The sequence below is a fragment of the Lynx canadensis genome, chromosome B3 (genome assembly GCF_007474595.2).
Source record: "Lynx canadensis isolate LIC74 chromosome B3, mLynCan4.pri.v2, whole genome shotgun sequence".
Taxonomy (NCBI): domain Eukaryota; kingdom Metazoa; phylum Chordata; class Mammalia; order Carnivora; family Felidae; genus Lynx; species Lynx canadensis.
In genome coordinates, this window is record NC_044308.2 from 31,113,604 (window position 1) to 31,173,604 (window position 60,001).

Consider the following 60,001-nt stretch of genomic DNA (forward strand, 5'->3'; position numbering starts at 1 on the left):
ATTAATTTAAAAAAAAACAAAATAAGTCATGGGATGTAATGTACTACATGGTGACTGTAGTTTATACTGTATTGCATATTTGAAAGTTACTAAGAGAATAGACCTTTAAAGTCCTCATCACAAGAAAAGAAATTTTGGGGGCACCTGGGTGGCTCAGTCTGTTGGGCCTCTGACTTAGGCTCAGATCGTGATCTTGCACTCTGTGAGTTTGAGCCCCACATCAAGCTCCATGCTGACAGCTCAGAGCCTGGAGCCTGCTTCGGATTCTGTGTCTCCTTCTCTCTCTGCCCCTCCACCTCTCATGCTCTCTCTCTCTCTCTCTCTCTCTCTGTTTCTCTTTCTCTCTCAAAAATAAACATTAAAAATTTTTTAATAAATAATTTTTTAAAAAAAGAAAAATTTACTTGTAACTATGTATGGTGATGGATATTAACTAGACTTAACTGTGGTGATTATTTTGCAGTGTATACAACCTGAAATGAATATAGTATTATAGGTCAATTATACCTCTCAATTAAAAAAAAAGAAAACCTTCACAACTGTCCCCTTTCCCTTCCTATGTCTAATCCCAAATACTTGCCTAGATAAAGGAATTCAGCTCCAGTGGAGAGCAGAACCAGAATTCTCAACAGATGATGAAGATTCATCTGTCCCAGGACCATGAAAAGTTAGGAAATGGGTGAGATTCCCATTACCTGGAGTCAGGGATAAAGTGACTACACAGTGAGGTCAAGAGAGCCTGAAAGCCAGGGCAGAACTCCTTGCTCCTAACAGCCAAGAATTTACCCACCACCGACCCCAATGAAGAATAAAGTAAGTCTGAGAATCAGAGACAAGGAGGTACCTTATCTGTCCTGTTCATCATTAGATCTGCAAGGCCTGGGATAGCACTGCCCCACATTAGATGAATAAAGCTTTGCTGACTGCAAGAGCTAAGGATCCCCAGGTCCAGCAGGGGAGCCAGCACAGTCACTCTGGGGCTTTGTGTCCTGTGCACTGTGGAAGTTCTCGCCCTGAGGACTCGTCCTCTGACAACCTAGGTTTTATTCTTTGTTGTTTCTTTTGGGGAATGGGGAGTCATTTATTTTTTTCTTAGGTTCCTAGTGAACATGATATCTTAAGTGGAAAGGAGAATTGCTCACACCCAGGCAAGGACAGTTGGGCAATCACAGCTTCTTCATTAATAAAATGAGTTTGGACTGTATAATTTCTAAGATCCCTCCCAGCCCCAAAGTTCTATGATTCTAAACTAACTAAAATTTAAGAGAAAGATATGATATTCAACAAATATGAATTACTAGGACTTTGTGCTAAAGACAAGAGTTAAAAAGAAACAAGGTAGTCTGCCCTTTGGGAGTGTAAAGCCAAGTGAGAGAATGAACACGAAGTTTCTAGAACACTAAACTCTTTAAAGGTTACATTTTTTAAAAAAAGATTTTATTTTTAAGTAATTTCTGTACCCAATGTGGGGCTCAAAGTTACATCCCCGAGATCAAGAGTCGTATGCTCCATTCTCTGAGCCAGCCAGGTGCCCCCATAAGGTTACATTTCTTGAGTCTTATGAGATGCCATTCCAAGCACTTTACACTTTAACCTCACAATTCTTTTAGATACGTACTCGTATTATCCCCATTTCTCTGCTAAAGAAACTGAGACGCAAAGATTCTTTGTTAAATACCCTGCCAGTAAGTGGTAGAACACATAATCAAGATTCAAGGTCCATGTTCAATCACTTAGCAGTTAACTGAGCACTAATGATGGAAGATCCAGGAGGGGTATGGAGGAGGGCACTCCCACTCTTGCTACAAGTCCCTGGAGATTTTGTGACGTCATGTGGGTTATGACATTTTCTTTGGCCCTTAGTGAAGTCCCCATCAGTTTAACAGGCAGCACAGCTGATGTGGGAAACAAAGGCAAAAGAAAATTTAAATTTTCTTACAATTTACAGCCCATGAGACAGGCAGAGTGACCTTCCTCTAGGAACTCAGCTGCCTCAATGTTAATGATGAGGGACCATAAGGCAAGCTGAGGGCCAAGCACAAGCTAGCACAACCCCCCACCACCCAGGTGGGATATGTGTGATATTCCTCAGGCACTCCTGGCTGCCCAAGAACAAGAGAAAGAACAGGAAACAAATGGTTAAACTGATAGAGTCTCCATCTGTTTACAAATATCTTAGTAATATTACAAGAAAAGGGCAATCTTATCAATAGCCTAATCTCTAGGAACTCCCTACTGTCTTAATTATAATGCTTTGCTAGAGGGCAAAACAATTTTGACAATAGCTATGCCTCCAGTAATCTGTTTCTTCTTTAGCATATGGAAATCCTTTTAAGAAACTTCCTCTTGAAGTGCCTATGACTTTACTTTGAAGCATGGCTCAGTCGGTTAAGCATCTGACTTCAGCTCAGATCATGATCTCACAGTTTGTGAGTTCAAGCCCCGTGTCAGGCTCTGTGCCAAAAACTCAGAGCCTGGATCCTGCTTCTGATTCTGTGTCTGCACCTCCCCCACTCGCACTCTCTCTCTCTCTCAAAAAAAAAAATAAATAAACGTTAAAATTTTTTTTAAAAATAGAAACTTCCTCTTGACTTTACCTCCCCAACTCCACAGTCACTCTGAACAACCCAAGTGCAGCTCTTTCTGCCTACCCTGTGCTCTAATAAAATCGCCTTTTTGCACCAAAGATGTCTTTGAGAATTCTTTCTTGGCCATTGCCTCTGAACCCCCACCACCACTCCAAAAACCCATCAATAATACTTTGCTAAGGGCAAAAGGCAATCTTAGCTTAACATTATCCGACCTCCAGGATCCTGTAAGTCTCCTTTAACATATAAAAATTTCTTTGGAAACTTACTTTATATCCCAAGATACATGTTAGCAATCATCCTCCAAGCATATGGCCCTCTGACATACATCTGAAGGGTCTCCTAAGGTTTTTTTAGACAGTAATAAATGAACTTTTCCTAACAAAGCTAGTCCCCTCAAGGTCCTGGAAACCTTGCCTCCAAATTCCTTAGAGACTTATGCTATTCCTAACCCCTTTCCAACTTGGAAGTATATAATCAATTGCTCCTCATAATCCCAGTGTAGCTCTTGCTGCCCATGGGTCCTGTCCCCATGCTATAATAAAATCACCTTTTTGCACTGAAAACATCTCAAGGATTCTTTCTTAGTCATTTGCTCATGAACCCAATTTCATAATTTCATCATCATGAGAATTAAATACAAAGTTGAGCCATACGAAGTTGTTTCTAGACATCAAAAACAGGTGGAACCTACCAAAATAGTTAACATTCCTCCGTGCTTCAGATTTTTCAAAAACTCCAGTCCTAAATTCCTTTATTCCTGTCCTAAAGCACAGTTCCTCTCAACTGTTAGGGTGGCCCTGGGGATTCAAAATTGCATATTGTTGATCTACCCTGTGGAGGCCAATCAATTAGCCTCATGGCAGCCTCATGAGATCTGGCAATTCCTACATGGATCTGGAGCTTCTTTCCAGCAAGGCATAAGCACATCCCTTGGGGGCCAGAGAAGCCAAGAGCCATGACAGCTCCATGCCCTGCTACACAGAGAGTCAGTGCACTTTCACCCTTCTTTCCACAGCCTATTTTGCATTATTTGTTGCTGTATGACGGGTAGTGACGTTTGGTTCCATTTTAAAATGTGGAAACTGGGGCGCCTGGGCGGCTCAGTTAGTTAAGTGTCTGACTCTTGATTTCGGCTCAGGTCATGATCTCACAGTTCATGGGTTCACGCCCCACATTGGACTCTGCATTGATGGGTGAGGAGCCTGCTTGGGATTCTGTCTCCCTCTCTCTCAAAATAAAAACATTAAAAAAAATTTTTAAATGATAAAGTAAAATGTGGAAACTGACAAGGGTGCCACAGGCAAGCTGAGGGCAAAGCACAAGTTAACAACCTCCTCTCCCCGCAGGTGAGATATGAGTGATATTCCTCAGGCACTCCTGGCTGCCCAAGAACTAAGGAAGGGGGAAAACAAAAGGTTAACTGATAGAGATCACAGCCAGGACACAAGTCTCCATCTGTTTACAAATGTCTTAGTAAACTACAAGAAAAACACAATCTTATCAATAGCCAAACCTCCAGAAACCCATAGTCTCAGTTTCCTGGAGCCCTAACATCACCCTTTCCTCCACAGTGATGTGGGGAACAAAGGCAAGAAGGAAATGGTTAACCGGTAGCCCATTGGCAAATACTTGAGGCAGGCAGAGTAACATTTCTCCCTGAACTCCCTACTGCCTTAATATTAACGCTTTGCTAGTGGGAAAAACAACCTTAGCTTGAAGACAGCCAGGCCTCCAGTATCTGAGTTCTCTTTAGCATACGAAAATCCTTTTGAAAACCTCCCTTTTTTTGAAAAAAAAAAAAAAAAAAAAATTTTTTTTTTTCAGTCTATTTGTTTTTTGAGGCTCTGTGCTGTCAGCTCAGAGTTCCACATGGGACTTGAACTCAGAAACAGCCTTGCACTCACAAAGTGAGATCATGACCTGAGCCAAGATTAAGAGTTGGAGGCTCAACCAACTAAGTCACCCAGGCGCCCCTGGAAACCTTCCCTTTGCCTTTATCTCCCCCAACTCCATAGTATAACATCAGTCACTCCTCAGAACTGCAGTGCAGCTCTTTCTGCCCACGAGTCCTGTCCTCGTGCTTTAATAAAGTCACCTTTTTGCTCCAAAGCGGTCTCAAGAATTCTTTTTTGGCCTTCAGCTCCACACTCCCTCCCCGCCCCACTCCAAAGCCGCATCAGAAAGCGATGTCTAGAGAGGGTTTAGTACCAAGTAGTATTAGAAATAACATGGGTTTGAAGTTAGATGGATCAGTCCAGGCACTGCCCTTAGTGTGTGACCTCCTCAAGGTCCTTGAACCTCTCTCTCGACCTTCTGGAGAAGGGCGTTAATATCTCCCTTTCTCATACAGCTCTTTTCAGTTCAACCCAGACTCTCCATGACCGGGTGAGACGCAGAGAGAACCCCACGAGGAGGCACTGCGGTAAGTGCTGGTGCGCTAGGGGGTGAAGAGCCCCGCCCAGCGAGCGTACAGCCGGGGCTTTCCATAAATATAATACTTTGCTTCCACTGAAGACAGAATTGGCCTCGACATGCCCAGGTTCAGGTGGCCGACGAGTACCGCAATGTGTCCCAAAACCCGGAACTGACCCTAACTAGTTCCCCAGGGTGCGGTGCAATTGTGCCAGCCCACAGCAGGCGGGGCCGGAAGTCTCGGGCGGCTGCGGCCTGCGCCTGCGCGCCGCCATATTGTTCGGAAGAGACCGCCTCCCTGCCCGCCCAGGACTCGAAAGCCAGGAGGCGGGGCTGTGCGTCGCGGCGGGCCGTGGCCGGGCCATGGCGAGCGCGGAGCCCAGCACGCCCGGGATGCGGTCTTCTACCCCGGGACCCCCGCCCGGCGGGACCCCGGACTGCGCACCGGGCGCCACGAGGCTGCCCTTCGGGCGAAGCGGCAGCGGAGTCCCCCGACTCGGGGAGCGGCCCCGGGCGGTTGTGGAGAAGAGGGGACCGTACATGGTGACGCGCGCGCCTTCCATTCAGGCCAAGCTGCGTGAGTGCGGCCCGATTGGGGCGGGGGCGTTCTGCCTGGGCGGGCTACCTGGTCCCCTGGGCGGGTTCCGGGGCCCTGCTGGGGATACCCTGGAGGGGCAGCTGCAGCCAGCTCCCGTCTCGAGAATGTGTTCGGAGAGAGCGGGCTCCTGGCGTTTGGGAGACACGGCGGAGTGGGGAAAACCCCGCTGACCCGGGCCCTTTGACTTCCAGAGAAGCACCGGGACCTGGCCAAGGCCGTTCTGCGGAGAAAAGGCATGCTGGGGGCCTCGCCGAACCGCCCCGATTCTTCAGGGAAAAGGTCTCAGCAGGCGCCATCTCCTCTGTGCCAGCAGTTTCCAGAGAAGGCCTTACTCCTCACGCTGGGAGACAGTTCTCACGCTTTAAGACCGAGCTAGTGATTCACCTGGCGCCAACCCATTTAGTTTACTATTTTAAAATGGGAAGAGGAATGACCTTTTCTTTTCCTTTAAGGATGTGATGATGTCAGGGAAATGGCTTTGGAATAACAGTTTTTGTCCGTGCTTAGGCTTGTTCACTGTGAGTGTCAAGCTAGGCAGGAACACAGTGGCTGGGGTCTCCAGGAGTGAGGATAGCAGTGTGGGAACAGTCAGTCCTGTATTTCTTTTGAACAGAACGGTAAACTCTGAGGGCTGGATGGGACCTTATCCAGTGCATCTTACAGTTAAGAGCTAAAACTCAAGAGAGGGGAAGAGAGATTTGCCCAAGGACTTGCAGTTGGTTGGTGAGGAGGGGGAGCTTTCCCAGTTCTGGAAAGAGTAGCTGTGGTTTTCCTCAGGAGCAGTAGGGGGAGTGGTGTGGGGAACTGCATATTCTGAGGAGCTGTAGCAGGCAGTGGTGGCTGTGTGACCAGGTAGAAGGCAAGACCGTACTGCAGCCAGTTCTTTTTTCCATAAGGGCAAAGACTCTTGACTTTCCCTGGGAAATATTGGCGCTTCATCTATGCCTGGTCTCTTCCCCATCTCCCCTCAGGTCAGTGAAGTTTAACAAGGGCTACACTGCCCTTAGTCAGAGTCCAGATGAAAACCTGGTGTCCCTCGACTCTGACAGGTGAGTGCTGTCTTTGGAACTATCCCTTGGGGGAGTGATATGGGTAAAACAGCAGATCTCTTCCAAGAACCTTCATGCATGTTCCAGGGCTGTCTTCAGAGCATTGTCCCTTCCCAGGATAGTTTGGTTAGAGCACTCAGGCGATCATGCTGTTCTTGGATTTGGAGTACCAACCTTGTGTGGGGGAATCATCCTCCCCTGTTATGTCTTCAGTGTTAGTGACAGTGACCCCGTCCCTGCTTGAGCCCATGGAAAGAGCTACTGGTACTCATGACAGATTCTGGGTTTCAGTTCTCTGATGTGTGGTCTTCGTTTCACAAGTCCTCCAGACCCCCTTGCATGCTCTCCACAGGCATCCCCCTGAACTGACTGTTTTCCTCTTCTAGTGATGGGGAGCTGGAATCCAGATACTCCTCCGGGTATTCCTCTGCAGAGGCAAGTCCAGAGCGCCTTTCTGCACGGGGCCAGGCTGCAGGCAGCATCACCACCACTGCCAAATGCTTGTCTTGTGCCTGCTGTATGCACGGCACTGTGCCAGACTTACGGTCTGTTCTCCAATCTTCTACTCTGTCTTAGTCCCTCAGCAGAGGTATAGGTGTCTGAGGAGGGCTGTTGAAAATTCAGGAGACCATAGGGCTGAAAAGGACCTCACAAATCTTCTAGTGCTGGTCACCACTTAGAAAAATCCTTTTGGGAGGTAGGGGAGAATAAAAAAAGAGAGAAAGAGAAAAGGAATCCTCTTGCCAAACCCTGCCTAAGTGTTCACCAGCCTCTGCTTGCTTGTGCCTGGGTACTCACTATCTCCAGGAAGCTTTCCCGCCTGCCCTTCCTCTAAAACAGACACATACACACACGTTCCTTTTTCAGGTAGCTCTTAGATAAGGCAATATTATTGACTTGAAATGTCTCCTGCACGCTGGACTCAGTGGTCCTAGGCCTGTCTTCCAGTGTCACCCAGTAATTCTGGTTTCCCTTCCTTTGATTGCCTTTTATCTGAGATCAGCATTCCTGTCCCTCCCTTGGCCATCCTCCACCAAGGTTACTTTCTTCCAGGCCAAACAACTTCAGTTGTTCCATCTATGGGAACTCAGACTAAGATACTACTGGGCTGGCCTTTTGGACATGTTTCCAGAGTGACAGCCCCAGACACACAAGGACTGTGTCCGTTTTGGCATGTGCAGCTTTCTGCCTTAGAGGTGAAGTGCTGGAGACATGACTATATGCCACCGGTATTTTTCCCTTGTTCTCCTGGAAACCCTTGGCCACTCCCTGAGTTTCTGCCAAAGAGAATAGAGGCAGTCTGTAATTTTTATCCTTGACTACCTGGGTGCCTAACATTGTTAAACCTAAGAAAAGAAAAATTAGCCAAGAGCCAGGGAAAGTTCTATGCCATTCCCAGCCTCCTGTTCCTTCTGCTCAGCAGAACTGGTAAAGCTAGGCTGACAGGTTCTGCTTTGCAGGGAAGGAGCTCTGCTAGCATGGAAGGCTAACATGTCTAACCAGAAGTGCAGACAAAGCTGCTCCCCACTTCGTTTCAACGTAACTCATGTTCTATTCTACCCCATTGTTCTGGTATCATTGTCCCATATTCTTCAGCCTTCACAAGGACCAGTCTCGGTTCCCAGTGGGAGCGGTCAGGCCATTGACTTTCAAACATAATCTGGAATCTGATATTTACGTCAGATGCTTTGGGATTCTTTAGTGGGAACAGCTCCCCTGGGGGTTATTGACATTGCAGCCTGTACAGTATTGGCTCAGGGCACTTGGGGCCCCTCACTGCTGGGTGAGGCACAGGTAGAAAAAGGTAGCACTACCTCACATAGTCCAGTGATGTGTGGAGTTGGCCTAAGTAAGGGTGGAGCATGAACAGGAAGTTCTGGTAAGGAAATGTAGGTCTGCCTTTGGGCAGCAGTTATTTTTGCTTTACTGCCTGGCTTAAAGTTTTCTCCTCTCCTGCTCTTAGCAGGTGAACCAGGAAGTGAGCCGGCAGCTGCTCCAGGATGGGTATCACCTGGATGAGATTCCAGATGATGAGGACTTGGATCTCATCCCTCCCAAGCCTATGGCCTCTTCAACATGTTCCTGCTGCTGGTGCTGTCTTGGGGACTCTTCCTCCTGTACCCTCCAATAGACATAAGCCCCCAAGATGGGCCCTGCTCACCATGCCTGCAGAGCCCTTTTGGCCCTTCTTAGGTCACAGAGTGCAGTGGGGACTGCTGTCAGCCTCAGAATCACTGGAGGCACTGACCCTCTGGGAAGGTCAATGACCTATAGTTACCCCTTACCTGGTGCTTCTCAGGCCAGAGGCCCCCCATCTGGGCCATAGGGTGATAGGTGGAATTCTGCGGTTTTCCTCTGCTATTGGAGCAGAGTTTGGAGAAACCACCTTTATAAGGGCAGGAACAGATGAATTCTGGTTCTTGTGGTCAGTGACAAAGTTGGCTAAGGAAAAATTGGAAACATCTTGACAGGTATTTGTCATGCTCTTTGGAGGGAGAAAGGTTTTGTGCCCAGCCTATGCTGGATGGTGTATGGAAGCAGAAAATAGCACTTAATGGCTTTCAGTTTGGGAGTCTGAAAAAGAATAACTATATGGGACCAGTTTAAGAAATTGCATATGCTCTCCTCTTCCTGGCTCCATGATGGGTTACGTGCTTGACACTTAAGAAAGCATAAAGCAGGGCCCTTTGGCTCTCTTCCCTTGTGCCTGTTTGGCTATGGCAGGGAGTACAGCAGGTTGCTTGATGGCACAGCAGGATCAAGACTTTCAGAATTCCTGGATCCAGAGCATCTCCAACTGGCTCAGACTGTCTGGGTAGGTTTAGTGACTGTGGTCAGCCCACCCTAGTTAGAGAAAAATTGCTCCATTATGTACATATTTATTTATTTGTCTTTCCTTGGTGGCCATTCTTTGCCTTGTTGTTAGCTAGTTCAATACACTTTTTTGAGTGTAAAGGTCAGGTGAAGGGCCTGGAGCTTGCCCCAGAAGCCTGCAGGTTTGGGTTACCAGCAGAGGGAGCTGCAGGGAGCAGTCAGGTGCCTTCCTATTGAGCTTTTTAAACTTGAGAATAGCGATGGGTGAGTAGTATAGTCGTACAGTTGTGTGGGCTGTGATGTAGTCAGAGGCTCACAGGATGGAGAGGAGGGACCCATGGCAGCTTCCGAGAGCCTGCCTGAGGAGATAATATGCCATTGCAGAGGGTTTCCCTTCATCCAGCATGGGCCTCACGGCAGATACAGAGGATTGGGCTTCACGGTAAACCTCTGGTGCCGCACAACCCTCAGTAACACAGCTGGGACAGGCCTAATCTCCCCAGTGAACACGCTGGCCCCCTGCCCCCAGTATCTCATGCATCTCATCATCTCTTGCCATCCCAGTCCTCTCTAGAATTTAGTTTTCAATGCTTTTTCTTTTCTTTTTCCTTTTTTTTTTTTTTTTTTTTTGGCCTCACCTAGAGCCCCGGTGAGGATTGAACGAGAGTGGACACACTTCCCAGCCCAAGGGACATGATGGTCAGGATTGGGGTGTGGGCCCACATGGGAAAGTACCTGGTCTGTTACTTCATTTGATGTCTTGTGGCCTCTAGAGGTATGAGGAATGACATGGACTCTTGCTCTACCACATGAGGTGATTGGACGGCTCAGAAGGTCCTTATTTGTTAGGTGTAATCTAGTAGCATCACAGCAGGAGGGAGATGGGACAGATGCCAGAGGCACCTCGAGTTAGAGTCCGGAGGATAGGGGACACAGATGTTCCCGAACGGGACAGGGCGATGTCACACAGGTGCCTCGCATTCTGAGAGCTTTGTGCAAATGCCCACAGGCATTTGAAGATGTGAGAACATCCTCATCCTGAACCCTTTGCCCATCCACCAAAGACTATTCAGGCCTTTCTGGTTTCTGCAGAGACACATGAAGAGAGGCCCTGATGTAGGGCAGTGTAAAGAAACTGGTGGTGGCAGGAAACCCAGTGGGGGCCAGAAAGTGCTGTGGAAGCCCAGTGGGGCCACATTTCTGTGGGGGAATTGGTTAGGAGAGGGTAGCTGAGCATTTGGCAACAGCTGTGGTGAAGGCAGCAGGGCCCTAAGATGGACCTCCAGCTGGTAGTTACCGTAAATCAACACTGATGTATTTGCCTGCATCTGTTCCTGGAGAGGATGTTCCGGAGCTGGTTACTCCGTGTAGAAGGCATTACCTTTGAAGTTTTGGGAATAGGGTAGCAAGGCAGGGTAGAAACAGTCTACTGTTTGGGGCCAGAGGTCCCAGGCTAAAATGTCACCAATAAAGGCACCAAGGTGCCTAGAGCCAAACTGCCTTAATTCAGAGTGCTGGATATTCTGCAGGTGACAGTGTCCTGGGGAGAGAGGGGTGTATTTGCACTTAGCTCACAGAGGGGAGTATGTGTATGGTGTTTACAGAGTACTCTACAGAACTTTTGGCTTAGGCTTCTACAGCTCTGGGGGTTTCTAAGAATAAACACAATCATGCTAGTAGTTAAGCTGTCTCTGTGTTACAATAGGATTTTAAAGAAAGCCCTAGACCACAGCCTTCTGAAATGAAGAAACAGCCTAATAGCCCCAACTGTGACCATTCCTCCTAGGACCTCTTGTTCCTACTATTCCCAATGGGCATCATTTTCAGGCCTGTGTCATTGGAGACCATGGATGGAACAGGCCTTTGCACAGCACTTATCTTTAGACTGTGTTCCCTTTGACAGACCTTTTCTTCCCAGGTCATTTTTGGGTTTTAGCTGAAGAAAACTTGGAGGCCAAAAAAAAAGACACCCCAGAACAGATTGGCCAGAACTTTTTTGAAGGTAGTTTCCTAGATTTCCATTATATAGGAGGTCTAGTGTGGGCAGTAGCCCAAGAAGATCCTTTTGTGCCAGTCTAAACCCTTACCCCACAGGAAGGAGCCAACAGCCTGGCTCTCTGCTAAGTCTGAGGTGACAGGATCTCGGACTGCAGTCAGGTACTTCAGTGGCAGAACCGACAGCTGTGCCACCTCTTGCAGACTAGAGGGTAGGCACGGGAAGAGCAGGCGCTCTATGTATTTCCTGCCAGTTTAGAAAAAGTAGCTAGGTTTCTCTTCACAACACAAATTGGATTGCCCTGACCCCAAATCCCTGTGTATACAGTGACTGAATGTGCTCTAGAGAAGTGGCTGACAAACTCGGAAGGGTTGGTCCGTATGTTTGGTGTTGCAGGCCCTACAGTCTGGTGCACTTACTAAATTTTGCCACTGTAGCCTGAAAGCAGCTGGATGGTATGTAAATGACAAGTGTGGCCAGCTCCAGTCTGCTGGCCTTAACATGCTGATCCTGGCCCTAAGGCCAACTGAAACATTGGAGAGGAGAATCTTACACTGACAGTACCTGTCTTTAGATCCACCTTCCCCATATGTAGGACTCAAGGCCTGCCTGCAAGCTCTGCATCTAAGGCTGAAGCCGGCTGCCCTTCCTATAAAAGGGCCCTGAAGTCCAGCCTGCCCTCCACAGGGAGCTCTTAGAAGCAGAAATTAAAGCAAAAACTGGACATCCAGAAAGGGCTCTATCCTGGAACACTAAAGGTTGACTGCTCTACATCAGCCTCAACACAGTGATCTTTAATTGCTTTGACAGAGTCAGAGGGTGGCAATGAGTAATGAGTCCATAGGCCTACTCTTTTCCCTCCTTTGCGTTTGAGGAAATGGGCAGTCCCAGGGCCAGAACCCTGTTCTTAGAAATGGCCTATCCTTTTGCTGTGAGTGATGCTGAAATAGTACTAGATTTTAGCAGCCTGCTTAATGCCATAGGCTGGAACAGCTGCTGCCTCCTGCCTTGAGAAGAGCCTGGCTGAGGTATGGTGAGAATACAAGGGGAGTGTCTGCTCTTAGTTCTCATCGGGGTCCTTCTCCCAAGAGAAAGATGATGGTTTGTCCTAGGCTTGCTCAGCAGGCACTACCTTCAAGCTTGCTACTCTACCCCATCACTTCCAGCGCACACCCAAGTCCAGAACAGGGAAGGGTTTGAGCTGGGCCTGAGAGGCTGGCTAGGATTTAGGGTAACTGTCAGAGGAGAGCCAGACAGGCTGTGGTCTCTACAGCAGGCAGCAGGCTCGGAACATCAGCAGGTCATCGGGCACAGTGAGCTTCAGTGAGACGCTCTCATTGGCCCCAATGAAGAGCACCCCACCACGCTGCAGGGGGATTGGTGTCTGGGCTGTGGGAGTGCTGGCTGTCACTCTTCCCTGTACTATCAGGAGGATGCTGGCCGAGTCCACTGCCAAGACTTTGTATTCAGTGATGGAGCCAGGGACCTGGGCAAAACAAACAGCAGGATGATGCGCTTCACTTTCTGTTCCTATCGGCTCACAGTGGGCCCAGGACAACCCCAAAGACAGTGAGAGGAGCGCTCAGTTATCTTCTTCCCCACTGCTCAGGCTCTTGTCAGCATGGAGGCCTACATCCGGTCTCTGGTACAAAGAAGAGTGGGTAGGTCCCGTGGCTATGCCTCCCGTACCCCCCACCAAGTGAGCTTAACAGAAAGGAAAACCAGCCCCAGGTACACTCCACATTGTGGACCTTGCCAGGGTTTTTTTTTTTTTTTTTTTTTTTTTTTTTTTAATGTTTATTTTAGAGAGAGAGCATGAGCAGGGGTGGGTGGCAGAGAGAGACAGAATCCAAAGCAGGCTCCACACTGCACAAAGCCTGATGTGGGGCATGAACCATGAGATCACCACCTGAGCTGAAGTCCAATGCTCAACTGACTGAGCCACCCAGGCACCCCTTGCCAGGCTTTTTCATGCCACACAAAGACAATCATCATAGCTGCCACCATCCCCACCCTCCCCACTCACCTCCATCTTCATGACAGTGAAGTCTGGCACAGGGGGGTTATAGATAGAGAGGTAGGGGTCTTCTTGACTCTGTGTTGGAAGAAAGAGCCTGTCCTTGCTGGGGGTATAGTTGAGCATTTCACACAGAGTTGGCACATCGATGAACTTGGGTGTCAGGCCAGCACGAACAGTATTGTCTGAACACGCCATGCACTCCACACAGTCTAGGGATAGACAGTTGTCATGCACTAACCTGATGAAGGATGCCTTGAATTTAGACTCTCCAGGGCTGGGCCTCCTAATGTTGGGTAAAACGTGTGAAATGTATAATCTGGGAGAATGGGCTAAGATATGAGATACTAAATACAGGTAGTAGGTCACCTGCATATTGTCAGTCACGTTAGCCCCTGGGGGAGCCCCAACCCTCCCCAGACTATTCTACCACAGAATCCTGTCCATGAGTGGACAAATAGCCAAGAGTCAAAATGTGACACCTTTCTGTGAGAATGTATTTTCGCATAAAAATCTCTGGGTAAAGACACATGTAAAGGTAGCATAACGTAGGGGAGAGAACAGCAGCCCCATCCAATATAGCCTGGGTTCAAATTGTTAGCCACACATGCACACAAGACTCAGCGTGAGAGTACTGGGACCTCAAAGGGTGTGAAGAGTCAAGCAGTATATAACACAAAGCTGTCGTTCTCCATCCCTACTGGTTACTTCCCTGCCCACCCCAGGAACCCTGGGAGGTCAGAGCTGGATGGGACCTTAAAGGTCTCTCCTTGACCACCCCCTCCCCCTTTTATCTAAATGAGGAAGCAAGGCTTGGTAGGCTTGGTAGACTCACTGCTAAAACGTTGCTCATCTAGGGCTCAGTTGGTGGAACGTGCAACTTTCGGCCTTAGGGTTGTGAGTTTGAGCCCCACATTGGGTGTAGAGATTATTTAAAAAAAAAAATCTTTAAAAAAAAATGTGACTCACCTCCTTTCAGGTAGGCATGGGGCACATTGGCCTCCAGAAACATGGCCTCTCCTGGCTTCAGGGTAAGCAGGTTCAGGAAGTAGATGGCAAAGCATCCAATATCACCTGGATACTGCTGATGCAGCTGCAGCAAGAGCTCCCCATTGATGTCCTCCATGTTGTTTCCAGCAGCCACTGAGGGTCACAGAGTGCCCCAAGGCCATTTAGGAACCCCCAGTGGTGTTTACAGCCCCACCACGGCCACGAAGTCCTGGGGAAGTCCCTACCCTCAGAAATCTAGAAACTGGTGGGTGTGTCTGTCTAGCCACATCCCCACCCTTTGTGGGCTGGCCTTCCTTGATCTTCCAGCCCACAGAGGTGCCATTTTCCCTTGTTCTGACCGTCTATATGCTCAGCATTACCCTAGCCACTGGAAGAGCTAAGGTTTGGGGCCAGATAATCCTTTGTTGTGGAGGCTGTCCTGTGCATTGCACTATGCTTAGCAGCATCCTTGGCCTCTACAACCAAGATAGCACTAGCACCCCAATCCATGTTTTGAAACAAAAAATGCTCTAGACAGTTGCCAGTGTCCCCTAATTGAGAACCACTGCTGTAGAATCTCAATCTATTTAAGGGATAACCCAAGAGTTCCATGCGGAGTGACCAACTGCCCCAGTTGGCCTAGGCCTTTCCATTTCACAGCACTGAACATAACATGTCTCAGAAAAAGTCCCAGACAAACCAAGATGGTTGATTACCCCAGAGAGCAAGAGGCAGAATGAGCCCAGGGTCAAAACTGTGTCCTGGAGACTGGCCAGGGTAGGGAGACCTCAGCCTGGGCTAGATTAGTGAGGGAAGTCTTGGAAATTGGGGCAGGGGAGGGTGGTGAGCTGAGATTTCTTGAGTGTGCAGAGAAGTGGGGAGGGCATGAGTAAGTAAAAGCTGAATGTGTCAGTGTCACAGTGAAGGAACTGGCTGCTCTGGATTGGAGGGTGGTTCTGAGCCTTCATACACAGACATGCTGAATGTCTGTTCTGTGCAAAGCACTGGGAACACAGTCTCAAGGAGACAGATTCCTGGCCTGGAGAAAACCCAGGTGATGCATGTGGTGATATAGACTCACAGGTGCTACACCTCACATATGAACAGGGTGTCCTGGGAGCTCCCAGCAAGAGTATCCCATTCTGCCATGAGTGCCACTTGGAGCACTCTGAATGCCTCTCACACCCTCCAGCGATCAGCAGCCCAGAGGCTTACCGCCCGCAATCTTGGGTCTCAGTATTCATTCATTCGGTCCTTCACAGGACACAGATTTACTGAGAACCGGCAAAATATCGTGGGCTGTTCTAAGGGCTGGTGATGATCCAAGAACAAGATAAGGATCCCTTTCCCTTTGTCGAGTTTACATTCTGGCGAAGGGAGAACGGGCAAATAGGTATAAAGGGGAGGCATGCAAGCAGAAACACCAAAAGCAAAAGAATCCAAAGAAAACAGTATGTTTGGGTAAAAGAGCTCCCTATGGCTCAGAGGTGACAGGAGAAATGTGTAGAGAGCCAGAAGAGCTCTGGGGTTGCCTGGAGAAGGGGCTGGGGCCTCATCATGTGTGTCACATAAGCTCAGAGCTGGAATCCACTCTGCCTTGTTTTATACTGCTTGTACTAACCTCCAGACCCAAATGTGACAGCCACACCCATCAGTCATTTCCTGAACCCTCCTTAGTTAGCACAAGGCTGGGCACGGAGCAGCTATTTAAGGAAATATATCTCTATCTATCTATCTATCTATCTATCTATCTATCTATCTATCTATACCTATATCTATATATGTAATTTAAAAAAGATGTGATTGAAAGCTCTGGGCTTCAGGCCTTTGGAGAAGAGGAGGATGAGCATCCCCATGTCCCCTTCCTACTTTCTAGGCCCAAAGTATAAATCCATCCATGGAGAACAACTGTAAGGCTGGGGAAATCTCAGAATGCCTAGGTGGAAGACCTCCTAAAAGTCCTCCAGGCCACTCTGTCTCCAGCCGTCTAGAGAAACAAAGACTAGGAAAGAAACGCTCAGTTACTAACAGACCATCGAAGTCATCTAAGGCCCATTTTGGTGATGCACTTTGAGCAGAGAGGTTGAGAACCCTGTCCTCCTCAGTGCCTGGTGCCCATGCTGGGGCAGTGCAGGCCGGGGGCACCGCACCGCCTACAACACCCACCTTGCTGGGAGATCCGCTTCACCAACAGGTTGAGCTGCTCCATCACCACCTTCTTCTCGCTCTTCATCAGGTGGGAGAAACAGCTCTGCAGAGCAGAGGCCACACACTGGGAGTCACTGCTCAGGCTCTGCTTCAGCTGTGTTGCTGCATTATCTCCAATAAGAAACTGGAACTCGGGCACCTCTGCAGGAAGGCCATGCCAGGGCCCGTATCAGGAATGGCAAGGTGGAACCCACACGAGTGGGAAGTCGAAAGAGGCCTCCCTATCCCATCCCTAACCAAGGAGCCAGGCAATGCTAAGCAAACTTTGAGGTGAAAACCAACTGCTTGCCACCAGCCCTACCAACCATACCTGAGCCTGGTCTCACAGGTCCACCCCAGTGGCTTTAAGAATTCATAGGGCCAGGGGCGCCTGAGTGGCTCAGTAGGTTAAGCAAAGCATCCGACTTCGGCTCAGGTCATGATCTCACGGCTCGTAGGTTTGAGCCCCACATCAGGCTCTGTGCTGACAGCTCAGAGCCTGGAGCCCGCTTCAGATTCTGTGTCTCCTCTCTGCCCCTCCCCTGCTCAGGCTCTCTCTCCTTCAAAATAAGTAAACATTAAAAAAAATTAAAAAAAAATTCATAGGACTAAGCAGCCCCTCAATTACTGTGACACTTAGCCTCTGTTCTCTGCCCCTGTTCCAGTTCTGCCCTGGGTTGCCTATGCACCGTAGGCCCAATATGCATGTTCTATTTTGCCCAGTCTTACTTGTCAGAAACGTCACAATTTCCTCAACTGGCCGGAAGCCACATAAACCCTGGAAGGAGGTGAGGGCAATGGCTATCTCTGGCTTATGGTTGGCATCGGGGTAGTGCTGTGGAGCCTGGAGGTGCAATTTCTCTGCCAGCTCCTGTGGGATGGTGAAGGGAAGAGGAGGATGGTCAAGGTGCAGTCATCACACCTAGCAGGACACCAGTCCCACCCAGCCCTTGCTCTCTACCCGCCCTGGTCACCAGATAGCAGTGGCTTCATACTTTTGGCAATGAGCCCAGTCAGGGCATAATGCAGAAACTCAGGGCCTGGACTGCAAATCAGGAAACCCCAACACCAAGTCAAGCTCAGACACTAACAAGCTGTGCAAGTTTGGTTAAATCCCTGTCTTCTCTGGGTCTTACTCTGCCCATTTAGAAATGAGAAATTTGGACACACAAATGCCTAGGAGTTGGGGCAATAGTTAGGGTGCCTGCCTTGCCCTGGAAGGCAAACTTTCTGAGAGAGCCAGGTGGGAAAACAGCAGATAGAGTAGTCCTGGGCTGGATGAGGGGAACCCAGGAAAGAGCATGGAGAAACTCCCTGGGCACAGGCTGGTCAGCTGTCCGCTTAGACTTAGCTGCCAGCATGTGTCACCAGCATCTGGCCTTCCAGAGCTAAATTGGGAGTCGTCAAGCCTGAATTTAGCTTTGGGCTGGAGTGTGGTACGTGGGTGGGGTAAAAGCAGCAGTAAAAGTAGTGGGAGGGCCTTGACCTGAGTTCTTCTGTACCCCGACCTCTGCACTCCACTCTAATCCTGTACCTTGTTAGGGTGTGCCTGGATGGACAGGGCAGTTTCAACCGAGAGCACTTTGAAGAGGAAGGGCAGCTTGCCATTAAAGGTGTCCTTGACCTTTGAGCCCAAGCAGTCCTGGTTCTCATCGATCCACTGGCCTAGGGTCTTCTGTGAGATGCGATTGTCAAGGATCTTGGCATCTCCCCGGGGATGGCACCCCATCCACAACTGGAAAAACATAAAACTTGGGAGGGAAAAAGGAAAAACCGGACACCACCAACCTGAATCCTGAGACAGGCCTCCCAGGCCTGGGCATAAATGCTCATGCCATCACAGACATACAGGAAGGCAGCAGACCCCAGCATACCAGGAGTCAGGAGACCCAATTCAGGCTCTGCCCCCAACCGGCTGTGGAAGCCTGGGTTGGTTATTTCTGATCTCTTGGTCTCGATTTTCTCATCTGTCCAATCAGGAGAATGACACCTGCACTGTCAAGGTCACTAAAAAGCTCTCAAATGCCTCTGAGAAGGGTTAACATTCATTTATTCCAATCTCAGAAGTAGAGGCCTTTAGCCTTATACTTTGGCTTTATCTCACCTAAATGGGCAGGAAAAATACATATTTTAGGTTATTAAGATGTAAAAGTCAAAGTTTTAATTGTCAAAGAGGGCTGAATTAAAATTCAGTAAGTGCTGGTAGTTCTTGGGGGAAGGAAGATACCAGAAATCCCAGCCAATTATGACAAAACCTCTCTTCTTTTGGTGCTACCATCTGGATTCATTGCCTGCCCAGATCTGAAGAGCCAAGAGGGCTTCCCTCCCTCTTTGCTGCCTCCCTCTCCCAGCTGACCTAAATGATTTGCCCCAGGCCCTCTGAGTGAAGGAATCCCTTGGTCTCACCTGCTGGTAAAGTCAAACACAACCCAGGTCTCACCTCTGCATATGGCTTGTCCTCTGAGATCTGGGCCAGCGGGTCACTGCTGGCCAGCAGCCGAGCCACTTCACTGTTAGAACCTGTCTTCCCCCAGGCATACTGCTGCACCACACCGGAAAGGGGGAATACTGGGGGCATAGAGAGTGGGTCAGCTTCCACCCCACTCCTTAGGCCTGACCCTACTGTCTTGGGGAAACTAGACACGAGCTGAGGGTTTTGTCTGGGGGACAGTCATATAAGAGGTTTGTAGGTCGTTAGCTGAGACCCTTCGCAGGCCTCGATGTTCCCATCTGTAAAGCGGGCAGTAAGGCTTTTCCGCGGACATGAGTCAGGTAGATGCGCTGAGGTGACGAGGAGGAAGCGGGAGGAACCTATTGGACAGCACCCCGTCTCGAAGTGACCTATGCGCGGCCCCTCCCCGCCAGACCCTCCTTCGAGCGCTGAAATGGCTCAATCCCCATCGCAAGTGCCCCCTCCTCTGCCCAGAGCCCATCCATCTTTCCGCGGAGCCGCAAGCCTGGGTCCCACCTGGCATTTCAGGTCGGGAAGGTTCCCCGCGACGCGACCCTCCCCCAGTGTCCTCAGCAACACAGCCGACAGCCCACCTTGCTGAACTGCCATCCTCGCGGTACCGGACCTGGCTTCTGGCACGTATGCACTTCCCAACAGCACCCGCAATGCCCCTGACCCAGAGCTTCCTGGGAAATGTAGTTCCTCGAGTGCCTCCTTGGAGGGCCGTTTGCCGGGGGTGGCCACTGGGAGCACTCTCAATGCCTCTCACACCCTCCAGCGATCAGCAGCCCAGAGGCTTACCGCCCGCAATCTTGGGTCTCAGTATTCATTCATTCGGTCCTTCACAGGACACAGATTTACTGAGAACCGGCAAAATATCGCGGGCTGTTCTAAGGGCTGGTGATGATCCAAGAACACGATAAGGATCCCTTTCCCTTTGTGGAGCTTACATTCTGGTGAAGGGAGAACGGGCAAATAGGTATAATAAATAAGCAAGTCATATAGAAGGTTGAGAGATAAGTGCTACAAAAAGTGGGGGTGGGAGTAGGAAGCACTTTGCAGAATTTAAAATATCTAGGGAAGTCTTATTGAGGAGAGGAGGTTTGAGCACAGACTTGGAGGTGAGGAGGAATATTCTGACAGAAGAAACTGCTTGAGCAAAGACTACGGTGGGAACATGGGAACGTGTCTGTTATATTTTGGAATAAATAGCAGAGAAGCCAATGTGGCTGGAGCAGTGAGCATGTGTGTATATGTGTGTGGGGGGGTACACGTGAGGTGGTCAGAGAGGAAAGGCATGCACAGAACTCTGCAGGCTATTGTGAGAACCTCAGGTTTTACTGAGTAGCTCAGTCAGTAGCAAAGAATTGCTGTGATCTAAGAAGGAACTCAGTGATGCTTGATGATGTCAAATGTCACATGCAAGGCCCTTAACCTGAGCTTCAGTTTCTTCCTCTATAAAAGGGAGATAATAATGCCAGCCTAACAGGTATGTTGGAAGGTGAGATGAGATGATGTGGGATGCAGGAAGGCAGTCAGCGCTCCATGCTCCTTTGATCCTCCCTGCCTTAAGTACTGCAGGACACAAAACCCCAGCCCCTCCTCCAGGCTGAGCTGCTCACATGTCAAACACACGGAAGTCAGGGAGAATCACCAGGAGCTCGGCATGGTGAAGGCTGGGCTGGGCCTTGTTTGTGGAGTAATCATGGGGCACCTGGGTGACTCAGTCAGTTAAGCGTCCAACTTCGGCTCAGGTCATGATCTCACGGTACATGAGTTCCAGACCCGTGTCAGGCTCTGTGCTGACGGCTCAGAGCCTGGAACCTGCTTTGCATACTGTGTCTCCTTCTCTCTCTGACTCTCCCTCACTCACTCTCTGTCTCTCTCTCAAAAATAAACATTAAACATTTTTTTTTTAAATTTTTTTTTTCCAACGTTTATTTATTTTTGGGACAGAGAGAGACAGAGCATGAACGGGGGAGGGGCAGAGAGAGAGGGAGACACAGAATGGGAAACAGGCTCCAGGCTCTGAGCCATCAGCCCAGAGCCTGACGCGGGGCTCGAACTCACGGACCGCGAGATCGTGACCTGGTTGAAGTCGGACGCCTAACCGACTGCGCCACCCAGGCGCCCCGAACATTTTTTTTTTTTTAATAAATCCTCTGGAGGGGCACCTGGGTGGCCCAGTCGGTTAAGCGTCCAACCTTGGTTCAGGTCACGATCTCACAGCTCATGAGTTCGAGCCCTGTGTTGGGCTCTGTGCTGACAGCTGAGAGCCTGGAGCCTGCTCTGGATTCTGTGTCTCCCTGTCTCTCTCTACCCCTCCTCTGCTCATGCTGTCTCTCTCTGTCTCAAAAATAAATGAACATTAAAAAAAAATTTTTTTTTAATAAATCCTCTGGAAAAAGGTTCCGACATCCGGACCTCACTCAGCAGCCCAGGAGGAGGGCCACCAGCTGGGGCACCTGGAATGAGGGCTACAGTCCTGACTCTGCTTCCCCACCCCACCACTAATTCCCACAGCTTGTACCTCACATGCCCAGGGGGAAAAGGGGGTGCTCTTTTCCCTGCCCAGCTGTGGACATTGACCTCTCCTGGGGTCCCCTGGCTCAGATAAATCAGCCTGCGTTTCAAAAGAAGCTTCACCATATACTGAGGAATAATAAAATGGAAAACACAAGAATCCTACAAACAGCACATCTCACATACCTCCTACCTTTGAATACCTTTCCTTTACCTCGTTCCAGCTCCTCCAGCTTTATGAATCTTCCAGTGTAAGAATGAAGGATTAGTTTAGGCACGGAGGTGGGGTGGGCAGTGTTCTTGGAGCACCTCCCCCACTACCACCACTGAAGCCAGAGTTAGAGTCACTCCTTCATAGTATCTCTACACAGGGAAGAAAGAACTTAGATCTTTGGGGCAGATAGAGCCCCACCCCACTCCACTCTTACCTTCCTTATACACAGAAAAATCTATCTGCAAGGGAGACTGGTATGTTTGGAGACCCTAGAACCTTTCACCCTTACGTCTTGCTTGTCTCTCTAGTAGAACTGATCACGCTTTATTATCTAGTGATGATCTGCTTTCTTTTCTCTTTTCTCTACTAGATCTTATATGTAATTCAGCTTCATATTTATGCCAGTACCCAGCTATAGCTCAAGCTATAACAGCAGCTGACATTTATTTTGCTATGTACTAAATACTGTGCTAAGCCCTTTTCGAAAATTGTCTCATTTCATTCTCAACATAGCCTATGAGATAGGTAGTGCCCTTAGCCCCATTTTAGAGATGAGAAAGATAGGTCTTGGAGAAGTGAAGTAACTGCTCTAAGAGTACAGAGTTCCAATATGCTATACCTCTTCCCCTGTTGAATAAGTGAATGAGTAAATAGTTGCATGATGTCTCTTTCACAGAGAAGTGGATAGATCCCAGAGGTCTTTAGAGACAGATGGGTAGGCAAGCTCCACATTAGTGATACCAAGTTCCATTCTTTCTTCATCAGCCCAGCATTGTACTAGGCTGAGCAGACAAGGAGGAAGCAGGCTTGCTTCATGTTCTGTGGCCTGTTCTTTCAGGCTGCAGACAGCAAAGATCTCTATGCTGCCTAGGATGATGTTGTGGTAACATGAATTCCTGGCCAGAGCCCCCTAAAACCTTTGTAATGTCCTAAGCAATCAAAGTGTTAGAGACATCTTTTGTTTCAATATTTGGCCTTTGACCCCAGTTCCTGACATGGAGCTCCTAAATCCTTTGGAATTTCCTGGGTGACCACAGCAACTTTGGTCCTAAGGAGGCACCTCTTAGTGGGCTCCTGGATAGCTTTCAAGGCCAAGCCATGAGTAGAAGCTTGGGAACTTCAGCCCTGCCTCTCCCATCCTCTGTCCCCTGGGGAGGGAGAGGGGAGAGATTAAATTAACAATCAATCATGCCTACATGATGAAGCCTCCATTAAAAAAAAAAAAAAATCCCTGAACTAAAGGGCTTGGAGAGCTTCTGGGTGGGTGATCACATCCATATGCCAGAAGGGTAGCACGCCCAAATCCACAGGGAGGAGCTCCTGTGTATCTCTTCAACTGGTTGCTCATCTGTATATCCTTTATCATACAACAAACCAGTAAATGTTCCCTGAGATCTGGAAGCCAGTCTAGACAGTTATCGAACCCAAAGAGGGGGTCATGGGAACCCTGGTTTATAGAAGTACAGGTGACAACCTGGGGCTTGGTATTGGCATCTGAAGTGGGGACAATCTTGTGGAATGAGCTCTTACTTAACCTGTGGGTTCTGATGTTAACTTCAGGTAGACAGTGTCTGAGCTGAAATGAATGCTACTGAGCTAGTGCCAGAAAATTGGTTAATGTGAGGAAAAGGAAACCCACGTTTGGTTACAGAAGTGTTTGGTGTGAATATCAAAGGAGAAACACAAGAGTGTTTCTCTACACTGCCCTCAGAGGAGTGGTCGTGGGGGGTTAGATGTAGATAATTTCTAAGGGCACACAAACGTGGACTCTTTCTTTGCTTTCTCTTGCTTGAGGAAATTTCCCTGGAGAAAAGCTGAACGGGGCCGTAAAGCATAGTTGGAATTTAGACAGGAAAGAGGAAGGTAAGAAAAGTGAATGATGGTAAGAATAAATATTTACTAAATGCCTATCATGTGCTCAGTACACTGCTAGTGCCAGAACACCAACAGTGAGCAGAACAGACCCTACTCCCGCCCTTCTGGAGCTTATAGTCTAGTGGGAGGGAGAGAAATAAACAAATAACCACCTATACAAGTGTATACTTATAATCTGCAATACGTATTGTGAAACGAAACTATAGGGTAATATAAGCATTTGTTGTGGGGGAAGGAGCTGATTTAACCTATTGAGTAGAGAGGCAACTCCTGAAGAAGAGGCTTCTGAGCTTGGGTAAAAGGATAAATTGGGGTTAACTAGCCAAGGATGATGAAGGCATGGACTAAAGAGCATACCAGGAAGAGGGAACATCATGGGCAAAGGCCCGCAGGCAGGAGGAAACAAGGAATGTTTGAGAAACTGAAAAGCCACTAGGAAGGCCCGAATGCATGAGGGTGGGCACAGGAAGGAGTGGGAATAATAGATAGTTGGGGGCAGACCCTATAGGACCTAGAGGCCACACCAAGAACTTGGGCCTTTATGGAAAATAAGTGAATGACTTTAAGCAGAAACGTTTATAATAATATGATATTGTTTTAGAGGAATATTTGTATAATAATATTTTGTTTATTTATTTACTTATAATAAAGAGACAGAGAATGAGTGGGGGAGGAGCAGAGAAAGAGGAAGACACAGAATTCAAAGCAGTTTCCAGGCTCTGTGCTGTCAGCAGACCCTGATGCAGGGCTCAAACTCACGAACTTCAAGATCATGACCTGAGCTGAAGTCCAACACTTAACTGACGGAGCCACCCAGGTGCCCCTATTTTGTCCCCTTTAAAGAGATCTCGGGTAACAACATGAACAACAGTAGACCAATTAGCAGCCCCGTACCAGTCCAGGGGAAGGAATTACAGTGGCTGGATTTGGTGGCAGCAAAGATGAACAAAACAGAAAGTGTGAAGAAATAAGGGTAGTGAGATGTGAATCGGCCATCTCCCCCATAGCTGATGGCTCTATTGCTGAAATTCCTCATTCACTAACACATGCTTGATGCCCTGAGTCAAATCCCAGAGCAGGTCCTAAACCTGTCTCTGGGCTCAGGGATCCTCATCCCTAAAACCATAAAACTTGACAGCAGGGGGCAAGACCTAAAAAGAGTCAGGACTCAGCATATGTGTGGTGATGAGAGAGATTAAGGCAAGCTGAGAGCAAAGTACAGGCTAATAGCAGCCCCCATCCCCAGGTGGAATATGTGTGCTATTCCTTGGACACTCTTGGCTATCCAAGAATAAAGGAAAGGGGTTTAAGTACTTGCCATGGTGATGTAGGAAACTAAGGCAAATGAAAGATTAAATTCCCTGTATACAGCCCATTGACAAGTCCTTGAAACCAGCAGAGTGACCTCCCTCTAGGAACTCAGCTGCCTTGATGATGACACTTTGCTAGGGGCAAAAGGGAATCTTGGCTTAACATTATCCTGACCACCCCCACCCCCCTCCCTGATCCTGTAAGTCTACTGCTAAAAATTCCTTTGGAAACTTCCTTTCTCAACTCCCCCAAGATATATGCTGGCAACCATATTCCAAGCTTATGGCCCCGTGATACACATCTGAAGGGTCTCATGACTGAGGTTTACTAAACAGTAATAAATGGCGTTTTCCTAACAGCAGCTAGGCCTCAAGATCATAGAAGCCTTGCTTCCAAAATACCTTAGAGACTTTATCCCTAACCCCCTCCAAACCTGAGGGTATATAATCAGTTACCCATCACAACCACAGTGCAGCTCTTTCTGCCCACGGGCCTTGTCTGGTGCTTTAATAAAATCACCTTTTGCACCAAATTCTTTCTTGGCCGTCAGCTCTGAACCCCCCCTCACCCCAAAACCCCATCATGTGGGATAGCTGCATGGTTGGTTCTTCGGAAAAAAATCCCCTCTGCCCTGCTGGGTCCTACCCCAAGTCCTCTCCTAGCTCGACTAAGTCCTCTCGGGTCAGAAATTCCGTTCCCCACTCCGGCCAAAATAGGCTCGTTCTCCTGTCTGGACCAGTTGGACTTCCCAAACTTGCCCTCCAGGGAAATGAAGGGGTTAAGTTTCCGGCTCCACTTAACAGAGTTTACTTGGGAATTTTCCAAGACAAATTTGGAAGCAAGCAGACCGAGAGGCTGCTGAGAACAGGCTGCTGGGAAGGGTTCCGGCCCCGCCTTCCGCTCTCTCATGCCTCTGAGCCACCCAGACCCTTGAAGCCCAGGTATACGAAAGGAGCGCCTGGAAACGGAATGCCCACCCGCCGCTCTGTAGTGGGCTCGACAGGAGGGCGGGGCGGACCTCTGTGACGTCAGGACCACGCCCCTCTGGGAGGGTGCTGCGCCTGCGCCAGAACGGCTGCTTCGCTCCCGGAAGTGGTGGGTTGGCACGGAGAGCGCCGCTGGGTCTGGGTGCCCGGAGGCCGAAGCACTCGCGGAGCTCGCCGGTCAGTCCCCGACCGCCATGTCGTCCTTCGATACCAATCCCTTCGCAGACCCAGTGGACGTAAACCCCTTCCAGGTAGAGCCCCCAGCTCACTTCTCCCCGGTGCCAAAGGCCACCGCCCGGGCCCCTCGCTGGAGCAGAGAGACGTGGCGTAGGAGACGGCCTGTCTGCCCAATGGGAGAATGGGCTCTGAGGGCTGGCCTTTCGTAGTGTCTGGGGGGCGGGACTAGCAGCAGGTGGAACTGCGGAGGGGCGGGACGCTGTAGCCTGGGAAGAAGTGGTAGGACCCTCTAGCTCCCCGGATGTAGCTAGCCCCTTTGGCCGGACATTGCTGGGGAAGCATACGGTCGGGGAGAGAAGCGACTTCACCTGTGTGGGAAGTGTGGCTACTACATCCCGCAGTCTTGGGGAGACACCTGCTTTGAGTCACGTTAGGAGAGGGGTGACAACAACATAATGAAGAGGTAGAAGCCTCTAGTGGGACAGAGAAATGTGGGAACATGCCACGTTCCACTTTCCCCCCCACTCTCGGAACAGGCAAACTAGCCTACAAGGTGTAAGAGACCCACCGAGATTTGCTAGGAAAGGAAGGTTGGAAGAGGGTGTGGAGATAACCGACGCACGCTGAAATACGGACTTGAAAAGAATTCCACACTTTGGCCATGGGTCTATTTTGGACTGGGATTTGGCTAGACAGGAGAGAGAGCCCAGGTTAGGGAGGGAGGAAAAGTGAGGGGGCTCTGAGGGTCTTGAAACACAAGGAATGTTGGTCTGATGGACGCGTGTGTTGGCTAGGGAGTTGAGATGTGCTGACCTTTGAGCTGGCTTGACCTTTTGAACAAAGGATAGCTGAAGAAGTCTTCCTACTTAAAGCGGAAACCTTTCTGCCTCTGAGCTAGGATACAGGGGTAATCCAGGGGTAATATTTTGCACAGTGACAGGCTGGGGCTCCTGTTAACTCCAAATCTCCTGTGCCTCCTTTTCATGTCTGCTCAAAACCGGTTCTAGAGAAGCTTAATTGTGCTGACTGGTGATTTATGAGCCCTGAGGTTTCTGCTCTGTCAGTATGTTACTAGGCACATTAACTCATCTTGCTTGTGCTTTATCTGGTCATTGGCAGCTGCAGAGTTTCCTGCAGGTGTGGGGAAAGTACTTTGACGGATCTTTCCTGCGACTCACAGCATGAGGTTTCTCCCCTTGAATTCCTTCAAGGTCGGTGCAAAGACAAAGGAGACTAGAAGGGAATAATTGTACACTCTCAGGGGAGTGAACGTTTTATGTTTCTTTCTTGGTCTCAAGGTACTTAGTCAAAGGGAGCCCTCAAAGCAAATTTTAGTAGCTTGGTCTTTGTAACATCCTGAACATTCCTCTTACAACTTAATGCTTCTTGACAGACCTTTGCAAGGACCTTGTCTCTTATGTAATTCAGTCATCTCTATTAGTTAAGTAAAGAAAAAAGTATTTGCATTTTTTTCCCCCTGCCAGTGTCATCTGGTAACAGTTTGGTTTAATTACAGAACTGCTGTATGACGCTGGGATCTAGTAGTCTTAAAAATTTTTTTTTAATCTTTATTTATTTTTGAGAGAGAGACAGAGGGTGAGCAGTGGAGGAACAGAGAGAGAAGGAAACACAGAATCCGAAGCAGGCTCCAGGCTTTGACCTGTCAGCACAGAGCCCGACGCGGGGCTCGAACCCACGAACTGCGAGATCATGACCTGAGCCGAAGTGGGACGCTTAACCGACTGAGCCACCCAGGCACCCCATTTAAAAAAAAAATTTTTTTTTTTTAATCTTTATTTTTAAGAGAGAGACACAGCATGAGCAGGGGAGGAGCAGAGAGAGTGGGATCTAGTAGTCTTTTGGAGTGTGTTCTGTGTAATGATTTGCTTTTTTTTCCCCCTCCTCTGTCAGAATTGGAAATAAAATGTCTGCTGCTGTCTGTCTGCCAGAGGCAGTCAGCCATCCAGAGATGCGGAGAGCTTGTCTCCAGTGCTAGCAGTGGGCGAGACAGTTGGTCCGAGTGCTGCCCAAGATTAATAGCAGCTTGAAAGTCTTAGTCTTAAACCACATCTCCAGCCCCAGGAATGATTGTGCAAACTGCGGTAGAAGTAACTTCTGCATTCACCGAGACAGTCTGTCCATCAGGCAGCCCCAGGATATGGCAGGACAGGAAGCAGCTGTGGGCCTTTAAAGAACAACATCTGGTGGGGGAATCCTGTGTGGGAAGACAAGAGCTGGCTGGCTGGGACTCTGCTCCTCCTTACCCTGGGCCGTGTTTTTCCTCTTGGTGCACAGTTCTTCGGGGAGAAGGAACTTTGGACGTGATGCCCCCCCAAGCTCTTTCGCCTGGAGAGCTGCCCTCCCTTTTTGTGATGCTGGTGTCTGCTTTCCTGACTGCCAGGGCTGGGACATGGGAAGGGTGCAGCCCTTGGGTGACTGGGTGTGAGCCCAGCTTCATTTACCCAGGGTGTTAGCACAGGGCTCAGGAGAAAACAAGGGGAGAGGCAGCAGACTCAGAAACTGTCACACCTAGCCAGCTTTCAGAGCAGAGTCATGCTTTCCATCACTCTGTGGTGGTTCATGAAAGTGTAGTGTTCAGAGTCCATGGTGGAGTACTGGAGCTGGGAACATCCTCAGGAATCTATTCTAACCCCTCGGTTTAGAGAGGAGGAAACCAGGAACCAGTGAGGATGGTACCTGCCAGAGTCACCAGCTAATTTGCAGTGGGAAGGGGCCTAGATCTGGGTCTCATTCTCAGGACCTTGCTGTTTTAAACGTTTTTGGAGTTCAGATATTGGTCTTAAACTGCGTTGGGGTTATTTAGGCCAGCTTCGTCATCACTGTCCCCATTCTTGAAATGAGAGTACTGGTAGGGGTGATTAGTACTAGCCAAGTGAGTTTTACCATTTGCTAATTAGTATTAGCTATGCAAGTTTTTTTCCCCAGTGTGTGGGGCTGGGATAATACGGATTATACTGTGCTTTTTAAGATAGTACTTTATTTATTTTTTACAAGTTCGAGAGAGAGAGAGAGCTCATGCTTGTGCGTGCAAGCAGGGGAGGGGCAGAGAGAGAGGGAGAGAGAGAATCCCAAGCGAGTCTCAGTCCCACGAACCATGAGATCATGACCTGAACTGAAACCAAGAGTTGGACGCCTAATCGACTGAGCCACCCAGGCGCCCCAGGATAGTACTTTATAGCAGTTATGTTCTGAGTAATAACCAGTCCTGAAAGGTGCTCAGGGTTATGTGGTCAAATAATTTTGGGAATCACTATTTTTTTCTTAAAGATTGGCAAGACTTGTTTGTTAAAGGCTCTGAGCAATCCTGCAATAAAGACATTTGCTCAACTTTTTTTTAATTAAAAAAATTTTTTTGTTTCATTTATTTATTTTTGAGAGAGAGAGCCCAAGTGGGGAGGGGCAGAGAGAGAAGAAGACAGAATCCAAAGCAGGCTCCAGGCTCTGAGCTGTCAGCACAGAGCCCGACGTGGGGCTCGAACCCACAAACTGTGAGATCATGACCTGAGCCGAAGTCGGATGCCCAACCGACTGAGCCACCCAGGCACCCCTAGCTCAACTTGATCTGACCCAGAATTTCTCAGTTATCCAACCATGGAATCCTTTTTCTGCTAACTCTTGTGATCTGCCCTGCAACTTCTGGTGTGCCTTTAAATTGACTCCTTTACCCTTGTTTTTTATCCACCTCCTACTTCCACCCACCTCCCTGCCCTGCAATGTGGGTGTGGGCTTATATGACCTCTTCTCTGCGTGGAGTTATACTTGAGATTCTTAGCAAACTTCCTGCAAAGCAAGAGCTGTGAATGCAGAGTTGTCACAAGAGTGCAGCAGAGGTTTTACCAAACTTCCAGGCGGAAGCAGGAAACTGCAAGCCAAGTGTTGCCGATTTCACAACCTCCCCCTGGCACTCCCTAATTCCTGTGCTTATTATGGTGCATCTGCTTTGTACTCTCTGGATCTTCGGGTCCTACTATGGACCGATTCCAGCATGTCTGATCCCAGAAATTTCTCAGGCAGTCTTGTCAGGTGGTGAAGAGGTAGAGGGCTAAAGGTGGGCATCGTGCCCATTTGAGTTTTCAGCGCTTAGCTAACAAGAAGGTCACCCAGGCCAGTGCTGGGCCTGCTTTCCTACTGGGCATTTCTTCAAGGCGGGGGGGGGGGGGGTGGGGGGCGGTGTGAACTAGCTGGTGGTGCTGAACAGAGAAGGCCTTTCAGTGCCATGAGTTGCCAGATCGCAGAATATCACTTTCACACGTTGCCTCCTTGCAGTTAAAAGATAATCTCGGTGGTGTGGCTGCTTCCCGAGGATTTAAAACTTTTTCTCTCCTGTGGGAGGAGAAAGTGGTGGCAGAAACGTGATTTGGGTGTGAACAAAGTTCCCTGCACAGACACTTCCCAGAGAGGGTGGGCTCCAGCTTGACTGTAGCTTTGGGAATTCTTACAACCACCAGATGGGCCTGTTAGAACTTTCCTGTGGAACAGGAGCATTGTCTCAAGAAATTTGAAAATGGTGAAGTTCGGGGCGCCTGGGTGGCGCAGTCGGTTAAGCGTCCGACTTCAGCCAGGTCACGATCTCGCGGTCCGTGAGTTCGAGCCCCGCGTCAGGCTCTGGGCTGATGGCTCAGAGCCTGGAGCGTGTTTCCGATTCTGTGTCTCCCTCTCTCTCTGCCCCTCCCCCGTTCATGCTCTGTCTCTCTCTGTCCCAAAAATAAACGTTGAAAAAAAAAATTAAAAAAAAAAATAATATGAAAATGGTGAAGTTCATATAGTTTGAGTCCAGACAGCTGCCAGATCCGGGGGGTGGGGATGAGGGTAAAGGGGATGGGAGTTATCTCCCTGCCTTTATGGCTGGCACCTGGAGCCAGGCTGGGTGATTCAAAAGCACTTGGCCAGAGACACAGCTGGACTTTAACCCTACAATTCTGTTAAGTTTTCCTTGGAGCTACTTGGAGTAGGATAATCCTGTGTTCAGAGAAATGGTAATATTTAACCAGGACAAACAAGGGGTCCTTGCCACTCTTTCAGAGAAGAGTGCTAGTGCACATTACCAAGGTGTGACCCGCCCAGCAGTGCTCCTTTGAGGTGCCTACACATTTATGCACATCGCTGAGCCCCTGCTGTTCCAAGGGCCCGTGCAGGAGATTGAGGTAAATGAGCACACCGCCTGCCAGAGCTTCTGATCTGGCAGGAGAGCCAAGAAATGCTAGCTGTTCAATGATAACACACCGTGGGTATGATGAAGGCAGTCGAAACTTGGCAGAAGGAACTATGAGGGATCTGAGGAGGAAGAGCAGAGTCCTTTGGTAGAAAGGCTCAGGCCGAGAGCGGATGGGAAGAGAGGGTATTTCATATTTCAGGTGACAGAGCACCAAGAAGCGAAAGGCACTTGTGCATACTGTGGCCCCACAGCCCCAGGCGCCTCCTCCCTCTTAGAGCCTGCCACCTCTCTGGCCACTGGCCTGGGACACGTCTGCTGCTTGTGGCACACTCGCTCGCCTGGCAGTCTCTCCTGTACTTCTCTCTGCCCTCAGCCTCTTTAACGCTGGGACGCTCACCTCCTTCCACCCGTTTTGAGGCTGTGAAGGCTGCAGTTCTGTCCTTTGACTTTGTTCTCACTGTATACCTCTCTGAGTAAGGTCTTCCATTTACACTATAGCCAAGGCGCACAGGGGTCCCATACAGACCAGGTTCGGCCAGTGGCCGCTGACAGAATCCAGAGGCAGAGAGACAAGCAGTGGTGGAACAAGAAAGGAGTTGATTTCAGCGAGGCCAACACCAGGAAGACGGCGGACTAGCGGCTCAGACTGTCTCCAAAGTGCCGAAAATACTTCAGGTTTATGTAAGGAAAATGTGGGACAGTGGTGGGTGTGTACATGTAGGTGGGCAGTGAAGGTCAAGTCGAGTGTAGTCTTGGAGTCAGTCAGGTGTGGGGCCTTGCTGGCTCAGGGCAGTTCTTGTTGCTTGAGGGGGTAATTTCAGTTCCCTGTTCTCATCAGGGGGACGCTCTGCCCTTAGGGTCTTCAGCCTGAGCCCAGAGACCAACTGGAAAGAAGAACCCAACTAGAAAGCGTGAGGTCACAATGGAGGCGACTGAAGTCGTCTTTCACTGTGGCTTCAGAATAGCATCCACATCCCAGCGATCCCAGATCTAGAGCTGCTCTAGGGGCTCCTGGCTGGCTCCGTTAGTAGGGCATGTAACCCTTTTCTTTTTTTTTTTTTTTTAATTTTTTTTTTCAACGTTTATTTATTTTTGGGACAGAGAGAGACAGAGCATGAACGGGGGAGGGGCAGAGAGAGAGGGAGACACAGAATCGGAAACAGGCTCCAGGTCCTGAGCCATCAGCCCAGAGCCCGACGCGGGGCTCGAACTCACGGACCGCGAGATCGTGACCTGGCTGAAGTTGGACGCCTAACCGACTGCGCCACCCAGGCGCCCCATCTTTTTTTTTTTTTTTTTTAAGAACATGCAATTCTTTTTTTTTTTTTTTTAAGTTTATTTATTTATTTTGAGAGAGGGAGAGACAGCACACACATGAGCAAGCAAGCATGAGCAGGGGCGGGGCAAAGAGAGAGAGAGAGAGAGAGAGAGAGAGAGAGAGAGAGAGAGAGAGAATCCCAAGCAGGCACCTTACTGTCAGTGCAGGGCCTGACTTGGGGCTTGATCTCAGAAACCATGAGATCATGACCTGAGCTGAAATCGAGAGTTAGATGCTTAATCAACTAAGCCACACAGGTGCCTTGAAACTCTTGCTCTCAGGGTCGTGAGTTGAAGTCCCACTTTGGGCATGGAGCCTACTTTAAAAAAACAAACATGGGGCGCCTGCTTTCACACACCCGCTCCTGAAAAGCCTGTTCCTCTCCCGTGATCACTAATCTTGCTCAGGGGTGGCACTGTTCCCTGGTCACCCAAGTTAGCCACTGCGTTCCTCAACTTCCCTTCCCCTCCCCCTTTCTTGCCCTAGAGAGTGGCTTGAGCCCGTGGCATCTACCTGAGCAGGGCCTCTGGAGTCTGTCGCCTCTTCTCCACCCCCAGTTATCATGCTTTTAGTTCAGTCCTCACCATCACCCCTGTGGACTGTGGTCCCAGCCAGTCCTCCCTCCGCTCTCACTGTGCTCTCCTCACCGTGGCAGAGATGACAGTCTCTAGTTGTCCTCCACCGCTCATGGGTGGAGTCCAAACTCCTGCTGTCTGGCTCAACCCTTTGTTTAGGCTGGTTCCTTGGCACTCCTGGCTTCTGTCTCTCTTCACTTCACTGCACGGCCCCTGGAACCTTCTGTATAGAGGCCACTTTTCAGCAACAGACCTCAGTGGTGGAAATCTGAGTAAGGTAAAAGGGCCCAGAGTGACCACTGGGCTGTACGCAAACAGGCTCATTAGGCGACCCACCTCAAAATAGCCATTAGTCCTGGCTGACCAATGGACTACTGACAATTGGCTACAGGTACCAAAAAGGAAAATTTTGTGCATTCCCATACCTCCTCACCTCCCCCCCCCATAACTCCAGCCCCCCAGCACTGCCTCTTGACAGTCTCTCCTTTGCTGTCCTGCCCACTGCTCCCTTGCAGTGTTTTCAATAAACTTCTGTGTCCTTTGTCCTGTCTTGGGTGAATTCCGGCCTCTACCCTATTGAGTCGCCCCACATCCTGTGCCCTGAACACATAGAGGTGGGTTTGCCTTTGCACATGTTGCTTTTTTTTTTTTTTTTAAATGTTTATTCATTTATTTTGAGAGAAAGCACAAGCAGGTGAGGGGCAGAGAGGAGAGCCAGAATCTCAAGCAGGTTCTGTGTCATCAGTGCAGAGCCCAGTGTGGGGCTTGAACCCACAAACTGTAAGATCATGACCTGAGCCGGGTGCTTAACTGACTGAGGCACCCAGGCACCCTGCAGTGCTGCTCTTGCCTCCCTCCTTAGTTCTTGCTAAACTTTTGTCCTCTCTCAAGATCCAACTCAGGTGCCATCTCCGTGAAGCCTACCCTGACTCCCAGACAGCTTAGTCCCTCCCTCCTCTGTGAAGCCCTCCCATCGGCCCTGGCCCTGCACTAGTCACGTGCCGTCACTTCCTGCCCTGGCTTCTTGTTCTCTGTACTGTCCACTTCTTGAGGGCAGGAACCAAGGCTTTTTGGTTAGGGTCCTAGCCCCGCACTTGGCGTGGGACGGTTAGCTTAGGGAGTAAACGAAGGTGGAAGGAGATGACAAGTGTCTCAGTTTGACCAAGGACAGGCTGCCGCCAGGGTGCTGGCAACAGGTCCGGGAGGGCCTCAGGCACCAGGCCAGGTGGGTCAGCCTCACTTTCTGGGCCACTGTGTCCATCACTGCTGTGGCAAGGAGAGAGGCCTGGGTGCACGTTGCTCATTTGATGGGTCCTCAGGCTCTTTTTAAAAATGTGTGGGTATGTGTGCTTTTAAGGTAAAAATAACATCACATTGTGGAAAATTCAGAAGACAAAATAGATCATTTGTATTTCTGCCAGTCTTTTGCAACCATTGTTGTTCTGATGTGTTTTCCTGCCAGTCTCTTTTCACATGAATGCTTTTGACAAAATTGTTATGTGGTATTCATATAACAAAGTCTTTTCCATATTGCTGCTCTATGTTTATAGCTGTGATTATTTATTTATTTTAAAAATAAAGTTTATTTATTTATTTGGAGAGGGGTGGTAGGGGCAGAGAGAGAATCCCAAGCAAGCCCATTCTGTCAGCACAGAGCCCAATGTGGGGCTTGAACTCACAAACTGAGAGATTATGACCTTAGCCAAAACTGAGAGTTGGACGCCTAACCAACTGAGCCATGCAGGTGCTCCATAGCTGTGATTTTTAATGGCTGTTCAGGCCATTGAGGGGATGTGTACCAAAACATTCTTGTGCTCACTGTCGTTGGACAGTTAAGTCATTTCCTGATTTTTTTCCTCCTGTTGTAAGCACTGTGCAATAAATCTCTTTGCAGGTACAGATTTTTACATATTTGTGTCATATTTCCTTAGGATGGATTTTCAGGTAAGAGAGTACTGAGGTTATCTGTGGCTCTTTTTACTTGGGACCCAGCCACTTGGTTGGGGGATGATTGCCCTTTTTTGTCCTATGACACACAGCCTTGTCTCCAAAGCAAATAGGACTTCCCAAGAGTTCCAAAGTATTGGTAACTCTGCCTCCCAGAGAGAATGGCCGAGTTTTTTTAGCTCATGAGGTATTTATTTAATGTGTTTATTTGGAGCCTGAAATAAACCCCACACTGGGAGCTTGGGTGGAGTGTAGGAGGCGAAAGCAAGAAAGAGTCACAGCTCAAGCACAGCCGACACCTGTGACATGGAAAGTGATTGCCAAACTGGAAACGAATGTGTTTTTCAAGGCCCTTCCCGGCAGAGCTCCAGCGCCTGCCTCTTTTCCTCTGGGTCCTCACACCCCAGCCACACGAAGGGTTCCCCTGCCCCAGCGGTGGTGAGCCTCTCCTCCGCTTCCCGGCCTCCCTTCCCCTCTTTTTCACTCTGCCCTGGGCTCTTGTACTATGTGCACGTGTCTCTGCAACAGTCATCCGCTCCAGAAGGTCAAGAGCTGCATCCTGTTGATCTCGGTTTGTCACTCACACTGTTTGTGACTCTTCCCAGAATGAAAAGAACCGAGTGCAGGAGCATTTTCTTTGTGATATATTCAGTAAAGGGCATTAGCCAGGCTCAGTCCTTTGTGTACCAGGGGGGTTTTGGGTTACCTGTCTGTAGGTGAAACTTAGCTCTTGCCATCCTTTGAAATGACTACTTGACCCACTTCCGAGCCAGCTGATGCTTAGTGGGAAAGAAGCTTGCTGCTGTTGACTCGTTACTTGTGACTCAGAGTAGAAGCTGAGGGTCTTCATTCAGACCAGTCAGTGTGGTCCTTAGTGCAAGACTCGCTGCATGTCTCCTAACACAGGTGTTCCCCCAAGGACTTCCCTGAAGTCCAGGAATAAAAAACTGAGCAGAAGTACTTGTCTTGGTCACTCATGGTGTCCCGTCAGTGTTCCTCAGGAGGGGGCTTCGTTCATTCAACCACACATTGAGCACCTTCCGTTTGTCAAGTGCCCCAGGCTTTGGGGGTACGCTGCTGAACAAGGTAGACCCTCACCTTGCCCTCTCGGGTTTACCACTCGTGTCCCTGGATACAGACAACTTGAATTCAGAATCTGGCTCAGCCACCACCCCTGGGATCTTGGACGAGCCACTTCCCCTCTCTGAGGCGGGGCTTTCTCCAGCTGCAAACTAAAAAGACATCCCTCACGGGGTGGTCATGAGGTTGAATGAGGGGACACCTCAGCTGAGCCACAGGGTTCAGAAGCTGGTTGAAGTGACGATTTATCTCTGTTCTTTCAAGGATGGAATAGAACAAGGATTATTCTAGATGCACAGGAGAGAAGTCAAGTCATTTCAGACAGTGGATGCCTTAGGGCACTGGGCCTTAATTCTTTTGAAGAACCAGGTTGAGGAAAGCTGGTAGAACCTTCTTTTCTGACAACTCAACACAGTGGCGGGTTCTGGGGTGACTAGAACTTCAAAATCGCATCATTGTATAAGGACATTCAGTAAATGTCAGCTCCCTTCCTCTTTCACCAGGCCTGAGCTTCTCATCTTTCAGAAAGCACCCAGGTCTCCCAGAATGTTCCAGGACTGTCTTCTGAGGCAGGGTGCTTGTGGGCCCTGGGGCTACCACAGTGATGCAGGTACCCTCCAGCTTTGGGGCAGTACCACCCAGAGAAAGTAGAGGAGAGCATGTGGCACATACTGTCAAATACTGTTTGACCTTCTGCTCTGCATCGGCCCTTCCCCAAGCACTAGGAGCCAGAAGTATGAACTTGAGAGAGAAGCATCTGGCTGTGGAGGTTACAGCATGCTGGTAGAGACAGTATTTGTTTTTTTTTTTAATTTTTTTTTTTCAACGTTTTTTATTTATTTTTGGGACAGAGAGAGACAGAGCATGAACGGGGGAGGGGCAGAGAGAGAGGGAGACACAGAATCGGAAACAGGCTCCAGGCTCCGAGCCATCAGCCCAGAGCCTGACGCGGGGCTCGAACTCACAGACCGCGAGATCGTGACCTGGCTGAAGTCAGACGCTCAACCGACTGCGCCACCCAGGCGCCCCGACAGTATTTGTTTATGGCAAGTCTGGTGAGGGGTAAAGGACCAAGCTTTAAGACTTTAGAAAAAGGAGAGATCACTATGGACAGAGTAGTCAGCTTGCCCACCCCCAGAATCCTCTTCTGGCTGACCTTGGTAAAGAAAATGACATCTCTGCATGGGTCTGAAGGTTGCCTGTTAAATGCACGCACCTCAGCCAGACATGTGGGTCAGCGCCCGAAACAGCTACCAGAGCCACCCCTCTGTCTTCTGTCCTGTGACACACACTCAGGTAACCAGTTCCTTGCATGGTGGATCTGATTTCAGTGACTTCATCTCACTCACTGTGCTGTAGCTTGGTGTTTGCTGAGTCAGAAAGGGGAATGGAACCTGAGCTCCAGATCTTCCTTGCAGAAAGTCAGCCCAGTAATTCTGGGAGAAATCATTCAGCCAATAAATAACCTCAAGGCCAGTTCCTCCACCTCAGGTGGCCTTCTGAACCTCACCTTGTCCCTTTATCCAAGTTTCAGGGGCCACCGGGCAGGAATGCTGTCCAGCAGAATGGACATAGCCACATTGCCTCCCTGCAGAGGAAATTGGGTGGGGGTCCAGAGATGAGGTACGTCTAGAGAGAAGTGAGTTGGGGCTCTGGGCCCAGGGGCCAGCCAGCCACAGTCTCACTCTTCAGGAACTGGAGACCCAGGTGGGAAGATGAGAGTTAGTATGTGTGAAAAACATCAGAGAACACGCTCACTGCTGACATTCTGTGAATGTACAGAAGAGGGAGCCAGCCATCTTGAGACCTAGGACAAGTACGGCACCACAGTAGGATCTGTTTCCACATCTAAAGAATTGAGGGGGTTGTTCCCTGAGGGTCTGTCTAATGTTAATATTGTGTTTGAGAATCCAGTCTGTGGATTCTTGGTGGAGATGAGGCCAGGACAGCAGGATGGGAGCCTGTGGACCAGAAGTGAGGGATGGGGGTTAGGTACACAGAGCGGGGCCTAGGGGAGGCCTTGTAACCTGGGCCTTGGCAGAGTCCAGCCGTGGTGTGCCCAGCCTTCACAGCTGCTCCTCCCAGAGCCCAGGCAGTGCTGTGGAGCTGGACTTGAGCCCCATACCTATTACGTACGGGGAAGGGGAAAGGATGATGGAGTGCTGGGAGGGGGTGAGATGAGGCCAAGTGGCCCCAGGCCATCAGGGAGGTGCTCAGTGGAGGAGATGACAGGAAGTGCTGTGCAGGCCCTAGGCGGGAGGGCTGGCCTTGGAAGAGGTCAGATGGAGAAGGGAAAATTGAAAACTCAGGGAAAGACTGCGTTCTGAAGGACATTTTTGCATTTTCTTGAGGGGAAAAAAAAAAATGAATCCAAAAACATTCTCTCCACTTTTCATCTGAGCCCTTCATGCCTCTGTTCTTAGCAAGTGTGCCTGATTTCACAAAATCAGTACTGGCAGCCCGCAGTGTGTTTTTGTTCCAGAACCTTAAACCGTCCTTTAAAAAATAAGAGGAGAGGGTGCCTGAGTGGCTCAGTCGGTTAAGCATCTGACTCTTGATTTCGGTTTAGTTCATGATCTCATGGTTTGTGAGTTTGAGCCCCATGTCAGGTTCCGCACTAACAGTGCAGAGCCTGCTTGGGATTCTCTCTCTCTCTTTCTGCCTCTCCCTGTGTATGTGGGCCCAAGCCCACTCTCTCTGTCTCTCCCCCTCTTAAAATAAATAAACAAGCTTAAAAAAAAAAAAAATAAGGGGCACCTGAGTGGCTCAGTCAGTTAAGTGTCCAACTTTGGGTCAGGTCATGATATTGTAGTGTGCAAGTTCGAGCCCCTCATCGGGCTCTGCATTGCTGGTACGGAGCTTGCTTGGGATTTTCTCTCTCCCTCTCTCTCTCTGCTCCTTCCCCACTTGCGTGCTGTCCCTCTCTCTCAAAATAAATAAATAAACTTTTTAAAATAAATAGGAATAAATGCTTTCTGTAAAATAATAAAACAGTACAGCAAGGTTATAAATTAAAAAAGCGAGTATTCCTACCACGCACTCCCTCCCCCCTGGAGGTAAATATTGTAAATTCTTTTGAATCTGTAAAGGGCACTAACAAGGACATGGTAGTGTCTGTTTTGAGGTCTCAGAATGTAAAGCTTGCTCTGGGTCTCTTCTGGGAAGTCATTGGGGCTGAACTCCTTTCCCAGAAAGGGAGAAGAGGTTGCAGCTCTGGTGTGGCAGGGGCTGGGCAGAGGAGCCTTTCTGAAGAGGCTTTTCAGGCCACCAGGAAGGGCCTCACCTCAGCCCCGTATCCCTGGGGCCTGCTGGCCTGGGAGGGGCCAAGAGATGGTTCTCTCTTCTCCCCAGCGGCTCATGGCTGTTTTTGTTTGTTTTGCTTTTTACCTTTGCAGGATCCCTCTGTGACCCAGCTGACCAATGCCCCGCAAAGTGGCCTGGCTGAATTCAACCCCTTCTCCGAGGTTGGTGAGCATGCCCTCTTTCTGAGTCCCTGGGTCTCCTGGGTGGTGCCAGGTTTCTGAGGCAAGGAGCCTTGGCAGAGGCAGAGACAGCTCTGAGAAACTGCAGTCCTAACGTGAACTTGGGGTGGGGATAAGGATGAAAAAGTCAGCAGTTCTCCCCTTGGGATTTGTCATCTGGGCCCCTCCCTGAAGAGGACAGGACAGTGCTGGGGAGCTGTGGCTCCAGCAAGGCCAGGGAGGCCAGGTAAAGCATCACATTGCCCAGAGCCTGAGGCTCAAAGGCTAAGAATCTGCAGGGCCAGGCTGAGGCCTGCCCCAGAGGGAATGTCCCTCACAGGCAGGGGCACAGCACTCACCCCGCTGTGGGTCTGCCCCCGTGTGGCCAACTAGTGGAGCCCTACTCATCTGCCTCCTTTGGTGTGTCCCACGCAGACAAATGCAGCGACAACAGTTCCTGTCACACAGCTCCCTGGGCCCTCGCAGCCGGCGGTTCTCCAGCCCTCAGTGGAGCCAACCCAGCCAACCCCCCAGGTACTGTTGACAAAAATCCCTTTGCCTCTTCTTTCCTGAGAGGGTAGCACCAGTAGCTGAGCCCTGAGATTGGGGGAGGAAGTGGACAGAGGGCCTTAATTCCTGGCTGCCCTTTAAGGGCCCTTTTGATAATCTCTTTGGAGCTGGTCACTTGCACATGGAGGGTCTGCTCAGCCAGCCTATATCCTCACCCCCACCCCATTACCACCACCAAACAATAACCAGGCTAGGGTCGTTGGTGCCTTCAGAGAGAGCATTTGCCTCTGTTGTGCCATTCCAGATCCTCGTGGGGCCTTTGGTTTGTCCTCTCTTACTCAGGGCCCCGAATCAGTCGATCTATCCATCCATTCATCCATTTTCCTGGCCTTCCTCCCTCTGTCTCTCTGTCTCTCTTTTCTTTTTTTAGCCTCTTTTATTTCTGCCTTCCTTCCTATTTTCCTTTGTCCCTTCACCAAATACCGTGAATCTTGTCTGCTTTGTGTCTGACACTCGACTCCCCATCACCTCACCGTCCTGCCCCGTGCGCCTCACCACCCCAGTGAGCGTGACCCACAGTGGAGTTGTATGTTGCAGCTCCTGCGTAGACAGGCCAGCAGGTTCCTGCCTACCAGATTCCTGGCAGTGAGCGAGCTCTCAGAGAGGCAGATGCTACTAGGAGGAGATAGTATTCTCAGAGACAGCTACATGCAAAAGCTTCCGAAGGTAGGCGAAGTGTAGATGAGCATGAGGGAGGGCAAGGCCCAAGCCGGGCTTTGGGCTCTCGTGGGCCCCAAGAGGCTCTCGCCTTCTGACCAGACTTGGGAGGGAAGGCTGAGATGTTCAGCATGGTCCAGGGTGGTCCATTCGGGTCCTGCTTTGGCCCCCAGTGCCTGAAATTGACCTGCTAAAGTCAGCCTTGGCTCTTTGGAGAACGCCTTTTGGAGAGAGTGAGAGAGCGAGGGTGTGTGTGTGCACATGCGCGCGTGGACGCGCGCACACATATATACACATATGTCTGGCTTACCGTTCTGCGAGGTGACTGATCTGATACCTGTTTCCTAAAACGACTGTAGACTTCGGGAATAACCAGGCCCTAACAGCTGTAGCCCCTGGAAGGAGTGGGGCCCTGGGCTGAAACGCCAGGGCCAGCTCTGCTCGGCCTCACGTTCCCTAGGTGCCTCACTCAGAGGCTCTTTCTGGACAGGGGATGAAGCTTGGACTCCGCATATCATCAAAGCCGGGCAGAGCAGGGCCAAGCCTAGGGGGCTGCGCTGGGGTGTAGCCGGTCACATTTTCAGGTGGACCTCAAGGGGTCAGCTCCTGGGGGTGGGGTGGGGTGGTACTTAAATATGGATCCATGAGGCTCCAGGTGCACGTGATCTGTCCTCACGTGTCCCCTCCGCACTCACTGCTAGCAGGTTGCACTGTTTCCCCTGCACACACGCACCCTCCAGGCTCTTCAGATGAGGTGCAGCTCTCTGGGTTTCTGGCTACAGCTTAGTCTCTTGTGATGCCGTTTTCCCTTCACTGTTACCCCAGAGGTCAGTGTAACTGAACTTTGCCTGCATTCCAGAATGGGGGAATGTTCTCTCGTCTCCAGCTCAGGGGTCTCCCCTTCATCCCTGATCCCAGATTAAGGCTGGTTAACGGCTAAGGGAACAGAGGTGGTGTCGAGGCAGTAGGAGACAGGTCACCTTGGCCTGTCTGTGGTGGTCTCTGGTACCCAAGACAGCATGGAGCTGGGACTGTCTCTCCCTGCATGGGGCAAGGCCCTTCTGACTTTCTGCTCACACTGACGACTGACATTGCCCCTCCGTCTCCCGTGTCCGGCTGCTCCACTTCCGTGCCCCCCAGGCCGTGGCCTCCGCAGCCCAGGCGAGCCTGCTCCGGCAGCAGGAAGAACTGGACAGGAAAGCAGCCGAGCTGGAGCGCAAGGAGCGGGAGCTACAGAACACTGTGGCCAACTTACATGGTAAGGGAGGCTGCCGGGCCCTGGGCTGCCAGGCCTGGCACGGGAGGTCTTCCTGAGCCTGCTTGTCCTGGGGCAGCCCTGGACCCCTGTCGGGCTTTTGATCATCTTAGAGCAGCCCTGGTGCTAGTGCCAGGCAGGGCAGGGAGATGGAGGCCAGGAGACCTGCAGTGTGGACCTAGCGGGTGTGGGTTATTTCTGCACTCCTTCCCAGCCCTGAAATTTTTGCTGAAGTAGGGACACTGGTCCTGCGATTCCCCTTCATCTTCACGAAGATGACCCCTTGTGCTTATGGGTTGGTTGTTCATAAAAATAATCACATAGGCCATTTTGCTCTGTTTGTCAGTGCATTTGGGATCTGTTAACCTTGGAGCAGGCTTGTGTGTGTTCGTGTCCCATCACCCTTTTCCCATCCCACTCCCTACCCTTGGAGACCCTGAGCCCCACTTACCAGTGCCCTTCTGGAGCCCTGGTTTGCCCGTAAACTGCTGGAGTGTGCACCTCGCCATGCTGCTGTGGAGTCTGGGCCTCACCTCGTCGTGTCTTTCTACACAGTGAGAGAGAACAACTGGCCGCCCCTGCCCTTCTGGTGCCCTGTCAAGCCCTGCTTCTATCAGGATTTCTCGGTAGAAATCCCTGCTGACTACCAGCGGATATGCAAGATGCTCTACTATCTCTGGATGTGTGAGTCCCGCCCCGGCCCTCTTGAGCTTACGGGTGAAATGGGGTGTGACTCCAGGGCCCTTTCTGTGCTCTGGCTGCTCCTCCCGCAGACTCCAGCCTTCCTCAGCGCTGGGCCGGGATAGAAGGTACCTTCTGCCCCCCTAATTGGCCCTCCACAGTCTACTCCCTGTGCTGGGAACCTCCCCAGAAGGGCCAGTTCACACCATGGATCACGTAGAGTGAGACTAATGGGAGGCTTCAGAGTTCCTGTGGGGCTCGTTGCATTGAAAGGCCACCCTTAGGTGAAGGCCTCCCTCTACACAAGTAGCCCAGCTACTCCCTGTAGCTCCAGTGTGGGCCATCTAGGGACAGGGACAGGAGTCTCCAAGGGCTTCTTTCCCTCAAGGATCAGCCCTTGAGTCTGCACCTTCCCTTTACTGCCACTCCCCACCCCCATCATATATCTGGGCCGTCCCTTCACCTCTTAGGAACGTGGTTTGGTCCCTGGTTTTGCTGCCCCAGAAAATCAGGATCTGGGAGCTCACTGCACCTAGGTGCAGACGAAGGTCCTGTAGTATTTCTGCAGCTCCCCTCACTGTATGGACCTCACGTCCTCCCAGGGGGTGGTTCACCATGCCTGGGAATCCTTCAGTCACCTTGGCACGAGCCCGTATCTCTCTCTCCTCCCCCTCCCCAGTGCACTCGGTGACTCTGTTTCTGAACCTGCTTGCCTGCCTGGCCTGGTTCTTAGTTGACAGCACCAACGGAGTGAACTTTGGCCTTTCGATCCTGTGGTTTATCATCTTCACCCCCTGTGCCTTCCTGTGTTGGTACCGACCCATCTATAAAGCCTTCAGGTGAGTGGGGCTTGGACAAGGGGTCAGTGTATGACTGGCATCCCAGGTAGCAGGCCAAGGGCCTTAAGCCCAGGGGCCCCATCCTAGTCTTAGAGCAGAATAGGTTGGTGGGGAAATCCACTTTCCCATTCCCACCCACAGTGAGAGCAGACACGGATCAGGAGCCATTTTCCTAAGTTGTTGTGCCTGGGGTCTGCTCTGGACACTGTCCCTGGGTTAGGCATGGGAGATCTAGGGAGGGGTCTGCAGCTCTTCCCTGTGTTCTCACTGCTCCCATTCTGTCTGGTGCATTAGGATTTCAGATGCTGGGTAGAGGGAGGGGCTGCTCAACCCCCTTCTGAAGCATTAGCTACTCTCAGAAAGTCTGACTTTGATAAGCTCTCCATGGCTTATCACTCCAAGCTCTCTTGAGCCTGCTGAGTGCCAAAGCAGTTGACCTAGAATAAATACTGTGGACCTGAGTGGAGCTACCTCACAGACCCCTAGGGCTTGTGCAGTTGTGCCTCGGAGTTGATGCTTTCAGGCCTGGGAGCCTAGCAGGCCCCGGGAAGTTGGGGGGCAATGGCTGAACCCTCCCATGTACTCTGCAGAGGAGACCTGCGGCCTCAATCTATTCTAGCCCTCAAGGACATGGAGCTGGAGGTCTGGTCTAGGGTTCTGTGCTCCCCAAATACCTTTTCTTCCACCCAGGCCTACAGTTTTATTATTAGATATTTATACCTTTGGCTTAGATTTCCTTGCCTTCTATGAAATGCAAACACATACACCAGGAAATGGACTGTTAGGCTCTTTATATTGTTTTTTTGAGTGAGCAACTTTATTAGCTCTTTGAGTAAGGGGTCACGCATTGACCCCTTAAACTGGAAGGCAAGGAGGGGCAAGCCTGTTTTGATTATGGTTGTGGGTGTCTGTGTCCTTATGGACAATGTGGCTGGTCCCCTGGAGCTGTCTGTGCTCCCATCCTGCCTCCTGGCTCCTAATGAGGACCGATGCCATGCCAAGTGAGGAACCTGAGGAATGAGCCCCAAGCCCTCTTGTGACTTCGGATTTCCCCCTCTCTCCACAGGTCTGACAACTCTTTCAGCTTCTTTGTATTCTTCTTCGTATTTTTTTGTCAAATAGGGATCTACATCATCCAACTGGTTGGCATCCCTGGCCTGGGGGACAGGTGAGACCTGGGGCAGCACGATGGAATTACATTTTAGAGGTGGCTTGGCCTCTCTCGCTCTGCTATCCTCATTCCCAGAGGGCCCTCGCAGATGACCCGTCTTCTACCCTAGCTGGGAGAGGGGTTGGGTGGACTTGCATCTGCCTCCGTGCACCGCCCCCAGTTCTTCACCGCTCACCAACTCACTGCCTTGCCTTATCCACCACTTCCTGGGGCGTTGTAAGTGGACTTGCCCTGAATCCTTAGGCTACCTGGCCTAAGTCCTATGGAGGACTGCATTTATTCCTTTTCTCCGGCCACGCCCTCCCAGAGGCTAGGGCTACTTCTCCAGGCCCCAGACAAGCTCTTGGATTTGGGCAGCTGCTGACAGATGCCCTGGCTTTTGCAGACTCTGCTGTGACTTTTCCCAGAGGCCCTGTAATGTCAGGAGATGGAGCCCTAGCCTCTCTCCTGGATTGCCTCCTTCTTGCTTTGAGCATATAACTGGCTTGAGTTTCCTGGGTGCTGTAGTCCTCAGTTCAGAATTAGCCTTAGAAAGAAAACCTGATGGCTGATGTTTTCCTTTCCGCCCCAGTGCACAGGGAACATCACAGAATGGTCAGGCTGACGCTTGGCTGAAAGCCTGGGCCTGGAAGGGCTGCACTATTTTGGTCCCCTCCCTCCAGTGCAGCTGATCCAGAGAGGAGGGAGGGGCCGACTCACCTTGCACTCCGAGCACGTCCCCGCTGCCCTCCCACCACCCCCTCTTCCCTCTTACCTTGCTGTTTCTTTAAAAAAAAAAAAAAAAAAAAATTTTAACGTTTATTTATTAAGAGACAGAAAGAGAGCGTGAGCAGGGGAGGGACAGAGAGAGAGGGAGTCACAGAGTCCAAAGGAGGCTCCAGGCTCTGAGCTGCCAGCACAGAGTCCGACCTGGGGCTCGAATTCAGTAATGGTGTGATCATGACCTGAGCTGAAGTTGGATGCTTAACTGAGCCACCCGGGCGCCCCTCACCTTGCTGTTTCTAATCTGGCCCCTTTCTCTTTGATTGGTGACCCGGTTTCATTACTCACTACTCTTAGTGAGATCCTGGAAGACAGGCTGTGGCCTAACTGCTGTTTGCTTCTGGACTCGGAGTCAGAAGGCTCGAGTTCTGGACCGGACTCCCCTCCGCCGCCCCCCTGCCCCCATGACCTGCCTGGGCTTCCCTCTCGAGCCCTGCAGCCCCCAGTTTCCCAGTGCCTTCCTCACCTCACCTCCGGCCCCCCACAGCTGGGTGGATGTAATCCTCCTTTCTTGTTACTGATTGTGAAATACCCATAACATTTGTTTTATTTACTACTTAAACCGTCTTAAAGCAGAACATTCAGTGGTGTGTAGTAGATCCACAGTGTTGTGCAGCCCTCACTACTGTCTAGTTCCAGGACGTTTGTTATCACCCCAAAGGAAACGCTATACTTAATCCCTCCTTCCCCGAGCCCCTGGCAGCTGTTAAGCTGCTGTCTGTCTCTGGATCAGCCTATTCTGGACATTTCATATAAATGGAACCATACAGTAGGTGGCTTTTTGTGTCTGGCTTCTCTCAGCATAATGTTTTTTTTTTTAATTTTTTTTTAAAATTTTTTTAACGTTTATTTATTTTTGAGACAGAGAGAGACAGAGCATGAACGGGGGAGGGGCAGAGAGAGAGGGAGACACAGAATCTGAAACAGGCTCCAGGCTCCGAGTGGTCAGCACAGAGCCCGATGCGGGGCTCGAACCCACGGACCACAAGATCGTGACCTGAGCCGAAGTCGGACGCTTAACCGACTGAGCCACCCAGGCGCCCCTCAGCATAATGTTTTTAAGGCTCATGTTGTAACATGGATTAGTATTTCATCCCTTTTTATGGCTGAATCATATCCCATCCATCTGCTTATCCACTCATCAATTGATAGACCCTGGGGTTTTTTCCACCTTTTTGCTGTTGTGAATACTGCTGCTATGAACGTTTTTGTATGAGCTGTTGAACACCTATTTTCAGTTCTTTTGGGTATGTACGTAGGAGTGGAATTGCGGGGTCAGATGGAAGTCTGTACCATTCCATTGGCGGTGTGTGAGGGCTCTGGTTTTTCCACATTCTCACCAACTCTGGTTTGGTTTGTTTTTTTCCCAGCCTAGAGGTAAGATACCTCACTGTTCTTTGTTTTGTTTTTGTTTTTGTTTTTAAACTTTAACATTTATTTTTGAGAGAGACAGCACGGGTGGGGGAGGGGCAGAGAGAGGGAGACATGGAATTCGAAGCAGGCTCCAGGCTCTGAGCTGTCAGCACGGAGCCCAACACAGGGCTCAAACCCACAAACTTCGAGATCATGACCTGGGCTGAAATCAGACGCTTAACCGACTGAGCCACCCAGGCACCCCCCTCCCTGTTTTTTGATTGACATTTCCTGAATGACTAATGATGTTGGCCATTTGTGTATCTTTGGAGAAATGTCTATTCAAGTCTTTCTCTAGTAATTGGGTTGTCTTTTTGTTGTTGAGTTCTTTATATATTCTGGATACCAGCTCCCTATCAGATACGTAGTGAACACATTTTCTCCCCCCTGTGTATTATTTTTCTCATTCTTGTGATAGTGTCCTTTGACGCACAAAGTTTTTTGTTTTTAAAAAAAAATTTTTTTTTTTTTTTACATTTATTTATTTTTGAGAGACAGAGAGAGAGCATGAGCGGGGAGGGCAGAGAGAGAGGGAGACACAGAATCTGAAGCAGGCTCCAGGCTCTGAACTGTCAGCACAGAGCCTGACGCGGGGCTGGAAGTCACCGTGAGGTCATGACCTGAGCCGAAGTCGGACGCTCAATGCACTGAGCCACCCAGGCACCCCTTTTGTTTGTTTTTTTAAAGTTTATTTATTTTGAGAGAGAGAGGGAGCCGGGAAGGGGCAGAGAGAGGGAGAGACAGAATCTCAAGCAGGTTCTGCACCACCAACACAGAGCCCAACGCAGGGCTCAAACTCCTGAATCATGAGATCGTGACCTGAGTCAAGACCAAGAATCAGCCGCTTAACCGACTGAGCCACCCAGGCGCCCCAGGTCTCTGATCCATCTGGAGTTAATTTTTGTGTATGGTTGAAGGGAAGGACCAGCTTCATTGTTTTCCATGTGGATTCTTTCCCCATTTACTGGTCTTGGCATCCCTGTCAAAAATCAGTTGATGATAGAAGTATCGGTTTGTTTCTGGACTCTCAGTTCTATTCCATTGATCTGTATGTCTGTCCTTATACCAGTACTGCACTATTTTGAGAACTGTGGCTTTGTGGTAAGTTCTTATTTAATTCAGGCAGTGTGAGGATATCCCCTTTTATAGGTAAGGACAGTGGGGCCAGGAAGGTGGTGCTGGAGGCAGAGGGGCTGCCCTGGGCCCCAGCAGGAGGAGCTGAGGTGACAGGATGGATGCGATGGCTTGGCCAGTGGTCCTCCTTCCCAGAGGGGGGTCCTTGGAAGCAAGCAGCCAGGCTTTCCATGTCCCCTAGAAGAGCAGGAAAAGGCCCTCCCCCATGCTACTCCTGACTGTGAGGGCCGTGTGGGGCCCTTCCCTTCAGCCTTCACAGAGGCCTGGCCTCTCCCAGGCCAAGGGCTCGTGGCCCCCTGGGCTCTGTGCTGGAGGGAGGTGCCTGGGTGGTGGCTGGTCAGCATACAGCGGCCACCTAGAGAAGAATACCTCACAGGGACCTCTGGGGCCCATTCCCACTGTGTCCCTTCTGGCTGCCTCCTCCCTTTGCAGTGGTTGGATCGCAGCCCTGTCTACACTGAAGAAAGACCACTTGGCTGTGTCAGTCATCATGATGGTGGTGGCTGGCTTCTTCACCCTATGTGCCGTGCTCTCACTCTTCCTTCTGAAGCGGGTGAGTGCTGGGTGCTGGCCCAACAGCAGCCCAAGGAAGCCGGCACCTCTCTCCTGCCTTTGCCTCGAGCCCATCACTAGAACATTTGGGCTTCCCGAGTCCCAGAGGTCCAGCGGCTGTCACCAAGGCTCTGGATGGGAGGCCAGGTGGGACCCCAGGGCGGCCTTCTCACCCCAGCCTCTTTCCCCAGGTGCACTCCCTATACCGCCGGACGGGGGCCAGCTTCCAGCAGGCCCAGGAGGAGTTTTCCCAGGGCATCTTCAGCAACAGGACCTTCCGCAGCGCTGCCTCAAATGCTGCCCGAGGAGCCTTCCAGGGGAACTAGTCCCCCTGACTGTCCTTCCTCTGCCCCAGCCTTTTCTCTTGCCTGCCTTCTAGCTGCACTTTCCGTGGGTGCCTTAAACAGTGGTTATGCCCAGCACAGACCGGGGGAGGGTCTTGCCGGAGTTCTTCCTCCTTCCTCAGCAACCAGCTCTCCGTTCTGCCCGAGAAGGGGAGGGAGGGACAGGGACTTATTTTTTACATAACAGGAAAAAAAAACCCCACAAAAAACCAAAACAGTCTTTCCTTCTCTGGTGGTGGTTTGGTAGGATTCGAAGCTGTGGGACTGAAGTTCACTTCCCCGTACCCACGTACACATGCACATACACGCACGTACTTGGGATCAGCAGCTGACCTGGGCCCATCCCAGGTGGAGTCTTACTTCTCCAGGGTCCTGGGACTTCACTTCTCCGCTAGCAGGCCTGGCCCAAATATGGCTCCACACACAAAGCCTGTGGCTTCCACAGTCCTCCCTTTCCTTCCCTCCCAGGCTGGGGTAGTCTCCCAAGGGCTGCCCTTTAGGTGAACTGCAGTCCAGGTGGATGGCAGACTCTGTTCCCCAGAGCACTCTGGGGTGGTCTCTGAGCTTCCAGAGCCTCTGGCGTGGTCGCCCCAGGCTCTTCCCTGCCTTAACGTTTCTCACAGATTCATAGACCTTTAGTGCCCCCTGCACCTTCCTGGTATGGGCAGCGCCTGTGCCCTCTGGGGCCCTCTCTGAGCTCTTCCCTTTTTAGACTTACTGAATGTGCAATGGGATTGTTGGGATTTGGGAGTGGGGTGGGGAGGGATAAAAGACATTGACCCCAAGTTGTCTTGCCCAGCCTTTGGCGGTTTTCTAGGAGGGTGGAGTCTGGTTGTCCTGGTGTGGTTTGGCCCTGTTTGTTTGATTTCCTCTCCTCCTGAGGGATAGCAGCCCTTTACCGTGGCCTCAGATTCTACCCCACTCTGCCTTCCACTATCAGCAATAAGTCGTCTGTATGACTCTTAGGGAGGGCAGGAAGAATCAGTCCAGAACTGCACCCCTTCATGCTGGACTGATGAGCCATTTTTTCTGAGGGTTCCAGGCTCCATACCCTGAGTAGAACCCAGGTCACCTTTCACTGTTCCTGGGGATTCCTCAGGTGTGTCAGTGTGATGGGCACCCGGGAGTCCCCAGGTAAAACCTGTACCCTGTCCTCCAAAGGCTGTAGGGGTGGGTGTGTGGACTGAGGGGACCTCTCAAAAAGCTGGCCAATTGCCTGCCTCTGGGACCTGGATCCCACCCCGAGGCAGCCTGCAGACCGCCAGCTCACCAGCCCCAGAGCCACTGAATGACAGTGGCAGTGACCAAGGTTTTGTAAACTTTCTGGTGTTTTTTCTTCATGTATAAATGTATATGTTATGTCTCAATTTTTGTGCTTTAAATAAAAATGACATTTTCAGACAACCCTGGTCCTAATGTCTTGTGGACTTCGGAGGATGGGGGTGGCCTACGGACCCTGAACGGAGGTGCTCCAGTGATGAGGGGACAGTTAAGATTCTGTGATTCTGCATCTGGCCACCCTGTTCTGGCTGGTCTAGGAGGGGCCAAACCCCTTCCTGAGACTATTGGTCTCTTCCAAAGGCACCTTCTTGTCCCAGTACCTCTAGTTCAGAGCTGTTGGTCTAGGTCGGAGGGGGACCCTCTGGAGCCTCTTTGACTTAACCCCCACTCCACACACCTGCTCAGCCTGGCGCCTCCCCTGTTGCCCCTCACGTGAGCCATAAAGCCTGGATGGGATTCCTCCTGGTGACCTTGTCTGCTGGCCTCGGCCCTCAAGGACCTCAGTGTTCCCAAAGGACCCTTGCGCGCCCTGGCGGATCACGCAATCACCAGGCGCCCGGGAACTGCACCTGGGGAACCTGGTGCGAAGCCAGCGCCCCGCCCACCGCGCTGCAGTCCCGGCGGGCGGCGCTGGGGGCAGCGTGGAGTGCTCCCCGCGGCCGCGCGTTCTGCCCGCTGGGCTGCGCGCCGGAACCCCGCGCCTGAAAGCAGGAAACGGCGGGAGCGGGGCGGCGGGGATGGCGGGGCCGGGTTGGGGCCCCCCGCGGCTGGACGGCTTCATCCTCACCGAGCGCCTGGGCAGTGGCACGTACGCCACAGTGTACAAAGCCTACGCCAAGGTGGGTGCGGGGCGGTGCATCCCCGGGGCCGGGGAAGCGTCGAGGGCCGGGCCCCTGTGCCTGCCAGACCCCGAGCTAGCCCCGGTGGGCGCCCGTCCGAGAGGTGAGACGCGGCGTGCGAGCAGGGAGGGGCCCGCGGGCGGCCGGCAGCGTCCGTGTGTCCTTCGGTGGGTGAGGTGGTTGCTGAGAGCCGACTGCCACCCTTAGGTCTTAAACACAAACACACGCCCACGCAGCCCTGTTTTCTCCGGAGAGGCCGGTGGAGACCTCGGTGGAGCTCGGTGTCACTGGCCGAAGAACAGGCGCAAAAGAGGGAGGATACTTGAGGGGCTGGGAAAACCCTGGGACAGGGTTCTAGAAGGCTGAACCCAGTTAGGAAGCGGAGTGCGTCGGTCTAGAACGCTGAATGACATGCCTCAGTGGGGGCAGTCTAGAATACAATGGAACAGATTATGGAACAGGGTTGGTGAGCATCAGAGTGGGTGGGGAAGCGGGGGGGGGGGACGGGGGGGATTCCAGAATCCGATGTCTCCCTGTCCTGAGAAGGGGAAGATGGGAAGCCGGTAGGCCCAGTTGATGGGGGAAGAGGGGCAGAGGGAACCAGAGCCCTCTGGCCCCTTCAAGGCAGAATCATCTCATCTCCTGTCCCCATAGAAGGACACTCGTGAGGTGGTAGCTATAAAGTGCGTAGCCAAGAAGAGTCTGAACAAGGCATCCGTGGAGAATCTACTGACAGAGATTGAGATCCTCAAGGGCATTCGACACCCCCACATTGTACAGCTGAAAGACTTCCAGGTGCGGGCCTGGGGTGGGGCCACCCCTAAAGGGACCTGGAGAAGGGCGGTTCTCTTCAAGCTGTTTGTCTGCTTGTATAATCACAGTGGGACAGCGACAACATCTACCTCATCATGGAGTTCTGTGCAGGGGGTGACCTGTCTCGCTTCATTCATACCCGCAGGATTCTGCCTGAGAAGGTGGCTCGTGTCTTCATGCAGCAGTTGGGTAAAAGCCTCTGACCCCAGCCTGACACCCCTTCCCATGATCTCTGCCCCCGCTCAGTCCCCCTCCCCAGGCTTAGAGCCCTTCTTAGCAGTTGCCTCTGTTCCAGCTTGGATTTTTAGGGCCCCCTCTTTCTCATGTGCCTATCCCTGACTTAAGGATGCCATGAGAGACAGAGAGGAGTCCCCATCTGTGGGGAGTCCAGGTTTCCATAATATAAGGAACTCATAGAATGTTCCAGGGCCCAGGGGTAGGACCCAAGTGCTTTGCCAAGGAACATAACAAGAACCTAAAGGGCTGGGGAGCCTGCCGGGAGGGGGAACTTGTGAAGGGGCCCAAGAGCATAAGGGGCAAATTCTTAGAAGTGGCAGGAACCTGATACTTAAGTATTAAAGCTTGAAGAGTCAGATGGGGAGGCGAGAGGCAGGTGGGAGATGGGCTCTTCTGACCTGTTGCTTCATGTGGGTCTTGTTCCCCAGCTAGTGCCTTGCAGTTCCTGCATGAACGGAATATCTCTCACCTGGATCTGAAGCCACAGAACATTCTGCTGAGCTCCTTAGAGAAGCCCCACCTTAAATTGGCAGGTGTGTCCAGAAGAGCAGGGATGCAGTTTGGAGGGTGGGTGTGCAGAGGCCTCCCTCTGCCTGGGCACATTCAGCAGCCCTGGTTCTCATGCACCCTCTGTTGAGTCATCACACAATGATGGGCTGGGGAGTGCAGCCCCACCACCAAAAGGCAGGGCTTTTCTCAGGCTACTCACACTCGACTCCAGAAGTGGACTGGATTGGGCCAGGGCTCAGTCTAGTGTCAGGGTCAAGACTCAGTGTGTGACGAGGCTCAGTGTGTGAGCAGGGTCAGGAATTGGTCTGTCACCAGGATTAGGGCTCAGCCCATAACTCGGTATGTGGCAGTGTTGGAGGGTGGGAGGTGGGGGAGGACGTGGCTGTGGCCCCTGATGGCACTTGGAAAAGAATGGACTTGAGGCTGGAGGCCAGAAAGCCAGGTATAACCTGAGCTTCTAACCCCTAGTGGGCCCTTATCCTTGTAGCTCACGCGATCAGGGTGGGCTTCCTGGAAAAGGAAGCCTGAGGAGGCTGTGCAGGGTGAGTGGGATTTATTCTGGCTCCCAGAGGAGGATGTAGGAGGGTGTTCTAGGCTGATCTGGAGTGAGGGGCTGTGAGCAGAGGCTGCAGGGTAGGATTGATCCTGGTGAGCCTGGAGGGTGGGGAGGAGCCCTGCCCTGGAGCCCAGGGTGAGGCTTTAAAGGTCTGGAGTAGAAGCAGCTACAAGTGGAGCTCTGCTGCCTTGCCTCTTGCCTGCAGACTTCGGCTTCGCACAGCACATGTCCCCCTGGGACGAGAAGCATGTACTGCGTGGCTCCCCTCTCTACATGGCCCCTGAGATGGTGTGTCAGCGGCAGTACGACGCCCGTGTGGACCTCTGGTCCGTGGGGGTCATCCTGTACGGTGAGAACTCTGTCCCCGGCCCTACCCCGGGGCCTGCATCCTACATCACGTGTCCTCACACCGGGCCTCTCTGGGCCACTCCTGAAGGGGTCTAAGGAATGTGACTCTGCGGGCCCAGGGACCTTGCTCTGGGGGTATCTTCCAAAGGTGGGCCAGGCCAGGCTTGACCCTATCCCCTCCCAGCCTGCCATCTGCCTCCCTTCCACAGAAGCCCTCTTCGGGCAGCCCCCCTTTGCCTCCAGGTCGTTTGCGGAGCTGGAAGAGAAGATCCGGAGCAACCGGGTTATCGAGGTGAGTCTTGAAGGGCCTTGGACACTTGTTGGGCAGAGGGATTCAGGGCCCTGAGTTTGGAGACCTCACTGCCAGCTGCGCAGATTGGGGTGTGGGCTCTGGGCCAGCTCTGTGGTGCTGGGGCATGCTCTAGAGGGGAAGTTGAAGTTCCGTATGGTTCTGGAAACCCAGACCAGCTCACAGCAGGCAGCAAAGGGCTGGCCCCAGGGATTGTTGTGCAGGCCCCTTTGGGAGGAAAGCCAAGCAGGCGCACGCGCAGGCCCAGCTTGGCGCCCCCCAGTCCTGACGGACCCCTGGGTGGGGTTGAAGTGCTGGAAGCCCATGTGATCTGTCCTCCATCCTCCCTGCAGCTCCCCCTGCGGCCCCCGCTCTCCCGAGACTGCCGGGACCTGCTGCAGCGGCTCCTAGAGCGGGACCCCAACCGTCGCATCTCCTTCCAGGACTTCTTCGCCCACCCCTGGGTGGACCTGGAGCATGTGCCCAGTGGGGAGAGCCTGGCACGAGCGGTGAGCAGGCTGGTGGGATGGGGTGGGGTGAGGGCAGGTTGGGGGGCTGGCTCATCTACCCCATTCGGTGGCGAACGGGGGACCTGCCCTTCTCTGTTCCTGGTGAGCATGGGAGGCGGACATGACTCCCGATCTGTCCCCCAGACCGCCCTCGTGGTGCAGGCAGTGAAGAAGGACCAGGACGGGGACGCCGCGGCCGCTCTGTCTCTCTACTGCAAAGCTCTGGACTTCTTCGTGCCCGCCCTGCACTGTGAGTGCCTGGAGCCCCTGGGTGCAGCAGGGGTGGGGCAGCCACAGCTGCGGTGGATGGATTCCAGAAGCAGCTCCCCACCCAGAATTTTGTGGGAGACAAAGCAGAGGGTAAATCTGGAACTTGGTCCTTTTGAGGATTCCAGAGAATTTGGTGTGGGGCAGGGCAGACTCCTCATGTGAACCCCCCCCCTTCTACAGATGAAGTGGATGCCCAGCGGAAGGAGGCAATCAAGGCAAAGGTGGGTGAGGGAGTCTCCGGAGGGAAGCAGGTGAGGGAGCCTGGGGCCTCTGCAGACTGGTTCCTTAGAATTTAGAACCAGAACTTCCTCTCCTAGTTGAGCCTCAGTCGACCCCCTGACATTACAGCTTGGAGTAGTCACTGAGGACCCAGAGGGAGAACTTGGAGGTGGGTGCTGGTGAGGGAGGTGGGGTGGGACGGCCCCTCTTCAGCCCCTCGCCTTCTGCAGGTGGGGCAGTACGTGTCCCGGGCTGAGGAGCTCAAAGCCATCGTCTCCTCCTCCAATCAGGCCCTGCTGAGGCAGGGGACCTCGGCCCGAGACCTGCTCAGAGGTAGGCCTGGTTCCTGGCCTCGGCCCCCAGCAGCGTCCCACCAGCCCGAGGGGGAGGCAACATGGGGTGGTCTCCCTGAGATGAAAAACAGGCTGCTCTCCTCACCCTGCACCCTTGCCCTCATCCCAGAGATGGCCCGAGACAAACCTCGCCTCCTCGCTGCCCTGGACGTGGCTTCGGCTGCCATGGCCAAGGTTTGTGCCCAGTGCAAGGGGTCCTGGTGGGGCAGGAAGAGCCCGGGTCATGACCCGAAATGACCTGGTGTCCCCGTGGCTGCAGGAGGAGGAAGCTGGTGGGGAGCAGGATGCCCTGGACCTGTACCAGCACGGCCTGGGGGAGTTATTGGTGCTCCTGGCAGGTGAGGCCCCCTATCACCACACTCCCCAGGCCCTGGGCTGTCCGGCCCTCACCACGTGTCCTCCTTCTCTTTGTAGCGGAGCCCCCAGGCCGGAGGCGGGAACTGCTTCACGCTGAGGTGCCCACTGGGGTTGGGAGCACTGGGGGGCTTCCTCTTGTCTTCTTACCCTGCTCCTGCATGGGGGACCTCCTCAGCTTCCCTCGGGGTGTTCCAAGTCTGCGAGTCAGTCCTCACAGACTTGGTAAATCAGTAGCCCCGTGCGCTCCATAGGGGGCACGGGTGCTGGGGGTCAGGGCAATGGAACAGACGGATCTGGGAACCCAGCAGCAGGAAGTGGGCTGGGCTGCTTCAGGTGGAAAGGCTTTCTGGAGAAGGGAGGGATGACGAGGTCAGGGGGAGGTTGTTCTGATGGGGTAGAGGGCTGTGGAGAGTTTCAGGAGTGAGGAGGCAAGCAATTTGAAGGCCCCTTTGACCCACACCCCATGGGCACGTCTTCCCTTGGCAGGTTCAGAACCTCATGGCTCGAGCTGAATACCTGAAGGAACAGGTCAAGGTGGGCACACGGGCCGGATGAGTTCTGCTCCTGGCTGGCTGTCCCCTGTGCCCCTTTGTGTGTCTCCCCCTCTGGTCTCCCTCTGAAGGTCTCCCCACTGCGTCTCTGTCCTTTGCCCTTGTGCTCTCAGTGGCTCGGTGCCTGCCTCTGGCTGCCTCTCACCCCTGTGCCGCCTTTATGCTCCACAGATGAGGGAGTCCCGCTGGGCAGCCGAGAGCCTGGACAAAGAGGGGCTGTCGGAGTCTGTTCGTAGCTGTGAGTCCTGCCCTGGGGTCTGACCCTCTACGAAGGAGAGGTGAGGGCTGGGGGCAGCCCTGGATTCTGCCTCTTGGCCAGAGACTTAAGACTGGCTTTCTCCTTTTCCCCTCCACAGCTTGCACCCTGCAGTAACCCCAGAAGGATGACTGGACAGACCATAAGCCACCTGAAATGGGGGACACACTCACCTAGACTGATGCCCAAAATTCTGTGGTCCTCTGCAGTGCTGTGGAACAGGCTTCCTGGATGGGCAACTCTGCGGCCCCCCACATCCGAGGATCCCCAGCTCCCCTCAGGATACTCTGCACTTCCCAGACCCTGATGGCCCGTGTTTGTGTTGGGAACACTAGGCCTTGGCCCCTGAGGGAAGGGGAGCAGGACTCTGGGAGAAGTTTCCTTCATATGACTTCTGTTATTTGGTGGTTGCTGGACCCTGAGCCTGTCACTTCTGGGGCATCGGGCTTCTGTTTTTGTTCTGGGAACAGGACAGGGAGCCCTCTGCTCTTGCCCTTCTCTGTCAGCAGGCAGCTGTGCCTGTGCCCACCCCTGCCCTTCCTGGGAGCCCTTATTGCAACTCCCTTCACTCCTTGCACTGGAATGGGGCTCTCCAAGACCCCTCAGGGACCACCCACCCCACGGTATGCACCCCACAGAGCTCACCAGTCTTCGTGGGAGCTGACCCCTGCCCACCCTCTCAATATTTTAAGATAATCCTTCAGACGTGAAAATAATGTACTTCATATGGGTGGGGCAAATTTAAGAAAGCCATGCCTTGTTCCTGCTCTGGCCCAGGGGGCACGAGGGGAGGGGTCCTCAGCCTTCATCCTTGGCCCCTACTAGCCACAGAGCTGGTTCTGGCCTGGAAGGGGCCCGCATGGGGGCTGCCTGACCCATCAGGCTGCAGAGGACCCGGCGATCCAGGAGGTCTGATGTTGCTGCTACCCCAGTGTGTGACCCTGGGTGCATCCCTTCCCTTTTCTGGGCCTGGATCCGCCCATCTCTCTAATGGCGCTGTTAATACCTCCTCAGCTCGCCACGTGAGCTAAGTGACTTTAATCTGGAGAAGAATGTACACACGTGGAGTTACTTGGAGGATTCTTTTTAAAAACTGCACAAAGGTGTTGACGATCTCTAACCTTTGTGCCCTTCAGTGCCTCCTTGGGGCAAGAGGAGTCTGTCTTCCTTGCAGGAGGCTAGGTGTAAAGAATATAATTCATGGTTTCTCTATTAAATTATTTTCTGAACTTGTGCCTCTCTTCTTGCCCTGGGAAAAACAAGAGAGGTAGCACCTGTTCTCAGGCTGGGGCTGGAGAGGCCCCAGGAAAAGCTGGGAAACCTCAGGGAGGGCGGGGGAAGGTCCCAGACAGAACCCCTGGCCACCCTATCCCCCCTTTCCCTGCACCGGTGAGTGAGCAGTGAGCCAGACTGGGACACAGGGCATCCTCTAGGGTGTCTTGTGCTCATACCCAGCTCTCCAGGGCCCCACACTCTCCCCCTACCAGGTCTCAGGAGCATCTTTGGGGACTTAAAGCCCAACCCCTGGGGCAGCAACCAAGGCAGCAGTTGCCTAGCTCAGATACCACCAAGATGCTCAGCCTTCCATACTGGAAGGGCTCAGAGGGATCGGATTTCCCCAAAACCCTTGGCCTGGCCGTTGGGGGGCAGTGTAGAGCAGTAGTCCAGAGGGCAGAAGGCCTGGCTAAGGTCTCAGCTCTGCCATTTGGCCCTGAAGCTCGGGACCCATAGATTAGCCAGTTTCTTGGTAAAATGAGGGTAAAGATAAGCGCCTTGTGGCAATTTGTAAGGATTGAGTTACTGTGAGCCTGACACATGGTACAAGTTCAATAATGTTAATTTTTAGATTTAGGGAAAGGAATGCACTCTGGGTTATCTCGGGATGGGCTGCACAAGAAAGCTTCAATGAGAAAAATGAGGGGAAGGAAGAAGAATGACCGGACCCAGTGGGCAGGTGAATGGAGAAGACTGGATGGGGGAGACAGTGGGAATGAGGAAGGACGGGATTCAAAGGACAGCTGAACAGAAGGATTATGGGCTGGAGGGTTGGCCCACAATATCTGCATTGGCTGTGCAAGAACAGAGCCCAAAACTGTCACGTGTGGGTGTGGAGAGGAGTGGCCCCACTTTGGGTATAGCAAAGGCCTGGGAGGCTGAGGCCAGCGAGGAGGCCCTGGGGAAGGGCCCTTCCTGAGCAAAACGTGTAGATGACCTCCTGGCTGTCCTTTGTCTAAGCTACCTGCCAAGGAGGGAGGCAGCCCAGCCAGAGGAGGTGGGGCTCACTCTCTAGGGTTCTCTTTGGCAGAGACCTATGGGAAATATGCTAATCTGTGCTATGCACAAGTGCAAAGGACAGAGACGGCAGTGGGGAGACCTTCAGAGGGAGACCAGAGGGGGAGACACACAATACATATGTATATATGTGTGTATATATATATATATATATAATTTTTTTTTCCTCCTAGGAGCAAGTTTCCACTTCTCACCTTTATCAGTTTGAAAGTGTGCAAAGCAGGGCAGACATGCACCAGTGTCTGCGTGCCTCACTTTGCCCTGTCCTCCCACCTCCACTTAGTCCCCCGAGCCCAGAGCCAGCACCAGGCCAAGCTGGGGGAGCACCTGAGCCTGGACCCCTGTTTCCCAAGGAACCAGCCCTGGGAGAAGCAGGTGGGCCACTGGAGCAGACTGAGGGACCCAGGTGTCCCTGGGCCCAGCCTGCCCTGTCTTTTGTTAAGCAGGGACATAGGGCAGGACATTGAACCTTGGTCCTTGCAGGAGGTCATCGAGAAAAGCTCTTGTCCCCAGAAGCCAGCTGCTGTCCCAGCCGCCCCCCCCCCCCACCTGGGAGATAGCCCAACCCTGAGGCTGCGACATGAGGGAAGGGCCATATCACTTTCTCTACAGTAACTCATACCCACACTTGAAATCCCACAGACACACAAACACACAGACACAGACCCTAACAGGCCACAGGCAGCATACAAAAACAACAAAGCCATGTTCAGGTTCACAGAACCATGCAGACCCGACATGGATTTATGCTCATGATCATGCACACAGAGGCATAGTTCCTGCTGAATAAGGCTCAGTGCCACTGCTCCCCCAGATCAGCCCACCCTGGCCCCCTTGCTCTCCCTGTCTTGCCCCATAGGATTCCGGGAACAGCTAGGCCTGGCAGGCACAGGGTTAGAGGGAGGGGAGCAGGCTCTGTGGCTCCCTCCTGCTCCCCTTGCACAGCTCCCCACCCCCAACCCAGCCTCAGGCATCAGCTGGGTCAGTAGGCACGGCCAGCCTCTCAGGCTCAGCAAGTGAACATTCCCCCAGATGTCCCCAGTGCGTGCCCGGGGGCCTCCATGTCTGAGGAGGTACCATCTGGCCAATGGGGGAAGGGGAGGTCCTCTGAACTCCAAACCCCCTCACCCTCCCAACTTCTCCCTGGAGACCAGCTGGCCTCTGGAAAGTCACTGCTTCCTTCTGTACCACTCT

The 60,001-nt window shown here is 51.6% G+C and overlaps 4 protein-coding genes across 10 annotated transcripts; 3 read left to right on the forward strand and 1 right to left on the reverse strand.

Annotated features, from left to right (window-relative positions):
* Positions 1 to 5,335: 5,335 nt before the first annotated feature.
* On the forward strand, positions 5,336 to 11,143 carry FAM219B (family with sequence similarity 219 member B). 4 transcript variants are annotated; one of them, XM_030317682.2, is made up of 5 exons: positions 5,336 to 5,580; positions 5,793 to 5,880; positions 6,573 to 6,650; positions 7,037 to 7,195; positions 8,617 to 11,143. In XM_030317682.2, exons 1-5 carry the CDS (start codon positions 5,367 to 5,369, stop codon positions 8,618 to 8,620), a joined length of 543 nt encoding a protein of 180 aa, XP_030173542.1. In that variant the 5' UTR covers positions 5,336 to 5,366; the 3' UTR covers positions 8,621 to 11,143. The 4 variants fall into 4 exon arrangements, with proteins under 4 accessions (XP_030173542.1, XP_030173538.1, XP_030173540.1 ...); XM_030317678.1 differs by having other exon boundaries at positions 7,037 to 7,085; positions 8,614 to 11,143; XM_030317680.1 differs by having other exon boundaries at positions 7,037 to 7,085.
* MPI (mannose phosphate isomerase) lies at positions 10,521 to 19,781 on the reverse strand. Of its 2 annotated transcripts, none has more exons than XM_030317677.2 (8): positions 19,700 to 19,781; positions 19,095 to 19,222; positions 18,189 to 18,389; positions 17,384 to 17,525; positions 16,634 to 16,816; positions 14,447 to 14,620; positions 13,487 to 13,689; positions 10,521 to 12,946 (listed from the first exon to the last, which is right to left on the reverse strand). In XM_030317677.2, the coding sequence occupies exons 1-8, from the start codon at positions 19,713 to 19,715 to the stop codon at positions 12,728 to 12,730; spliced, it is 1,266 nt and encodes a 421-aa protein (XP_030173537.1). In that variant the 5' UTR covers positions 19,716 to 19,781; the 3' UTR covers positions 10,521 to 12,727. The 2 variants fall into 2 exon arrangements, with proteins under 2 accessions (XP_030173537.1, XP_030173536.1); XM_030317676.2 differs by lacking the exon at positions 19,700 to 19,781 and adding an exon at positions 19,623 to 19,674 and having other exon boundaries at positions 11,441 to 12,946.
* A 6,316-nt stretch (positions 19,782 to 26,097) lies between these two features.
* Positions 26,098 to 50,531, forward strand: SCAMP2 (secretory carrier membrane protein 2). Of its 2 annotated transcripts, XM_030317684.1 has the most exons (10): positions 26,098 to 26,266; positions 39,684 to 39,752; positions 40,185 to 40,283; positions 40,857 to 40,985; positions 42,117 to 42,234; positions 42,787 to 42,915; positions 43,592 to 43,751; positions 44,818 to 44,919; positions 48,664 to 48,784; positions 48,975 to 50,531. In XM_030317684.1, exons 1-10 carry the CDS (start codon positions 26,210 to 26,212, stop codon positions 49,107 to 49,109), a joined length of 1,119 nt encoding a protein of 372 aa, XP_030173544.1. In that variant the 5' UTR covers positions 26,098 to 26,209; the 3' UTR covers positions 49,110 to 50,531. The 2 variants fall into 2 exon arrangements, with proteins under 2 accessions (XP_030173544.1, XP_030173543.1); XM_030317683.1 differs by lacking the exon at positions 40,857 to 40,985 and having other exon boundaries at positions 26,100 to 26,266.
* Positions 50,532 to 51,090: 559 nt separating this feature from the next.
* On the forward strand, positions 51,091 to 57,744 carry ULK3 (unc-51 like kinase 3). 2 transcript variants are annotated; one of them, XM_030317685.1, is made up of 16 exons: positions 51,091 to 51,247; positions 51,902 to 52,042; positions 52,129 to 52,249; positions 52,726 to 52,830; positions 53,569 to 53,712; positions 53,921 to 54,003; positions 54,354 to 54,509; positions 54,654 to 54,759; positions 54,960 to 55,000; positions 55,229 to 55,331; positions 55,461 to 55,525; positions 55,611 to 55,689; positions 55,766 to 55,806; positions 56,195 to 56,242; positions 56,431 to 56,497; positions 56,616 to 57,744. In XM_030317685.1, exons 1-16 carry the CDS (start codon positions 51,146 to 51,148, stop codon positions 56,630 to 56,632), a joined length of 1,419 nt encoding a protein of 472 aa, XP_030173545.1. In that variant the 5' UTR covers positions 51,091 to 51,145; the 3' UTR covers positions 56,633 to 57,744. The 2 variants fall into 2 exon arrangements, with proteins under 2 accessions (XP_030173545.1, XP_030173546.1); XM_030317686.1 differs by lacking the exon at positions 51,091 to 51,247 and having other exon boundaries at positions 51,955 to 52,042; positions 52,206 to 52,249.
* The last annotated feature ends 2,257 nt before the right edge of the window (positions 57,745 to 60,001 follow it).

Excerpts from the sequence above, each read along its gene's own strand:
- SCAMP2 (XM_030317684.1), top strand. The coding sequence starts at position 26,210 with ATGTCGTCCTTCGATACCAATCCCTTCGCAGACCCAGTGGACGTAAAC. Across the intron at positions 42,235-42,786 it reads CACTGTGGCCAACTTACATG|TGAGAGAGAACAACTGGCCG; the intron begins GTAAGGGAGGCT and ends CTTTCTACACAG. Across the intron at positions 43,752-44,817 it reads CCCATCTATAAAGCCTTCAG|GTCTGACAACTCTTTCAGCT; the intron begins GTGAGTGGGGCT and ends CTCTCTCCACAG.
- FAM219B (XM_030317678.1), top strand. The coding sequence starts at position 5,367 with ATGGCGAGCGCGGAGCCCAGCACGCCCGGGATGCGGTCTTCTACCCCG. Across the intron at positions 5,581-5,792 it reads TTCCATTCAGGCCAAGCTGC|AGAAGCACCGGGACCTGGCC; the intron begins GTGAGTGCGGCC and ends TTTGACTTCCAG. Across the intron at positions 7,086-8,613 it reads CCGGGTATTCCTCTGCAGAG|CAGGTGAACCAGGAAGTGAG; the intron begins GCAAGTCCAGAG and ends TCCTGCTCTTAG.
- MPI (XM_030317677.2), bottom strand. Across the intron at positions 18,390-19,094 it reads AGGACAAGCCATATGCAGAG|TTGTGGATGGGGTGCCATCC; the intron begins GTGAGACCTGGG and ends ATGTTTTTCCAG. Across the intron at positions 14,621-16,633 it reads GAAGCGGATCTCCCAGCAAG|TGGCTGCTGGAAACAACATG; the intron begins GTGGGTGTTGTA and ends TGTGACCCTCAG.
- ULK3 (XM_030317685.1), top strand. The coding sequence starts at position 51,146 with ATGGCGGGGCCGGGTTGGGGCCCCCCGCGGCTGGACGGCTTCATCCTC. Across the intron at positions 52,250-52,725 it reads TGTCTTCATGCAGCAGTTGG|CTAGTGCCTTGCAGTTCCTG; the intron begins GTAAAAGCCTCT and ends CTTGTTCCCCAG. Across the intron at positions 56,243-56,430 it reads ACCTGAAGGAACAGGTCAAG|ATGAGGGAGTCCCGCTGGGC; the intron begins GTGGGCACACGG and ends TATGCTCCACAG.